Source organism: Solanum lycopersicum, chromosome 6 (genome assembly GCF_036512215.1).
Source record: "Solanum lycopersicum chromosome 6, SLM_r2.1".
NCBI lineage: Eukaryota > Viridiplantae > Streptophyta > Magnoliopsida > Solanales > Solanaceae > Solanum > Solanum lycopersicum.
In genome coordinates, this window is record NC_090805.1 from 50629881 (window position 1) to 50695312 (window position 65432).

The 65432-nt window shown below is 30.5% G+C and overlaps 10 protein-coding genes across 12 annotated transcripts; 3 read left to right on the top strand and 7 right to left on the bottom strand.

Moving 5' to 3' along the window:
• Positions 1–1102: 1102 nt before the first annotated feature.
• LOC101248212 (protein NUCLEAR FUSION DEFECTIVE 4) lies at positions 1103–5190 on the top strand. The gene is made up of 2 exons (XM_004242443.5): positions 1103–2449; positions 4611–5190. Exons 1-2 carry the CDS (start codon positions 1332–1334, stop codon positions 5038–5040), a joined length of 1548 nt encoding a protein of 515 aa, XP_004242491.1. The 5' UTR covers positions 1103–1331; the 3' UTR covers positions 5041–5190.
• A 6499-nt stretch (positions 5191–11689) lies between these two features.
• On the top strand, positions 11690–14085 carry LOC101248494 (cationic peroxidase 1). Its single transcript, XM_004242444.5, has 4 exons — positions 11690–11967; positions 12211–12402; positions 12912–13077; positions 13524–14085. The coding sequence occupies exons 1-4, from the start codon at positions 11767–11769 to the stop codon at positions 13907–13909; spliced, it is 945 nt and encodes a 314-aa protein (XP_004242492.2). The 5' UTR covers positions 11690–11766; the 3' UTR covers positions 13910–14085.
• A 2256-nt stretch (positions 14086–16341) lies between these two features.
• On the bottom strand, positions 16342–18306 carry LOC101247628 (LOB domain-containing protein 15). The gene is made up of 3 exons (XM_004242441.5): positions 18174–18306; positions 17524–17797; positions 16342–17026 (listed from the first exon to the last, which is right to left on the bottom strand). The coding sequence occupies exons 1-3, from the start codon at positions 18185–18187 to the stop codon at positions 16616–16618; spliced, it is 699 nt and encodes a 232-aa protein (XP_004242489.1). The 5' UTR covers positions 18188–18306; the 3' UTR covers positions 16342–16615.
• Positions 18307–21173: 2867 nt separating this feature from the next.
• On the bottom strand, positions 21174–22913 carry CIPK11 (CBL-interacting protein kinase 11). The gene is given in 1 exon segment (NM_001402820.1): positions 21174–22913. A coding segment is annotated over 1 exon segment (1260 nt). The 5' UTR covers positions 22725–22913; the 3' UTR covers positions 21174–21464.
• A 2152-nt stretch (positions 22914–25065) lies between these two features.
• Positions 25066–25413, bottom strand: OFP13 (OVATE family protein OFP13). Its single transcript, XM_004242500.5, has one exon. It carries the CDS (start codon positions 25411–25413, stop codon positions 25066–25068), a length of 348 nt encoding a protein of 115 aa, XP_004242548.3.
• A 2868-nt stretch (positions 25414–28281) lies between these two features.
• On the top strand, positions 28282–29418 carry OFP14 (OVATE family protein OFP14). The gene is given in 1 exon segment (NM_001366820.1): positions 28282–29418. A coding segment is annotated over 1 exon segment (1056 nt). The 5' UTR covers positions 28282–28302; the 3' UTR covers positions 29359–29418.
• A 4238-nt stretch (positions 29419–33656) lies between these two features.
• On the bottom strand, positions 33657–38568 carry LOC101246543 (probable serine/threonine-protein kinase WNK4). 2 transcript variants are annotated; one of them, XM_004242438.5, is made up of 7 exons: positions 37966–38568; positions 36875–37140; positions 36009–36232; positions 35506–35663; positions 35102–35414; positions 34639–34920; positions 33657–34363 (listed from the first exon to the last, which is right to left on the bottom strand). In XM_004242438.5, exons 1-7 carry the CDS (start codon positions 38056–38058, stop codon positions 33846–33848), a joined length of 1854 nt encoding a protein of 617 aa, XP_004242486.1. In that variant the 5' UTR covers positions 38059–38568; the 3' UTR covers positions 33657–33845. The 2 variants fall into 2 exon arrangements, with proteins under 2 accessions (XP_004242486.1, XP_004242485.1); XM_004242437.5 differs by having other exon boundaries at positions 34582–34920.
• A 4080-nt stretch (positions 38569–42648) lies between these two features.
• LOC101246260 (uncharacterized) lies at positions 42649–50142 on the bottom strand. The gene is made up of 9 exons (XM_004242436.5): positions 49359–50142; positions 47141–47326; positions 46664–46756; positions 45869–46051; positions 45674–45776; positions 45270–45455; positions 43672–44789; positions 43172–43545; positions 42649–43081 (listed from the first exon to the last, which is right to left on the bottom strand). The coding sequence occupies exons 1-9, from the start codon at positions 49578–49580 to the stop codon at positions 43012–43014; spliced, it is 2535 nt and encodes an 844-aa protein (XP_004242484.1). The 5' UTR covers positions 49581–50142; the 3' UTR covers positions 42649–43011.
• A 4564-nt stretch (positions 50143–54706) lies between these two features.
• On the bottom strand, positions 54707–58089 carry LOC101245960 (uncharacterized). Its single transcript, XM_004242435.5, has 8 exons — positions 57548–58089; positions 57244–57360; positions 56965–57158; positions 56784–56889; positions 56515–56662; positions 56059–56198; positions 55384–55550; positions 54707–55200 (listed from the first exon to the last, which is right to left on the bottom strand). The coding sequence occupies exons 1-8, from the start codon at positions 57606–57608 to the stop codon at positions 54907–54909; spliced, it is 1227 nt and encodes a 408-aa protein (XP_004242483.1). The 5' UTR covers positions 57609–58089; the 3' UTR covers positions 54707–54906.
• A 274-nt stretch (positions 58090–58363) lies between these two features.
• LOC101245666 (UDP-xylose transporter 3-like) lies at positions 58364–64003 on the bottom strand. Of its 2 annotated transcripts, none has more exons than XM_004242434.5 (9): positions 63848–64003; positions 63539–63582; positions 63303–63455; positions 62142–62326; positions 61423–61490; positions 60146–60278; positions 59762–59923; positions 59408–59680; positions 58364–58854 (listed from the first exon to the last, which is right to left on the bottom strand). In XM_004242434.5, the coding sequence occupies exons 3-9, from the start codon at positions 63421–63423 to the stop codon at positions 58738–58740; spliced, it is 1059 nt and encodes a 352-aa protein (XP_004242482.1). In that variant the 5' UTR covers positions 63424–63455; positions 63539–63582; positions 63848–64003; the 3' UTR covers positions 58364–58737. The 2 variants fall into 2 exon arrangements, with proteins under 2 accessions (XP_004242482.1, XP_069155601.1); XM_069299500.1 differs by having other exon boundaries at positions 63731–63939.
• Positions 64004–65432: the final 1429 nt, after the last annotated feature.

Below are 65432 nucleotides of genomic sequence, written 5' to 3' on the forward strand. Positions count from 1 at the left end.
GACCTTAAGTGGTGGTTCCTAACTATACACATCTTCAAATTTTCATTTTACCACAATTTTCTTTCCTATATAATAGGTTTGTTCGTATTAACTTAGGTATAGAGTACAAATTGATTGTTTCATCAGGTATTTATTATTTTTTTATTAGGATACGTGAAGTCAAAGTTATTTCAAGTTAATAACATGTACATATTTGATGAATTTTTGAGATTGAAAAAAACTCATCAAAATTACTGAATTTGATTCAGCACCTAATCAAAGCTCTAGCTCCGACCCTAAAGACATATAAAACAGGTATATTTTAATTTTGACCATCAAAATGCTTAGATTAATGAAAGTAATTATATATCTTTTTTAGTTAGTGGTGAAACACTTTCACCATACATCACGACCTATATTGACGATAACTGGATTATAAATAAGTGAAAATCCAACCGTTGTGATACAAATGTAGAGTCGAAAGCAATGATGAGTCAATTTTTTCCCACTATAAAAGAAAATTTCTTGATATAAAAAAATTTAACAATTTATCTGATATACAATTAATTCTCACAGTTACGTGTGCAGTTTAGGAAAAGATCGAATCATAATAGTCTAATGTATGTAATTTTATTTTTCATTTTAGGAAAAATTATTTTAATCGCCTTAAATTCATGACCTCCTAATCATATAGCAATAAGTATATCAATTACACAAATATTGCTCCTTTCAATTTATCGTATATACAATATGTAAAATGAATAAAAATGTCTTACCCCGAATAAAGGGAATTCAATTGAAAAGACCTTAATACTACGAATCAAAAATTATATTTGTAACTTTTTCATGTTTGTGTCGAAATTTACTTTACTTCTACTTTATAATCTATTATTAAAATGGAATATTTCCCCTTTTCTCTTTTTTTTTGTCTGAAAATATTCTAATGGAGTAGTATTTACTATTCCTTCCGGTCTATAATTTATTTTTGTTATAGAATATTCACTTTTTACTATACTTTTTTTCTGAATTTTCGTGGTAAAAAATTCTAAATCCATCACTACTTTCGTCCATTCTACCCCACCACCGCCACTATAACTACCACTTTCACACTTACTTATATTTCAAGAAAATATTTTTCGGAAAATAATTTCTAAGTGACGCTTAACACACCCATACATGTAACTCAGGCCCTGCCTCCTGCCAAACACATTTTCACGTAAACATCTCCTATTTAAGATATTTCCCATCTATAAAACTACACATATTCTTCTTCTTTTGTTATTTATTATTACTCATCAAACTTTAAACATCTCTAGTTTTTTTTTTCTTCCAAATTTAAAAAAAGAACTGAAATGTCTAAACAATGGATGAGCTTAGTTGGAGCATTATGGTTACAATCAATGGCTGGAACAAACACAAATTTTCCAGCATATTCTTCGCAAATTAAAAAACTATTATCAATTTCTCAAATTCAACTCAACAACTTAGCATTCGCTTCGGATGCTGGAAAATTACTTGGTTGGTTTGCTGGAATTGCAGCTAATTATTTACCTCTTTGGTTAGTTCTGTTAATTGGTTCAATACTTGGATTGATTGGTTATGGAGTACAATATCTTTTCCTCACAAATCATATAAATTCATTATCGTATTGGCATGTATTTTCACTCACTTTTTTAGCTGGAAACAGTATTTGTTGGATCAATACTGTATCGTACATCGTATCGATTCAGAATTTCCCTTTAGATAGACAAATTGCAGTTGGAATATCAACTAGTTATATAAGTTTAAGCGCTAAGATTGTTACTGATATAGTTGATGTTGTTAACGTTTACGCCCCGAGTAAAAGGGCTGAAACTTATCTATTGATGAACTCTGTTTTACCCCTGTTTTTCGCCATTGTTGTTGCTCCAGTGATTCGGGAGATGAAAATTGATAAATCGAGGAAGTTATCAGATGGATTCCGAGTTATGTTTGTTATTACTATCGCAACGGGGATTTATGCTGTGTTCACCAGCGTAAAACCTGCAATTTCGAAGCTATTGCCAAGTTTATTGAGTTTAATTGGAATGGTGATTTTTTTGTTGTTACCAATCGTCGTCCCGTTGGTTGAGAATATGAAAGAACATTGGCATGGAAAATGTTGGATAAGAAGAGATCCAAGGATTTGTGATTTGAGTAAATTGGAGGAAGATGTTAAAACACCAGAGGAGGTGATTAAAGAGGATAGTGATGTTGGGTTTGAAGTAATGGAGGAAATTGGAGCTAAGAGAATGTTGATGAAATTGGATTTTTGGTTATATTTTTTTGCTTATTTGTTTGGTGGAACATTGGGTTTGGTTTACTTGAATAATTTGGGGCAAATTGCTGATACTCGTGGATTTACTGAAACTTCTTCATTGGTTTCGCTATCATCTTCATTCGGCTTCTTTGGTCGTCTTCTTCCTTCGCTCTTCGACTACCTTTTCTCCAGGTGCAAATTTCTCTTTACATATTTATTCAAAATTTGCTGATTTAATTAATTTTACATTTTTGGGGCCTTACTAGATAATGAACTAAAAAAAAATTAGCTAAGAATATTAAAGGTTTATATAAGTCAGTCTTGTATTAATAGATGAGAAAAAAAAGTATGCTATTTATAAAGTGTTGGATATTATAAATGGCGTGAGGTCTAATGAGGAAAATTATGTTAATATCACATTAAATTTAGAGTATCCTTGAGTTGTTTTAACCTAACAAAGGGCATCTGAATCAATAATTTGATAAGATAAGTATAGAGGCCGTGCATTAGGTCTATCTAGGAGTTGTTTTATCTTTAGTTGTAGCTGAAAAAATACATACATCCAGGTGTATGTGAACAAGTCATTGGTAGTAAAAAAGAAAAATGATCTCCTTATAAGCTGATGAACACTCTTAATCGTATGATGTCTTTAGGAGAAAATAATACGAGATTGATCCATAGCAGACAATAACATAATACATACTATACTAAGAGTATCCTTAGATTTTTGATTTACGTCATGAAGTCATAGTATGGTCCATTTAAACATAAACGTTCCATACCCAAAGTTCCATTAATTTTGGAAGATAAAATCTGAAAACAAGAGTAGAAAAATGATGGGCACTATTACACCATACTTGTTGTCAGTAGTTTTAATGCTTTTAATGCAAAAGCAATTCTTGAAAGAATGTTAATAGTTGGTTGTAGTAAAATTTATGGAGCCGCTTGTTATGGTGACATTAATTTGTGTGTGATAATTAATATCAGAAAACCCAAATATAATCATCACCATTCATTTTATTTTTTCTTCTAAATATTTTAGACCAAGTATTTTCATGCATTTAATTCACTATATAAAAATCAGCTTAAGTATATATTAGCTAGTCTTATATGGTACATATACTTCGTGTTCTTATATTAAACACATATTAATTTGAAATTGCCCGGCTTTAAGCAACACAAATGTCAAATCAAATTATATATTAAACACAAATATTAATTTGAAATTGCCTGGCTTTAAGCAACACAAATGTCAAATCAAATTATACTTGACATGAGATTTAAAGCTCGTCTAGATTGGTTAAAAAGTCGATCAAATCTATTTTTAAATTAATTTTTTAATTTTGAAAAATGTTTGAATAATATAAAAAATAAATCAAACATGACTTAAAATAAGTTACGAAGTGTTTGATAAAGTAAAAAATGACTTAAAATAAGTCGGAAATCAAAAGTAAGTCTTCCCTTAGCTTTTATTTTTTGACTTGAAAATTATTTAAGTTTGATTTTTTATTTTTAACTTAAAAACTACTATTTTAAGTCAATCCAAACAGACTTTTAATTTGGTTTATTAGCATATATAGATGAAAACGCAAGTTATAAAATATTATACGTATATTTGCTGACTATTTTTTTAGGTCTCAGAATGGGTAGATTAGACACCTCATTTTGCCACATTACATTAAGTGCATTACACACACTTTATTTTTTTTACTTATTATGAAAAAATGTCTAATATGAACAAATAAAAGTACTCAATATGTTATAGTCATAGTTGAAATGTCTATGTGAAATATGCAGACAAATTTAAGAAGCTGATAACCTCAACCTATTTTTATCTATTTTCTATGGTTTAATTTACTGACACACTTTTCTATTTAGTTAGTCTAAAAAATATATATATATACTCAAAGCATGTCTTGGCCCAAAAATAATTTTGATGTATATAGTTACCGTTTATTGTCCTTTACTTCACTTGATAGTGTAAATATTCTTTTTACATGGTCACTCCATTAGTTCATATGCTAAAAATAATTGATGAGATTATCGTGGATAATACAAGTCAGTGACAGAGTTAGGTGGAGGCTTATGGATTTAGACGAATTTACTAGCTTTTTCATAGATCTTATGTTTGTATTAGAATTTTTTTTTAAAAAAAATTGTATATATTATTAAGTTGTCAACTCCAAACAAATTAATTTAGAATCCTAAACTCCTATTATTGGTTCCGCCTGAGATGTAGGCCCACTGTGAATAGTTACACGTTATTATATGTCAATTTTAGTGAGATGATTCAGAAAATTTATGTACTATCAGTGCTCAGAACTAAAACTCGTCGATTTATTATTTATTTCAGGAGTAAATATGCAATATCAAGACCAGCTACGATAGGTTTAACACTAGCACCAATGACAGGAGCTTTCTTTTTACTACTCAACAATAGTCACATTTCACTTTATATTAGCACAGCTATAATTGGAATTTGCACTGGAGCAATCACTTCAATTTCAGTGTCACAAACCACTGAACTATTTGGGACCAAAAATTTTGGTGTTAATCACAATATTGTGGTAGCAAATATACCAATTGGTTCATTTATATTTGGTGATTTGGCAGCTATGCTTTATAGAAAAAAAGAAAATTCACTAGGTAGTTGTTTGGGAAATAAATGTTTTCAAGAAACTTTTATTATATGGGGTTGTCTTTGTTCACTAGGAACATGTCTTGCTTTTATTCTTCATAGAAGAACACAAAAATTTTATACACATTTACGTGGAGGATATTAATAGCTATATTTATGTAATAGTATTGTTTAGTGGTAAGACGTAACGTTAATGTATAGTATATATTATTATATTATATAATGTAAATAAAAGATTTTGGTAAACGATTATGTACTGTGTTATATATAAATGGCATTTTTTTAGCCGAATGAATTATAGTTGTTGATTCTCATTATGTTCGCTCTAACGACGAAATCAGGACTTTACTACGAATTATTTAAATGTAATATATAACATTATTTATTATATATACATATAATTTTTTTGACAAAAGTTGTTAAGCTGATCATTCGTCTCTTTTAGCGAAACGAAGGATATTCAACTGACTGTCTTTCCGCTGCTATGGACAAACTGATTCTTTTTTGGCTATATGTGAAATCGAGAATAAAATATCTACCGAAGGATGTATAAAATATTGTTGGGAAAATCCAAAAATATGTCAACTTTCTCCTGTTGAACTCAAAGACACGAAGTCATGATATTGATGCAAAATAATTAATTAGAGAATTAAATTTTTGATGTATTAGAATATATGAAGTAGGTGTGATCCTTAAATAAAAATGTACCAATTTATCAATGCCAACTGCAATTTTAATGAAAACAATTTTTGGGACCCCAATAATATGACCATATTGAAGTTTATTGTCCATGGTTTTCAAAAATAGAGGGTACGTGGGAGGCGTATCACAGTATCACACCTTTATATATGGTCACTATAGATAAGAAAATCGTTGTCCGTTTGGCCATTACATTTAGTAGTGCGTGTTTGGACAGTTCGAATTTAATACTAAAGTTTCGATTAATTAAGTAGAATTTGACTTAAGATCTTTTGAAGTTCGAAATTGAACTAAATACTCGTGCTAATATTTATAATTCAGTTATGAGAGTTATTCATGAACAGCGCATTTTGTGTTCACATATGTAAATAATAACTTCGTAGATCATGGCCATATATCATCTTTCAAAAGCAAAGTAATTATGTGACCTTTTTTTTTCTCTCTATTATATAGTAGTAATACCTATGTTTATAAGTATAATATAAAGCAGAAATATATAACTCAAAAATAAAAAATAAACATACTATTCATATTTTATTCAGTGTGAAAATTAAAAATTTCGTTGAGAATATTCAAGATTTATTATATATGGAAAAAAAATTGATCTATATATTTTATACAATTTTCAATAGGGAAAATTGTATATAATAACAAACTGATAATCTAAAATAAATGGAGTAACTAGGGTTTGATTTAATTGTGCTCCATAGCAAACGTTTGCAAAAAATTGTCAGACGCCTCTCTCCCAAATATCTCGCTCGTAACTCTCCTCCAATCTCTCGCTCGCTTCCTCACTTTTTATACAAACACAAGTGTATAAAAATTGTTTTTAATTGTATAAAGCAGAAAAAATTGTATAAATACATATATTTTTGTTCCCCTCTCTCTCCTCTTCCAGATCTCGCTCGCCATCCTCGCCCTTCTCACTTATACAAACAGAAGCGAAATGCATAAATTACGTTTCTGTTTGTATAAAGCGTGAGAAAATTGTATATATACATGCAAGTACATATATTTTCGTCCTATGCACTTATAATTATATCATAAAAAGTATAAATTTAAGGAATCCCATAGTGTAATACAATAATTGCATTCTATCCCGACAAATTTAGTATTTACTAATAATCCCTTAAAATTGCCGTGGCGTGATACATTAGTATGTTGTGATACATGGTAAATGATACACAGTAACTTAAAACTGTTAAGATCAAAAAGGGGGGGAAATGGAACATTTAAATTTGTTATCTAAATCAGCTTAAATTACGGTAACAATTCATTAATAAGCATTAATTCAGCACGTAATTGGATAACAATTTCAAATTTTGAAAATTCAAGATTATATCATCTAGTTTGAAGACATTTTTATGAACATCCAGTTATTAAACTTATTGACTGATACATGATAACAATTTTCAAAAACTCATGATACATAGAAAATCATATGATACATATCAAATTCATATATCAATGCATCGTTTAAACACTATAACACACTGAGTCGATATGTATCAGCAAGCACACTTGATGGCGCAGTTATTAAACTTATTGACTGATACATGATAACAATTTTCAAAAACTCTTAGGAAATCATATGATACACATCTAATTCATGTATCAATGCATCGACTACCACACTATAACATACTGAGTACTTATGTATTAAACTTATTGTCTGATACATGATAACAATTTTCAAAAATTCATGATACATATGAGATTCCTTTACTAAATTTTTTACTAATTTCGACAACAATGGTTGCTGCTTCTTTTTTTCTTTTTTTGGTGTATTTTGTCAACCTTTGATTTAGATGATTCGCCAAAATCTTTGTTTGAATCCTTTCGAACATTCATAGGATCATGCAAAGACTTTTTTCTATTTTCTTTCCAATTTTCATTGTCCGAATCATAAATCCTTCTATTAGTAAAAGGATCAATTAATATGATGTAATAGAACAATGAACAAAAAAAAAAAAAGAACCGATGATGGAGTAAGAAGAACAAGAAGACCTAGAGACGGCTGATGTAATATAGCAATGAACAAGAAGAAGAAAATAAGAAAATAAGAACAGATGATAGATTAAGGAGAAGAAGAAGACTATAGACGGATGATGGAGTAAGAAGAAGAAGAAGAACAATGGTCCAATTTTCAAAATTTTTTGAATTTTGAAATTCAAAATTTCATATTAAATGTTGTGAAACGTTTTTAATTAAAATTAATAATTCAAAATTCAAAAAGTGATTCAAAAGATTGAGGAAATGTGTGTTATAGGAGAGAGAACACTATGTATCTCTAAACTTCTATTAAAATTAAAAAAAAAAAGAATTATGTAATATTTAAAAAAAGAAGGGAAAGTTAGAGAATACTAAACTTATAATTGTGTATTTAAGTTATTTTTCCTAATAAAAATACCCCCTGCCCAGTTTCTTTTGCCTTTCTCTCTTTCTCGTTTTATACAATTTTCATATTATATCTAATTTCTCTCTTTCTCATTTTATACAATTCAATTCAATTGTATATTTCTTGTCAAGTCTCTTTTGTCTTTCTCTGTTTCTCATTTTATACGAATTCAAATTGTATATAATCGTTCTATACACTTATTATAATACAATTCGTTTTATACACTTCGTTTTTATACAGTTCTCTGTCCAATTGTCTTTCTCTTTCTTGTTTTATACACTTCATTTTATACAATTTACTTCAATTTTATATATATATATATATATATATATATATATATATATATATATATATATATAGCGAATTATACAGTTTCTATGTTTGCTATGGAGTGCAATTATGCAAACTTTGTTATAGCATACAAATATAAAATTTTTATTTGCTATATATGAAAATTGTCCTTTTCAATATACACAATATTTTTTTTTAACGAAAAATATTCAATAATATAAGCTACATGTTGATACGCCATTGATTATGTTATTATTTTGATGTGATTGCTATTTACTTATTAGATCATGCATTCACCCTCTGAGGACTGTATTACATTTAATATATGATCTTAAAAATCTAATTACTTGTATAAAAAATGCATCATATACCTACATGATTGGACATCAAAATTATGTTTTTATTTTATTTAAAACAGATCTAATGTCATATAATTGGTATTCGCGATCAAACAACAATTGGATTATATATTAATAAACCTAAAAGTTCTCAACCACAATGCATTTGTCTTAGGTAGGACATGTTTTACCCTAAAAGACTTCCTAACTCCGAATTAATTGAATTCCAATACATATATTGAATTTGACAATTAGAATAATTGTCGAGTCATATATAATATTTTTTTTTTGTTTCAATTTAGGTGATACTTTTCATTTTGGAGAGTCAAACAATTTAAATTTGATCAGAAATTTGCACATAGAATATAATCTTCCATTTTTTTAAAATAATTTATTTGAATCTTAAAATTCGAATACTATCATAATTGGGACGGAGAGAGTACTAATGAAATTTCAACCACTATTAATTGGTACAACAATAAAAACAATAATTTGTTCTCATCTGATAGTCTATAACAGTCCTGCAAATAATAAATTTTGGGAGAAATTCTTGATGGAGGACCATTTAAAGAAAAAGGTTGACAGATGAAAGTGTTTTTGGTATGGAGGAAAATATTACTCATATTTGATTGGTCAAAATATTTTGAAAAATATTATTTTTGGGAAAACAAATACCTTAAAAATGAAAAAAAAAAATTCTCTAATAGGAAAAATAAATTTCGAAAATAACATTTCAAATTCATTGTCTCATTTCCGGACCCACACGACATCCTAATCCATGCCCCTTGACCATCCTACCCTTAAAACCCCACTCTCGATTTTCTTGGGGGATTAACATGAAAATTTGTTGCAAACTTATTTTCCAGCAAAATTTCATACTAATACCTAGAAAAATTCTTATGTATTTCACAGTTTTATTGTAGTGTATCCCATCTCGTCCACATAGTATTTTATAAAGATACATAAATAATATTTTTTACTTAATACCGAATACTAAAAGAAACAATTAAAATTTTCACTTTTATTTTCCAACAAAACATTGTCCTAGGGTAGGCAACAAAGTTTGTTAAGAGTTAGGCATTTATGCTAATTTTACTTTGTATAGGCAAACTATCACATTATACTGTCCTCTAACAAGTTCTTTGCTTTATTCCATATAAATATATGTTATTTCCCCTTTTTCAAAGCTTTATAGAAGGACAAAGACCAGGCACCAAGATTGTGCTTCATATGAGGATTATAATTGTTAAAGAGTAATAAAATTATTCATGTCATTTGAGGTGAAAAGGTACTGGTAGATGATCGTAAAATTAATTCATAAAAATATGATTGAGATATCTTTATAAATTTTTTTCTTTGAAATTGTTTTTCATGTTGTATTTTTATATTATTTGCTTTCTAAATAGTATATGAGTGAAGAAAATATTCAGACAAATGATGTTATTGCAGAAAGTTTTAACTATATATAATGTATATAGGTCCATAAGAAAACGTTTAACAATAAAAAGAAACTCTATTTTTTAAAATATGTTTATATGTAAAAAAATTATAGTTTTGTTTGATAATTAGACATATTATTATAAGAAAAAATGGAAAAAGAATTATAAAAATAAAGCTTGGTTAGAGTATTTGGGAAAGTTCAGCTATCACGTATATATTGTTCAAATTATCTTAAATTTGGAAATGATAACTCATCATTACACAACTTATCTTAAATTTACTTGTTTATTTAACATTCCTAACATGTTACAAAGAAAAAAAATGGCTTGATATAATACAACATTGTACGTCATAAAATATAAATATTTTTAATCTTCTAAAGTAACCACCAAGGTGAAGATAGGACATTGAAAATAAATAGAAAATTTCAGTTTTGCTCCTTTTTTTTAGTGGAAGTTTTACTCACTCGATTATATCTAGATGTATTTTTTATTTTTATATTATGGATCTTTTGACTTATATGCCTGCATAGAGAAAAAACATTGGACTTAATTATCAGATTCTTCAAAAAAATTAGCCTGTTCACACTAATCACCAAATTATTAATCCAATAGTCCTTTATTTATATGGAAATTGAACAAACCCAATCAATTAATTTTTTAATTATGTATACCAAATGTGAAATACGAACACCCCATTATCATATAGCTTTAGACTTTTTATTATTTGTTTATAATTATTATCTTTTAAAAGCTACTTTTTGCGAATACATAGTGATAGTGGCTAAGTAAAACAGGAATTAAATTGATTAAAGCAACATATAACACCATTATGGTGCAGGATGGAATATAATATGATAATATTCGAAATTTATTTATCTGATTAATTTAAATTCGTATGTTTTAGTATGATTCGTACTGGAAAGTTATTTTGAAAATTTTCTAATTAAACAAGACTTAAAAGTTGATATCTCTCATATAAATAGCTGAAAATTTGAAATATGTACATGTGATGTAACTCTAGCTGAAAATTTGAAATATGTACATGTGATGTAACTCGTAAGTCCATAATAAATATTTATTCAAATCAGATCGATATTACACCAACTCAATTCAATTTACCATGGTTAAGTTAACAAATTAAGCAAGAATATGTTATCTTGTCCTTCTAGGGAATCTTTACTATTTGACCCCCATCACAATATTTTATTATTTTCACTGTCCGAGTTTATATGATTCATTTTTCTTTTTAAACAGTTCAAAAAAGTAATATATTTTTATATTAAGTAATAGTTTAATTTTTAAATATCTATTCTACCCCTTGATTAAATGATTTATAGCTACACAAATATCTTTCACTTATTTTAGACCACAAATTTTTGAAAGTCTATTTTTCTTAAACTTAGTGTCAAGTCAAACTAACTTATATAAAACGGGACGAATGATATATATATATATATATATATATATATATATATATATATATATATATATATATTTATAAAACAGGTAGATTATCAACAAGCTACTAGAGTGAACTTTGACCTAATTTATACATAAATGGAAATGAAAGTCAAAGATTCAACTATAATTATCATCTATAAAAGGCAACAAAAATGTTAATCTCTTTCATCATTATCAGCAGAAAATAATTAACTTGCTGTTTATCTCATACATTTTTCATTTCAATAATCTTCTTAGTTAAGATGGCATTTAACTTGTCTATGTTTATAATTATGTTTTCATTAATTGGAATTTGTTCAGCCGATTTATCTTCGGACTACTATGAAAAATCATGTCCAAAAGCTATGTATACAATTAAAAACGCTGTGGCGAATGCTGTTACGAACGAGCGACGCATGGGGGCCTCGTTGCTTCGTCTTCATTTCCATGATTGCTTCGTTAATGCACGTTCACTCTTTAACGCTTTTATTTTTGTGTCTCACGCAACTGACATAAATTGTATTAATTCCTTAATTTAACATTTATTTTTGTATCTCACACAACTGACATTTACAGTGACACGTCACGTTTTTATTTTTAGATTCTTTCCAAGATAAAAGAGCGACAACATATTAAGTTGTGGACTAATAATGATAAAAAATTTCGTTTATTTATTTATTTCAAAATATTTATGTTTTTTTTTACAGGGATGTGATGCATCTGTATTATTGGATGATACGTCTGATTTTACTGGAGAGAAATCAGCAAAACCAAATTCAAATTCAATAAGAGGTTTTGATGTGATTGACAAAATCAAATCTCAAATAGAAAAATTATGTCCTGGAATTGTTTCTTGTGCTGATATTATAGCTGTTGCTACACGAGATTCTGTTGTGCTCGTAAGTATTTTAACTAGAACTCGTTTAGTTGTCTTATTTTAAGTGTTTTAAGTCAAAACAATTTCAGCCAATCCAAATAGACTCCCTATCCATCAACAAATTTTTAAAAATAGCCATTTCCTAAACCCAAAATATTCAATTTAAGTAATAAGCTCGAACTTATAAAAGTAAAATTTAATCATAGTATTATGGACGAATATCCAAAAATGTTATGAAATTTCACTCTTCATTAAGTTTGAAATTCACGATATTATCATACATTTCAGAAATCATGACATTTATGTTATCAATTTGTCCCTTGTTATTAAAGTTCAAAATCAAGATATTGTTGTGACTTGTGGTATTTCTACATCAAAGTGGCTATATCTTACACAAATTTCCAAAACACTGGCTATCTTTCAAAAATCAGTTCTATTAATGGCTATTTCATACAACTTTTACAATTTCAAGTTCCATAATAATTTGGGCCATAATTATGATTATAACTCCATTAAATTTGTTGGACTCAGTTAGGTGGGCCTTCATGGACAGTGGAATTAGGAAGAAGAGATTCAACAACAGCAAGTTTGGATACAGCAAATAGTGATATACCTTCCCCTTCATTGGATCTTAATGACCTTATTACTAATTTTGCCAATAAAGGCTTCACTGCTAAAGAAATGGTTGCTCTTTCAGGTAACAAACTTTTTCTTATTAAGATGATTTTATGTAAAATTAAATTAAATTTATAACGATAACATATCCAGCTTAATCCCACAAAGTAAGGTCTGGAGAGGATAAAATATATACGTATACATTATCCCTATCTTAGAGATGGTAGTAGCATTTTCTAAATTGAAAATAATAGTTCGAAATAAGTACTTAGGCCCGAATAACCATATATATATACATACACACAAATAACATGACGTAGAAAACCACTTAATTCATGTTGCTATCTATGTGTACGACAATGATCATACATACAATGTCAGTGTATATAATTCAAATTTGTTTGACTCCAATTATTTTGCAAAGTATTTAACTAAGTTTATATTGTCGGTTTATAGAAGTTAAAACCAAAAAAAAAAAAAAAACTAAGTTTAGTTTACTAATTGATATGTATATTTTCATGTATATAGGTGGTCATACAATAGGCAAAGCACAATGTACAACATTCCGAGCACGTGTATACAACGAAACAAACATCGATTCATCTTTAGCTACATCGTTGAAATCCAACTGTCCTAGTACTGGTGGAGATGATACCCTTTCATCACTTGATGCAACGACCCCTGTATTATTCGATAATCATTTCTACAAAAACTTGGTTAACAATAAAGGAATACTTCATTCTGATCAACAATTATATAGTGGCGGTTCTACAGACTCTCAAGTGAAAAGTTATAGTACTAATCCTATAGCGTTCGATGCGGATTTTGCAAAAGCTATGGTTAAATTGGGGAATTTAAGCCCACTTACTGGAACTAATGGCCAGATTCGTACTAATTGCAGGAAAATCAATTAATTAAGTAATTTAGCTTGAACCTATAAATTTTTATAGTATGTTTGATTATGTGTGAGTTAATTTTAAGTTTGTATTGCGAAAAAAAAAAATCTCAACTTTTAATTTATAATGTGTTTGTATTTTTTGTTTTAAGAAGAAACAAATGTTTGCATGAATAAAGACTTTAATTTTCCAAATTTATCGGATGTCCAAGAAGGGAGTTAAAGTTTTCAATTAATTGAATTGTGTAATTTTAATATATTAGCTTGTGAATATTAACAAATTCATCATAATTATTAATTATTCCACTTTTTAATTACTTAAATGTTATGTTGAGTTTGTGTTGTTACACCATATTCGACACTAATATTGACTAATTAATAGAAAAATAGAATACGTTTTTTTTTACATGAAATGACCTTAAATACATATTGTTGGTATAGCATGTTACAAATAAAATATATTATCATTGAAAATATAATGTCAAAAAATGAATAAATAATCATTCGGGTTGATGCGAGTCTACTGAAATATAATCTACATTGATCCAACAGATTAATTAAATGACACATAATTGAGTTTCATGTTTCATAACCTATATAAAAAAATCAAACTATTTTTTAATTAAATTACCAACATCTTGAGATTGAAGAACTATTTTTTTTTATAAGAATAATCTTGAGAAAGAAAGAAAAAATAAAATAAAAATGACTCTGCCGCCTGTATAATTAACACATATATAATATCTACGTCTAATTATGTTATTATTCATCTAAGTTGACTTACATGATTTTAAAATATTTTAATTAAATGGACATTGTATACTTTATAAAACCTACATATTTTTCAAGACAAAATGGGAACCATATCATTGAAACTAATTAATAACCCATGTGATCATGACTTAGCAGTATGAATAGTGTCTGCCTAATTTTATAATATTCCAATATTATTTTGATGTAAACATGTATATACTAAAATCATTTTTAGAAAATACAGGTATAGCATTCTTTGACTGATCCAAACCCTCTCAACTTAGATAAACTTTAAAAATAATAACCATAATATGTTAAGTGTAATTTATCAAGTTACTGTAAAATACTTACAAGTATTTAGAGGATATCTTATGTATTAAATTTTGGCGGTTATTTTTTATACATAAATCTTTTATATTATATTTTAGATCTGTTTCTGTCAATTAGTTTCTATCTATGAACCTTGTATTATATTTTAAATCTGTCTTTGTCAATACACGTATGTCAGTACCAAGAAAAAAAAATTCCCATTGTACTTTTTTTTCTTTGTTAGTATAATTTATTTCTTTTATATTATTACTTGCCAATTTAGAAATTATAATTTAGAATAGAGTGGCTAGCTAGGCTATAATATAACTAATCCTACTCTTTTGATGAACTCCACACGCCAAGAAAACTCAAACCACATACGTTATATTATATAAAAGATACATTCCTTGCTGAAATTTTAATTAATTAATTGACACCAAATATATAACTAACACACTTGTAAATTTCCAAGCCTAGGAAAATGAGATTCTTTTCATCGTTTACGTCAAATTAAAACTCAATTTTTTACAGAGAAAATTGTTCGAATGATAATTATTTCGAAATTGTCTACTTTAATTTTTAATTAATATTAATTTTTATTTATTTAATATTTTATCTATATTAAATGCCGTATTAAAGTTTTTCATATAAAAGAGAGAGTGCACTACACACATACTGGAGTGTGTTTCTCAAAGTAAAAAGTGATAGTTTATATATGAAACTCACACTTTTAATAATTTAAGTATGAAACTCAAAAAAAAATAAAAAATTAAATGTGTTTTTGACACTTAACTCAAAAGATGATTCCAACATGAAAAACCTTATTAACGTTATAAGCTATAGTAATAGGGGTCTAATTAATTTTGCAGCCTATATAGTTTATTAATGGTCACTAATTTGTCTTGACATCAAAAATGATTTTCAGTTGGCTTAAGGAATCTCTCGATATTTGCAAAAATCATATTTAAAATTAGCAACAACAAATAAAGTAGTTAATTTGTTAAGTCTAAGAATAGAGAAGACCTAATTAAGTCTGGTACAATTTGAGGGGTTTTAATTAGTTATATTATATTTTAAGGGTAAAGTTTTTTTACTCAAAAAATGCAATTTTATTAGTTATAGTAGAACATTATCTATTTTTTTTAAGATTACAATTACATTAATAACAATAAGAACAACATATTAAGTGTAATCATGTAAATAAAATTTAAAGAGAATAGAATATATAACGTTACACGATATGGTATAAAGTATCGATATAATATACATGAACTAGTAAAAGAAATTTTTTGACGTCATCTATCAGAATTTGAATTCGAGATGAGAATTAATAATTTACCTCAAGTTATTTTATTTTTTAATTAAAAAAAAAGGCTATGCATGCATGTCTAAAAATAAAAGAAAAATCTCTTCCAGATACAAATTGAAAAGCACAAATTGAGCATTACAAAATCAATGAAAATTAAAAAGACAATTAATCATCATCAAATATCTCTCTAGCTAGCTGTAATTATCATAATTGGAGATACAATATAGTATGTATATATAATAAAATCCTCTTGGCAATGACAAGTTTGAAAATTAAAAAAAAAAAGTGAACTGAAAATCCTCCAAATATCTTTCCTTCAATAGTTTGATCTGTTTCATTTTATGTGACATATGACTATTGCTGATCAAAATACGATATGTTATTATTAGTAATGGCACTAAAGTTTGCCACACTAGACGAGGCCGGTGTGTATAAATTAGAAGAAGTTGATGATGCAGAAGAAGATGATGACGAAACCACCACCACGGAGGGTGGTGGTGGTGGTGGTGGCGGAGTAGGAGGAGCTTGTGGTAGCTCAGGTGGCACAGAGGTGGAAATAGAAGCAATAAGACTATTAGCAGCTTCTCTATATTTGTATCTCAATATTTCAGCCCTAATTGTATTAAGCTCAACTTGTAAATTTTGAATTTGTTGTTGTAGAGTTGAAATTGCACCCATGCATCCATACACTGGATCTCTTAGCCTCACATTTGCTTCATATACCAAACTATTTGCTGCATCTGCCCTTTGTCCCACTGGCACCTCCTAATTAAAAAAAAAAGAAAGTCACAACAAGATAAACGTTACATTCTAATTTATAAAAAAATATATAAGTATTAACATACTTTAGCCAATTATAGTTCATGGGAAAAAATGGAGGGGGTTCAAAATAACCTAAACATTTTGATCTTGGAACATACCTCACACATTTATATACATCACTAAAATTTCAACAAATATTAAAATTTAAAACATATGATGTCAACAAATATATATTTTTTAATAGAAAAGATGTTATAACTTATTGCTAATTAGTTTCAAGTCCTAGATCCGTCTTTGATCATAGAAACATAGTCAATGATGGAAGGATGATTTCATCTATAATATATACATATATATAGTGTGATTTTCCTGCGAAAGGATATGATCAACCCCTTTTAGCCACGATTTATCCCAAGACATTAGTATCATTCAAGCGATCTGATAGTATAGTACTGTTGATGCATAAAAGTTAACCTCAAATACAAGTTGTAGATATATACCATTAGCAATTTGGAGACATTGCTTGCCCCAAATACTTTATGAACAGCAGCAAATTTGTGAGGTTCATGTGGGGAAAAATATGGAGAAAAAGGGCATTCCTCAGCACATCTTCTTCTTAAAAGTTTACAAGCAGCACAAGGTGTAACATTGTTCAATGTTGTTCCTCCCCCAACAGGTCCCAACACGTGTCTTCTTCCCATTTGTTGTTGCATTTGTAGCTGTGAAATATCTATCTCTGTCTTTAACTTCTTTCCCATCTCATCTAATCTCTCCCTATTCATCACAACAAAAAGTCAAATATAAAATCGACCAGAACCAGATTCAGAATTTGAAGTTTCATTTTGTTGGTTCTAATATGTATTTGTTGAAATTCTCATTAAATATGTAGGGTTTTGACCTAAGCTAATGAACTAACTCCCATGCGATCGAATAAGAATTTTCAATAAGGAAAATCAAGTTATGAAGTAGTAATTGAACACAATAGAAAATTATACGATATAATTATTTTTTTTGGCGAATGAACTCCTTGAGACCCTAGCTCCGCGCCTTTGTGCATTTGACCTAATTAATCTATAATTCTTAAAAGGAATTTAACAACAACGATTAGATTATAATGATTTGAAGATGTAAATTAATTAGTGTTACGTACCTTTCTCTTGACATTCTAGATATGACTTGAGGTTAATGGAAGATAAATTGAAATTAAGATGAAGATAATTGAGTTTTCAAAGGGAGAGGGAAAATGAGAAAGGGGATTCTTAAAAAGGCAAGACAAAGGTTAATTAATTAGAAGAAATAATTAAATGTACTTTCACAAGAAACTAAAAAAATATTATTGATTGCCAGCTGAGTCAAAGCTTGCTCACGTGTGACTAATTGCATCTATTGACTTTTCATCACTACCAAACTTATGTTTACTAAAAAAAAAAAATAGTTGAAATTTTGTATAGTACCCTATAAAAAAATATATACACAATCAAAATCAGTTATTATTAAATGATATATATTTTATTAATGTATAAAAATTTTATCAAGCGATTGAAATATTCTTATTTTTAATTTAATGTATTAATCGAGCTTTTAAAAAATAAAAAAATAATTTAAAATCACACCTCCAAAATAAATAATGATGGAAAAATAAATGGGAAAGCAACGAAGAAAAGTCCAATTTCTTGCTATTTAGTGTCACCGTCAATAACCAAACTCGTTTACCCGTTGAAAATATTTACATGTCGTCTTGGATTCTTATTTCAAACACTTAAAAGCTAAGACAATAACACTATATATATATATATATATAATATCAGATTTACATAATTAGAAATAATTCTATACTTAAAACATTTTCATCTTAATTATCCGTGTGAAAAAATTGGAAAACAATACTAGTAAATGGTTGCCAATATATGATTCAACTTGTAAATACATCATTTCGGATAACTTTCAGCTACGAAACAAAATATAATTATAAAAAAATATATTTTATAATCTAACATAATATATGGGAGTATATTAAGAAATAACAAATATAATAAACATGTTAAGGTTTTATACTATAGTTTCAGTAGTTGTGCTTCATAACTATAGTTCCATTTGCTTTATATGGAGGCTGTGGTTTGTATATTTCACTTGTCTGTTTGTATATCTCACTAGCCAATATAGAAACACGATTATTTACTATGATTTTTTTTATAAACCGTAGACAAACAACTAGAATAAATATATACATATTCTGATTTTATACGATTAGGAATCGAATTATACAAATTCTGAATTTATACATCAGAATCAAATAGCAAAAATTCACAAAATTATAGTCACATATTAAAAATAATCAATATTATAGCTATATAATATACTCTAAAAGACTTTTATGATAGTCGCTTAATTTTCCTCATACAAAATCTATTTCAAAGAAAACATTATTATAAAATATGATATGATATTTATACAAATTAAGGTGTGGGAACATGGAAAAGCATTGGGAGGATAAAAATAGATATAGTAATTATTTTAGGAAAAGAGATTGAATGAATGGCTTGCTTTAAATGGAAGGAAAATGCATAGATCTAAGTTTAGTTTGACCCGTATTTTTAGCCTATAAAATCGCCCTCTTGTTTACACCAATTATTTACTCATCAATAATTAACCTTCACCAATTACATAAGTAGAGTTTAATTAATGCATAAGGGTAATTTATTTATTTTACTTAACTTAATCATGAGCATCTAAAATACTACTTATGAATAATAATAAAGAATCGTTTCAAGGATGAAAGGTCAATGAAACTCATATGGCTTTAGTAAATAAAATTTGCTCTCAGATAATTAATTTTCTTGTGAGTGAATAACTTATTTCTTTTGTTACTTTATTTCCTCTCCTTCACATGCCTCATTAATTAAATTCGACTTTGATATTCACATTGTTAATTTGTTCATATTTATTATTCAAAGTAGCTGGGAATCTGTTGCCATGCATGTGATTTGCCACTTTTTAACGTCATTTATTATAGATAATAAAATTAATAAATCAAAATACTGTGTGTTGTATTCAATGAAAACTAGAGGCTATATATTTAATTTATGTATACAAAGATAATCTATGTATCAAATTAGTTCAAAAAATGCTATGCAGGTTTAGTTGGGCCTAATTTATTTAGTTTAGGATGGCTAGACAAAACTTGGGCCGCATGTTTAGAAAAGTCCATTTATTAACTTGGGCCGTGATTAAGATTGGGCTTGATGTTTCATATACATTTCCACACTGAATATGTCGGTCTTTGTTCGATCGTCGTGTAAGTTCTAGGTTGATTTAACTAAAAGAGAATCTTTTCTATGATCGAATTTGAACCATGGTGTACATGAGCAAGCCAGTATAAGTGAAGTAGATATGAAACATAATCTTAATTCCATTTCATTATTTATAAGATTGAATGGTACGTAAATATATTAATATCTTCTACGCTCCCTCTAACACATCTCAATCACACAAACACACCGATAACTCCCATGCATCCTCACCAGTCCACTCTCTATCTATCTTGATATTTATTTAGATTATATACAAATTCTTTTTTTTTTAAAAAAAAACTAATTATTTTCCTTTTTATTGCAAAAAACTAAAATATTTTCCATAGAAAATGATGATTCTATTATGTGCTATGACAAGGGGTCATGATTATTGGTCCGACCAGGCCATGTTCATGACTCCAAACAATTTGCTAGCTCCAGCACATTCTAAATTATTGTTTTAACGTACAAATAATGATAATGAAACTATAAGCTTTTAATTTTGATTAAAATGGCCCATATATATATATACTCTTTGGCCCTAGTCTACTTTGATTTTCTTTAATTCTCTAGAAGGAAAAGAAACTGATATAATCAAAATCAAAACGTGATGAAACGTTCATTTAACGTCTACGTAGGGTCAACTCTATGCTTAGTTGAATAAAACATTGGCCTTAAGCACCTAATTTTAAGGGCCTTAAGTTTTTTACCACGAATAAATTATAGACTAATTGATTTTATAGAAAAAAAATCATTTATACAAATATATATAGAAATCTGGAATATACTGCAAAATCAACTCGTTATTGATTGATAACTAACTTGTATTCACAAACAAATACATTAATATCAACATCTCAATTAAAATTGGTATCACTTACATCAATCTTCACTTATATGGATCCTTACTAATTATAATATTATAAACATATATCAATTAAATCCAAAATAAATACATAAATATAAGCAACGATATATTACACACAAATAGAAGACAAGAAAATGGTATGTATCTACAATATGAACTTCCACTCACTGTTTTTTGTTTTTTTGTAACTTTACATCAACAATAGTATTTGAATAAAAAAAACAAAACATGATTTTTTTTTGTAACTTGGTAAAAAAAAAAAAAATCACCCAATGCTTGAAATTTAGCTGTCGGAAATGTGAAGCTCTGTTCCGCGTTGGCTCAAAATTACGGGCTTCAATTTATTCCTCCATACGTCTTTATACAAATCATCATTACCATCAATTTTTTGAATTTCGACGACTGTTAATCGTTCGATCAATCGATATACGTTCAAATTCAAATTCATTGTTAATTTACCGTTTTGTACTTTCATATCGATTCCCCAATCTTTTTTCTTCTTCATCCTGAAATTCTCCTTCTTCCCTACCTCTTCAATTCTCTCAATTACACTCTCCGGCGACTCTTCCACCACTATCCTCTCCAAATCATCCACCGGATTGTTCGATTTGAACAATCCAGAAATGTCTAATCCCTGGGAGAACGAAATTATATCAAACGCATTCAGAGAATTTGTTAACGAATTTATCTTACTATTTTCTTCCTCTTCTGAGAATTTGATAAATTTCAATCCCTTTCTGAACCATGGATCTCTGATGATTTCTTCGATCGTAATTCTGGTCGCCGGATTTACATCCAGAAGACGAGATAGAATCCGCTTACCGTCCGGAGAGATCCATTTCGGGCACCGGAATTCGCCTTTGTAGATTTTTTTGTACATTAACATCAGATTCTGATCGTAGAACGGGAAGTAACCGGCGATCATCACGAATAGCATAATTCCACATGACCAGATATCTGTTTTAGCTCCGTCGTATCCTTTAATCGTCAAAACCTCCGGTGCTACATACGCCGGAGATCCGCAAACCGTATGTAGAAGCCCGTCGAATGATTGAATTTGATCCGTTGTAGCACTAAGCCCGAAATCGGAAACTTTCAGATCTCCATTTTCGTCAATTAGAACATTCTCAGGTTTCAAATCGCGATGGTAAATTCCACGTGAATGACAGTAATTAACCGCGGAAATCAATTGCTGAAAGCATTTCCGGCTGAGATCCTCAGTGAATCGGCTTTTACTGGAGATCTGGTTGAATAATTCGCCTCCTTTCACGTATTCCATAACGAAATAGATCTTCGTCTTCGTAGCAAGCACTTCATAGAGTCTAACAATGTACGGATGTTGCAGCTGCCGCATAATGCACACCTCGCGCTCGATTCTATTGTTGAGAATACCATCTTTATTCAAAATATTACTCTTGTTAATTATTTTGATTGCGACGCTCTTTCCGTTGCTGATTTCTCTAGCGTGGTACACTTTGGCAAATGCACCACAACCGAGTAGCTTTCCTAGCTCATATTTTCCGAATATAGGCTTCTCCGGCATCGGTAAATGGATGCCGGGATCGAATTATTTGGTATATTAAATACGATTAATAAAGAAGAAGCTGAAAGATTGGTATAAGTATAATTATTTTGTTTTTCTATATGAATTGGTATGTATAAATATATTGGAATAGTTCAAAAGAAGAAACTTCTTGTCTAAGCTCATAGTTTTAAATACTCTTAACATGTCTACTATAAATGGTCTTTGAATTGGCTAGTCATCAATTTTTTTTCTTAAAAAAACAATATTTTTAGTCAATAGAAAAAAAAGTCGGTTTTGGCTGTGGGTTACACGTTTTAGTCATCCAATGAATTTTGATTTTTTAATTATTATTTCTTTTAAGTATTTTCATACATACAAGAATTAATAAAAATTAAAAATAACATCACGCACCACACACTTTGATAATGTTTTCAGATTTTTTTTCTCGCTAATAAAAATTTGAATTTTTATGTATGTAGAATGCAATCGTTTCACTAATACACTCATAATTATGATCTGTGATTTATAATACAAAAAATTATTGATATAAAGGGTTGCTTGGCCACTATATTATGTACATACTAGTTGAGTATGAATATATTTATTCAACTATATACTATACAAATTTCAGTAGCGTTATAACAAAATCTAACTTGAAAATAATAATATTATTTTATTTTTTAGATTGAATAAGAAGACCGTGTATATGTGACTAAATAAAATTATTTTTAATAAATAATAATGGTCGGTATTAGTCCAACACGTAATGCATAAACATATCATGCCGGTTTAATTAAATATATATATAGTAATTAATAAGTTAAGCTTCTAGGTTCCTTATTGTTGGTGCAGTTGAGAAATGGGAAAGGTAACAACAGAGAGTATTAGATTAGGGAAGACTATTATTACTATAATTTAATTAAATAATTAAGATAAAGTAAATATGTTTAGGGGAGAATGACAAGTGTCCACGGTTTAATTGACTAATAACGCGTACACTTCGTAAATTAATTAACCCAGAGATTGCCCACATGCATTTAACACTTTTTGACAAAACCATATCTAGTAATAGGACAATTATTACTCATATACATCAAATTTATTAGTATTAATTAAAAGACGAATGTGTCATTTTGTTAGAGGAGATGTATTTTTACATTATGGTTTTTTTTGAGCATAAATATATATTCACATTATAATATTATATAAACTTATGTCCGATGTACTTTTGCCTTTTTATTTATTTATGTTTTTCTATGCATAAATTCAATCGTTAAAGATGAATATATTTGGAAGGATAAAATAAATAAAAACCAGCCATTTTAAAGGATAATTCGTGAATAAATAAAAACCAGCCATTTTAAAGGATAATTCGTGCAATTTCATCCCTATTCCAATGGTGCATAGACCTATGGTACATTTGGCCATGCGATATGGCATGGTGATATAGAATTATGATATATTATCAGAATATGAAATTATGAAATGTAATTAAAGTTTTGTTTGGATATGCGATATGTAATTTTTGTGATATATATTTTCTTATAAACATAAAAATCTCAGAAGTTGTAAAATTATTAAAATAACTCAAATTGTTTATTTAATCTTACCAAATAACCAAAAAAATATAAAATTGCATAATAAATTATTATAAAGTTATTTATTTCGTAATTGTTTTTATCAAAATTATAAAAAATTGAACATACATTTTAGTGAACTAGTCTTTAATATAATTTTCTCACATAATAATAAAAATTTTCTCACGTTAAACTTGCATTTCTCGATCGTCTTGAATAAATTTAGTAAAAACGCAATTCCTAATTCTAATTTTACTTGGGAACTCATATTACCTAAAAGGAATCTTCGCTGGTTCAGTCCTTTTGTGTTTGCCTTCGGTAAGAAGATTTATGTTATCAACTGTAATCAGCTTATGTACAATGAGGATTGTAAGAATTATTATTAATTCTTATTAATTATTTTTTACTTATGACCCAAGTTTACTTGTAATTCAAGTAATATCATAAATAATATTTAATAAGGAATATATTTCGTTCGTACATTGATTACTTGATGGATGTACCAGATTAAATCATAACCTCTATAAATTGGTCCTCCCTTCTTTATTAGGGCTAATCACATATTCTCTACATCAAATGAATAAAAATAGATCACGATAAGATTTTTAAAAAAAATCGCGCAACATAACTGATCTATTATTGCTTGATAAATTTCAATGTCTTACAACAGAGAATGAGGTAAAGTTTTTTTCCGTATGATCAGGTAAGACGGTATATAACAGGCATCGATACTCTTTTCCGAATTCTGTGTATATAGCAGGAGTTTTAGTGCACCTGCTCGATTATTGCATGATTTTCTGTGGGCTATTGATATCATCCTTATAGGTGTGGGAAAACAAATCCTTGCATAGTTCACCGTAGAATCTGCAGACTAAGTCGATAAAAACAGGGCTTTTTAAATTTTTCCAACAGTATAACAATTCTTCTACATCCATTATATCCCTCATTTTCCCTTCTTCAACAATCATTTCAGCCAGATAATTCTCGAAGCTTCTACATGCATCTTCAACATCATCCTGAAATATTACTACTTCTTTTTTAGTAGCTCCACTTAATCTTGCATATGCTGGAGTAATTGGTGAAGGAACTGGTGCTTTAATATGCCCTGCATTGCAAAAATATCCACACATTTTTATTTATTCATTCAACCCGTTTAAGTTTACACAGGTTGAGTTATAATTTATTCGTTGATTCTACACATACAAAATGAAATTTGGTACCCAAAATATTTAGCTGATAATTCAATAAAAATGCAGAGTATATTTAGCGTTCACTTAAGGTCCAAAGCCCGAGAAGCCTTGCACCTTAAGGGAGGGCGATGCAGGTAGTCAATCATAATGCAAGCATTAATAGTGGTTGGTTCCATGACCGGAAGACATGTAGATTATGTCATGTTTGGCTATTTGACTTTTTTTTTTGGCAAATTGATTCATGCCCCGTTATTTGACCCAAAGAAATTTTGGTCAAATTGATCATGACCGTTTATTGATTTGACTCATTTTAACATGTTCGAGTTTTACTATGTATACTCGCCCATTTGCCACCCTTTACCTGAAAAACTCTTGAGTGCCATGACTTGGTCCTCCTCTCTTGGTTTTGATCTCCTTATGAAACGAAACACCGAAAGAACTTGTGAAGCTTGCTTTCTACGGGTGCTTGTATTGCTTTCACATCTTGTTGAAGGACGAAAAATTCGAAGCCTTCTTATGAAGAGAGGCTTTCTTAGTTTGAACTTGAACAACTTTACTATTTTCTTGCATGGATTATTGAATTTCAAGCAACATGAAGTGTTCATTTTCATATTTTTTTTGTACCTCAAACGGTTGAGAAAAGAGTATAAAAAGTGAATGATGGTTTTAATTTGGTATTTGACAAGAGAGTTGTGTGGTGTTATATGAGATTAAATTTGTTGAGTTTGGTGTATTTTGGAGAATAATATGTCGTTGGTTGCACGTTTGATTTAGAAGAAGAAATTAAAGGTGGTATACCATGAAAGAAATGTCACCAACTCTTGCTAGCTAGTTGTAATTATATATTACTAATACAATATAGTTTTGAATTAGTCGAGTTGGTAAAAATATTAGATACCAAATGATTTTACAAAAATAAAAAGATAAACAAGATGATTTCAAGAATCATTAGTCTCTCAACTATATTAGGTGCGCGTAAACTATAAAGTATTTAATGAAAGACCTAATTGATCTTTCGACTTCAATTGGATTGGTTGAACTTTATTTTTTCCCTACCCATAGGTCTTCATATTTCTTCCTTATAAGTAGTCTCACACCTTTTTTATCCTTTCATCTTCTTTGTAATCAAGAAGAATTTCTTTTCTACTAGCAAGAAAAGTTCACACTATTGGGCCAAAAATAATTTTCCTGGAGGCATGTTTTGAGTCCAACAGTCCATATAATCATGGGCCTATTAGCCCATACCTTTCATAACAAAATATAATACCATTAGTCTGTTACTATTACTGATCGATTCTAGCAATATGTTCTAAAGACATCAATAGCGAACAAAGGATGAACTTCCAATCCAAGTGAACTATGTCACCAAAAAGCTCAGTCTTTGCTCCTTCGTTACCTAAAATATTCGCTACCTGTCTTGTTCGTCCCAAGTGTGTCTAAGCATCAATTTAACTCATCAACAATGACCTAAATTCACATTAAACTTAGACGTTAAAAAAAAGTCATCAAGTCCAAGGAAAATCAAATTTGTATGATTATAACTTTAATGAAAAGCAATTTATATGAGATGATATCAAAACAAGTAATTTGCATGCAATGTATATTAATATGTCTCTATTTTAACGCATGCTAGTAAAATTATGGACTATATATTATACCTTTTAATAGTAAAAAAGAATGTGACAACTTGCAATTTTCTTGTTTGATGACCACAACCTTTCCATAGACATATCACTATGGGCATGTGTTGTTACTAATGATAAATCATCATCATTTTGCCATTTCATTTTTTGTGAAGGGGCCAAGTCAGACTTCATAAAGTCCCACGTAAGATATTCATCTCCAATGAACAAATTAATGGACAACTGATTATTCCTCAAATGTCAGAAAAAGAAAAAAAAAGACACAAATTCTTCATTTTATCTCTAGTAAAATTCTAAAAGATAGCTTGTATGTTGCTCTTCTGAAGTATTTTGGTTCCTTTCTCCTCCCGACTTCCTTTTTCTATTCTTTTTGCTAATCAGAATTTTCATCAAATACGTTCAACATCTATCTATCTATATATAAATAGTTACTTTGTATATATACACAAAATCATACAAAATAATGAACCTCTTGCTGAAAATTTTGTTTTCCTCACTATCAGATGCTAATTTATTCAATCAGAGTATGGACCAAAATCATTATTTTAAAATAGGTGTGACAGTTTGTCTTCTGACTTTTTATTACTGTCTGAAGTGTGAAAAAACTAAACTTCCCCATAACCTGCACAAAATATGTAAGACCAAAATCATAATAAGCACCGTCGGTACTTTTTAAATTTTGAGATTCAAATATGCTTATTTTTTATTAGAATTTTTTCATATATCTTATAAATTAGTTTATAAGATATATTATTTTTAAAAATGGAATCTAAAAGAAAAAATTGAAAATTTTATGCGTAAATTATAAGTCAAATTTAAATTATTTAATTTTCGAAAAATAAAAATGCTACATAAATTGAGATAGAAGGAGTAACAGAATAACTGGCTTACATACATAAAATGATAAAATAGAAACCACTGTTCAGTCTGTGCTCCACTTGCTCTTCATGACATATCTTCATCAGGAGAGACACTGTTATTATTAGGAGCTAAATTTTCTTTTTTCTTCCTTATCATTGTACAATATAAAATTTATAATTTTTTTTATTAAATTCGTCCGAATCCATGAATCCTATCTAACTACGCCTTTTATCTATAGGGTCCCCCCTCTTCCTTTTTTCCAACACTATTTATTCAGCACAAACTTTCATTATTTGGCTTAGATAGAAGCAAATTTGTTCCTTCAATGGGAAATCACAAATTCAAGTTTTCAGATATGATGCCAAACACTTGGTTTTACAAGCTTAAAGATATGAGCAAAACCAAAAACCATAAATCCCCATTTTCATCTTCTTCTACAAATAAGTCACAATATTCTCAACCAAGATCATCATTTTCTTATACTAGAAGGTCCATTAGAGTTGACAAGATTTACAATTCTCATTCTTATAATTTTCTTGATCAACCAAGAAGATCATCATCGTCTTCATCTAAGAAAAAATCAAAGAGAAAAACTATTTACAAGCCTTCGCCTAAACACATTCCTTCTTCTGTTACCAACTCCGTCTCAGTCTCAAACAAGTTGAATACTTCTTCTTCTGTTTACTCAACAGAAGAAGATAAATTCCCTGAATTAGATTTCCTCAACTCTCCATCCTCCGAATTCGACTCTGTTGATTCTCAAACTTTCAACGAACTCCCCTCAACTTGGCCAAATTCTTGCAACTGTCACTTCACTTCTTCAGCTACCGATATAATCATAGACGTGAATGACAAAGCTCTCTCGAATGAATTCCACAATCTAACTACAGAGTACGCGGAATTTTCAGATATTGATCAACTCCCTCCGATCTTTACAAAAGCATCGAATTCCATCAAGAACATAAAACAGGACGAAAATGTGAAGGCTCAACGAGAAAAGGAACCTAAAAACAGAGTAGGTTCCCCTGTTTCGAGGAAACATTACTCAAGCTCTTCTGGTGTAAAACTACGAACAAATTCTACTAAAGTAGCAAACAAGAGAAATAGTGTGTCATCATCAAAAAGGCGTTCGAAGACGAAAAAAGAGAGTTGTTCAGCTTCAAGAGGGACTAGTTTTGCTATAGTGAAGGCTTCCATTGATCCTGAGAAGGATTTTAGAGAATCTATGGTTGAAATGGTTGTTGAGAACAATATCAGGGCATCGAAAGAGTTGGAAAATCTTCTTGCTTGTTATCTTTCGTTGAATTCAAATGAATATCATGATCTTATTATTAAGGCATTTGAACAAATATGGTTCGACTTGTCTGATCTTCACTTGTAAAAAAAAAAGTTACTTGTATTCTCATTTCTTCTAAAAATGTTAAAAAGCACTATTTTTGAAGTTTTTTTTAGCTAACAAACTTGTTCATTACAATCTTTTTTCCCCTTTTCTGATGAGAATATCACTACATCAAAAATGAATTTCGTCGACAGTAAATTAGCAATTGCTGTTAAATATGTATTTTTAGCGGCACTTTGTACTCTTTGTATATGTACTTGAAAATTTTAGCGACATTAGATGTAATAGCTATTGCCAGTAAAGACTTTAACACTCTTTATTAATGCGTCTATTCGTTGTCGCTAAAAGTTATTTTATTGTAATGTATATATGAATGTTCTGTTGGAAAACCCTTTATTTTCCGATAAAGAAAGTAAATGGGGCAGGGCAGGACAGGGCAGGGCAAGGCTTTAACTTGTCAAAGGTTTAACCTTGCCCGTCTTGTCTTATCCTGTCCTATTTAAATTTCGAGGTTGTTGTAGTAAAGCTAGAAGCCGGAAGTATTAGAAATAAGGATGATAGTGAAATAATTATTTTTTACGTTCGCGAGCTTTGGAAAGGAGAAGGGAAGCGTCAAATCCACCTTTTTGCCTCTATTTTTATTTTTCAGGTCTGCGAGCTTATTTTCTTTCTCTAGAGCTTTACAAGTTCATTAAAATAAGTTTCATTTTTTTTTTTTTTAACAAAAGTCTACTCTGATACAAGATTAAGTTATAAACTTTTATGTGAGATAGATAAACATGTACTTTATTTCACATTATTTTGTCGACCAAAATTATTAAGTTGATTATTTAGTAGACAGAAGAGGTCCACATTAGAATTAAGGTAGTGCAAATACAGAATGTGAAGAAAATATATTGCAAATTATAAATAAAGTATAGTATTATTTTTTAAAGTTTGCACTGTTGTCATAAAGTAAAAGGTGGCCTTCTCTATTACATAATTGTCAAAATGAGTGAACAAACACCTAGATAATTAAGGTACCTTATTGGCTGCCCTTTACACAAATTAATAATGCAAATTTTTTTAGCTGGTCATTGATCGTCAAGTTTCCTTTTTTGGGAACAGTATTGATTGTCATATAAAAAAGATGTTTCCTATTAAAAAAAATAAAAGTTTGAGAGTTAATAATGTAAAGTCTAATCCTACATGGTAATTATGGAGATTAATGAAAAGGACCACAAAGATGTAAATATATAGAGCCAAATTAAAGATGTACGTTATGTTTCAATTGTGTTGGACAATTAGAATCTTGTGAGTTGCTATTGCCCTATTCTTGTAGAAACTTAGTTAGGGGATATGTCTAATTAATTATTGAGGATCGTCTATAATAGGTAAAGATGACGTGATGATGTATATATTCCTTGTATCGTTGATATACACATCTCAAATTAAAAATAATGTAATGAAATATCGTACTTAGATTTAAAACCTCTATCCCACTACACCCTCTTAACTCCCACTGCTACGAGACACTACATAAAAAATGATCATTAACGGTAATTAGTTTAATTGCCGCTAAATATATATTTTTAGCATTTTTTGTATAGGCCCCTAATACCATTAGCGACATTGATTCTAATGACACTTATCTAATGCAGGTAAAAACTCAAGTATTCTTTATTAATGTCAATATTTATTGCCGCTAAAAAGCTATTTTTATTGTTGTGAGACTAATTCAAACCTTAGGTTTACTATATGATGAAATGAATAAACAATAAACTTAAATTCTAATTCCTAATCGAGTGTTTAATATGTAAGAGTCTTAGTGTATACATTAAAAAGAAAGGAACAAATTTGAGATGTGTATTCATTCCGGGCTTCATGCATGCTCTCAGTGTCGTAACTACGGATAATTAGTCGAACATCATTTATCGAAAAGTTATATTATATATACATGTCAAAATATAATTTTCATGTAAACATATTTAATATTGAATATTTTTAATGAAATTTTTGACTTTACGAATTAGTTACATAAGTTGCACCAACATGTAACTAGAAACAAAGAGAAAAATTGACAATGTTAACACTAACACCCGACCCGAATTTTGTGCGTTGAAGTTATGTTTTTGTCGTTGATGGAAAAACATGGTTGTTAGGGAAATTTTAGTACCAAACTCTATCTAGTCACGAGAGCACAATCCAGAAATAAGTGTTTTCTAATTACTCACTCTTTCATTATTGCGTAAGTAAGCAAAGAAATATTATAAAATCTTTAAAAATAGTATGATCGAGGAGTGAGCTTAGTAGCGGAGTCAGAGTTTTGGTTAAGAGATTTCAAAAATAAAATAAAAAAAGGTAACATTGATAGATTTACTCAAGGAATGTCAATATGTGATGTATATATAAAAAAATATTTTTATTTAGCTACAGACTGTAATTTTTCGATCCCTTAAGTACATATAGTTCTGGTGTTAGTTGGAGGTTTGGGAGGAGACAATATAATGAGCTTGAAATGCTAACTTATGAGACTTACTTAGTACAATTTATTAAACGAAATTACAAAAAATAAATATTAGAGTTAGTTGTTTGAATCATCATCAGTTTCAAAATTAATGTACTCTTTTGTTTTTAGGTATAATTGTATAGAATGATAAATTAATATCGTAAGATAAATACAGTAGGTACCGTTTGATTTATTTGTGTTTCATAGCAAATTGTTTGCTAGTCATCTCTCTCCCTCATATTCTCGCTCGCCACTCCCTCTCTCGCTTTATACAGTAGAATTGTATAAATTGTGTTTCCGTTTGTATAGACCGAGAGAAAATTATATATACACATGCAAATACATATATCTCAGTCCTATACACTTATAATTATAAAATAAAATGCCCAAGTCTCTTTTGTCTTTTTCTCTTTCTCGTTTTATACAAATTTAAATTGTATATAATTTCTCTCTTTCTCGTTTTATACAATTTGATTCAATTGTATACAAATACAAATTTTATACAGATATACAAAAACATACAATTGAATTGATAGGCTAACAATGATTTATACAAATGAGAGGGTAACAATAATTTATACAAATGGCTTGCTAGCGAAACTATACAAATATGAAGAGGAACCAACGAATTATACAATTGCTTCTTCGTATATATCTATAGCGAAATAGACATAGCTTTCAGTTGTATATATATAGTAAATTATACTATAATATATAAATTTAAATTTTGTGTTTGTTATATGTGAAAGTTTTCCCTTTTTTTGTGCCTGAGTTGTTTTTGCTGCTCAAAGGAAAGTAATATTCTTAATTTTTAAACAGCTTAGTTTTCTTCAAAAGATTTTCACAAACCAAGCATGAAAACCTAGAAAATATTTTTGGCCATATTAAACACACTCTTAATATATTAGTAAGAAAATCAAGTTTAAATTTTTTAATTTTTGATCCTTGTTTTTTTTTAACAATCTAGTCCCACTAATATGATGAGGTGTGGAACCAGACTTTCGAGAGAGTTGCTTATGCCTCGAGTATTCAAAATCTATTGATCGAATTAATTCAGAATCAAGCCACTCACTTAAGAGGAAAGCGATTTCTACCATGAATCTTTAATAAAAGAATTATATTTATCCACCTCGTTACGATTTATACTTACCTTCTAATTGAAGTAAAGAAAGAACCAAGAAGATGTATCCACCAATTACAGTTAAAACTATAATGTCCTTTGTATACCTGGAAATCAAAATGACCTTTGGGAAAAAGTGAAGCCTCATCATTCACTAAAGATCCACCATGAAGATTCTGTTAACAAAAGTGTAACAAGCATGGGGCAAATATACCATTACTTTGCCCTTTTAATCAATTATTGAACATTATAACTCACATAGCATGCCATATACATTAACAAAAATGCCCTCCACAATATATTATTATTGCACAAATTTAACTATTTTATGGTCACAACTAGATAAGGGAGACAAAAGTAACCAATATAAACATGACTCGCAAACCCACTAGACCATTTATTAACTCAGTCCATTTTAATCTGTTCAGTTCTTTGGATAGTTTGGATCACGACCTATTGTTTAGTCTATCTTGACCCATTAAAAAAACTCAATTCATTTTGATTCGTTAGTTGAGTTCAGCGTGAGTAGGTAGTAAGGCGTTGGGGACATGAGTCAGAAGTTCAACGTCATCCGTTTTAAAGATTGTTGGGCTTAATTCCCTATCAAAAACCTAATATTTTTTGCGTAAGATTTTTAGTTCACTCTAAAAATATCTTTAGTCCATGGTCTAAAAGGTTTATAAGTTTTCGAACAACCAACACTCTAATGTTTTTTCAGTCCCAACAGTAATATTTGCACAAATTGCAAGAGGGTGTTATTCTTCTATTGCTTGAAGGAACAAATGAACAAAATTTGAACAAAACATTCTTATTGTCATTTACAATTACATCAGCTGCTTAATTCAAACTCTCATCTGCTTGAAACTACTATATATATACTCGTCCTTACTATTCAAATTACATATTTTAGACAAGAAAAAATCAATGTCTTCTTGGTTTGTGACCTTGTCCCTTAACATCACACGACAATCTCATCGAATTAGTACAATTCATCGATCTAGGACTCCTCTTCAAATCCTCGTAAGGCTGTTGAAACCCGATGTTTTCAACAGCACCAACAGTCTTGAACAATCGTCTCTTGTGAACTTCTTCCACCAATGACTTGTGCAACAACTGACTCCGCATATCAACTAAGGACTTGTTCCTTGTTAGTCTGCGCGCATCATCTTTACCTTTACCTTTAGAGTTGGAAGAAGTTCCTTTTGATTCTAGCATAGCTTTGCATTGCTTGTAGCATGTTCTTGCCAAAGACTGTCCGGTGTTTGAGTTTTCCTCAGGGCAGAATCGCGAAGTGTGGTGACTAATTGCAGTAGCTGGTTGACTTTGTCTTGTAGAGGTTGTCGTTGCAGGATCATTCTCATCATCAGAGAAGTAATTGAAGTTGGAATAGTTTGCAGAGTGTGACGAGCATTGAGAGCTCGTGTCATCAAACATATCACCTGCAAGAGCAAAATGCAGTGACTAACATAAACATTCACGTCTTGATAACATTTTTCTGGTCGAAATAAGTATGCTAGTCCTTTAATATAACTCAAATAACACATATGTGGTTCATTCTCAAACATAACGAACCAATACACAATCTTTCGATGATGGAGCAAAGATAGAATGTGTATGGAATTGGTAATATAACACTAGATCAGATAAATTATAATACCATGAAGCCAACGCCGGTCATTGGTGTTTGTGTCAATCACTTGAGAGGAGAGCAAACCTGACAATGACACTTGGGAAGATGAAGAAGACGAGAAACCTTGGAAAGGATTATGGCGATCGTTATCATCATCCTTATAGCTCAGAACATGGTAATCGGAGGATTCAAACTGATTCCATTTCTTCCACTGAGGTACTAGGCCAGATATTTCTCCATCAATCATATTAGCGATTTCACATGGCTTCCAATCTGTAATTTCTAATTCCTTCACCATTTCGTTTGCCACCTCTGTGGGGGTGTCAGTCACAGTGTCGAATGGGAAATACACATGCCTAACACCACCTGCATTGAACAGTGTTAAAATTTTAGTGAATGCTTCAGCTTCATGTGCTTATCTAGAAACGGGACTAATAACATCCTTTGTTTCCTTTTCATAATCCTTATCGTTTGCTTATGGAATCAAAAGTCTTTTCCTAGAAAGTTCTTATTCTTCAATAACAAAAAAAGAGGTCACAATAGATACCTTCTTTATCCGCAATCTGCACTTTAAGAAAAATGGTATCATCTTCAGGGTGCAACTTCCCCGTGATGGTCATATTAGTCCTTGGAACATCCTCATTCAAGTGAAGGTCCTCGATAGCAATTTTATCATTATAGATAGGCTTCTGAAGTCGCATCATTGTAACTGACTCACTATCAGCATCATCAATCACGAGGAACGGATCAAGCATTAGCTCTTTTGCTGATGATCTATTTGAAGCTGGTTCCAAGCATTTCCTAATAAACCTTTGTGCATCCAAGTCTTGAACTTTATAAAATGCCCTTGGCCTCTTACCCTGAGTTACGAAGAAAGGGCATGCAAGTAAACTACTGATTGACTGATAGAAACTGTCGAAAAAGTAGATGCTAAAAACTAAAGCATCTTACAGAGATCACTTTCTTGTATATTTGTGCAGGGTTAACACATTCACTATATGGATATTCACCAGTAAGCATCTCCAACATGCACATGCCAAACGAATATACATCAACAAGCTCATCATAGTTCTCGTCGTACAATTCTGGTGCCATGAACTCAGGTGTTCCTATTGCAATAAATAGAGATAATAAACAATTAGTAGTAATTGCGGATTGTTTGACAAAATACTAGTGCACCTAAGATTTGATTGAAGTTTATATGCAGTAAAATCTTAATATCAAGGCCAGTCTAGAAAATTTATTAGGACATTTAGAACACCACAGACCTTGCTTGATTCACCAAATTCAAACGTATACAAAAACAACTATGCCTCAGTTCCGAACAAGTTAGGTTCAAATTCAGATCTATGATCCCAGAAAATGTCACCGCTACTTGGTTCTCCACAGATTTATAACAGATTGTGATGACAAAAGTTCCAGCCAGGAAAAAGGGAAGTGGGAGATGGAGTTACCTATAACACTGTGTGCTCTCTGTGATCCACGAAGAATTGCTGCCAATCCCAGGTCCCCAATCTTTACTTGTCCAAGATGACCATTAGCAAATATGTTATCACACTTCAAGTCTCGATGAATCACTGGCGGATCATGTTCATGTAAATAAATCAGACCTTCCAGAATTTGGCGTGCCCAAATCTTTACTGCTCGAATATTTACTCGATGATATTTATTTCTGTATCTGCATTCAATCAAATGTATCACTATCAGCAAATTCATCACAGATACTTACTTTAACTGAGGGCTGATACTCCAAATCTCCAATTAATTGTAATAATAGGCATCAAAACTCAAATTTAAATTCTTATATTTTTTATGTGACATTACAGCAGTAAGGTGCCAGATCAATGGGATATAACATGTAAGATACAACCTAAAAAGAAAAATTTCAATTAGTCTCATAAACTAATACGATTGGTCATCGAAATTGGGACCTTTAAGTCCAGGGCCCTCACATGCAATAAGTTGCAACATTAACAAGTGGGCGAATTTTCTGATACATCAAAGTAATTGGATATCCAACTCAAGCCTATGTGACATGACCAATTAATAGATAAAGCCACCTTTTGTCATATATTCCATACACCACACTAGATAGATATCATATTCATGGAATACGATTCACTTTCAAGATGCCTTGCTGGTGAAATGGTAGACACACGAGACTCACAATCTCCGCAGAGTTGATTTAACAATTAGTACCCACTGGACTCTAAATTACAGATTCGTCACTGCACATAACTTTCCATATACTTCACAGCATAACTTAAGATCACTGCAATTCGAAGAGAACAATAACGATAGACTAGGAATAGAGCATTACCCTCGGAGAGTACCGGAAGTGAACAACTCAGTAATGAAATTAAAGGTCCTCTTTTCGATATCGATCCATGAAGTATAGAATTTCATGATAGAAGGATGATTCAGAGTGCTAAGCAAATGAACTTCAGAGTAAAGCCTCTCTATATCCTCTGGTGACTGAAGCAAATCATTAAGTCTAACTTGGCTCCATGCCACTTCCATACCTAACAACTCATCAATTGCCCTATAAACTGTTTTCATTGCCCCTTTTCCCAGAACTTCCTCGAACTGTCCGCACATGCATAAACACCAAAATTATCAAACATGATTAAGAATCAACAAAAAACAGTAACTTAATCTGTTCCACTTATGAAAATCAACAAATCAAGAATTGTAAATGCAAAATTGATCAACCCCATATAATAAAATGCAACAAAAAGATAGAAACTTCATATGAAGAAACAAGAACTACTAACAACTTGCAAGAATCAACAAAAACAGTAACTTATCTGTTCCATTTATGTAAATCAACAAATCAAAAACTGTAAATGCAAAATTGATCAACCCCATATAATAAAATGCAATAAAAGGGCAAAATGATTGAAATTTTATTAGAAAAAACAAGAACTACTTACAACAACATTCAAGAATCAACAAAAACAGTAACTTTATCTGTTCCATTTATGAAAATCAACAAATCAAGAACTGTCAATGCATAATTGATCAACCCCATATAACAAAATGCAATAAAAAGTCCAAAGATTGGAACTTTACAAGAAAAAACAAGAGCTACTAACAAAAACATGCAAGAATCAACAAAAATAGTAACTTTGTCTATTCCATTTATGAAAATAAACAAACCAAGAACTGTAAATGCAAAATTGATCAACCCCCGTATGGTAAAATGCAACAAAAAGGCAAAAAGATTGAAACTTTATAAGAAAAAACATTACAACAACATGCAAGAATCAACAAAAACAGAAACTTTATCTGTTCCATTTATGTAAATCAACAAATCAAGGACTGTAAATGCATAATTAATCAACCCCATATAATAAAATGCAACAAAAAGGCAAAAAGATTGAAACTTTATAAGAAAAAACAAATACTTACACGTCCATAACGACCAGTAGGGTCAGTTTCGACATACCCAAGATCCTCCTCCTCTGATTCTTTGCAATTATCTGAAAATCCTCCAGAATACATATCAAAAATGATTCTTGAGAAATTGGGCACAAGTTGAATCTTAAAAAAAGAAAGAGATAAATTATTTAATTGTGGATGTTCAGAGTTACGTGGGGTGCTAAAATCTGTATTTCAAGAGTCAGTAAAAGAGGTGATTCAGAGAAGACAACACAACAGAGAAGCCAAGAGGGTCTTGAGAACTTGTTGACAACCATTTGATTGAGAAATGAGACAAATGTGATAGGTTAGTGTGTTTTGATTTGACAGCAAAGAATAGCACAAGTGAAAATGGCTAATACACAATTTGGACTAATAGGGCCAAATTGGATTTTCTTGAAAAAATTTGACATAAAAAAAATAATTAAAATGAGAAATTTTTTATATTATTTTTTGGCCAAGATTTGGATTTTTGTTGAAGGTGAAAAGAGTAAATTAGGAAAACAAATTAAAGAACCTGAAGAATCTGTAGCTATTGCTTTGGTGGAATTATTATCTGTTGCTAGGTGAGTAGTGAGAGAGAAAAATGGGTGGCAAAAAGGAATATTGGAAAAGATAAAATCTTTAGGTTAGATTTTTTATCAAGTGATAAAATGAATAAAAGCTTAGTGCTGATGAAATAGGGGCTAGATGGATAGACGGGGTTAAAATTTTAAATTTATGCGTATTAAGGTTATAGATATAGTTTCTGAAAATGTATATCAAAACTTTACATAAACTTTATCTATTTATATAATTCAATTTCAAAATGATACATTTGATGAGATAAAAAAGTTGAAATTATCAAAATTTCTTATAAAGATTGAATTGAGTAGATATCGCTCGATATTACAAGACGATAAATATAATATATGTTAAAGAAAATAAATATAATCGAGCGAAGATATCAAATTGTCAAATTTCCCATTAGATTGGAACAAGTAGATGTCGGTTCAATAGCATAAAAACACTTTGATCTGATGTCACTATATATAAAAAAAGTAGCGAGTTCTTCATTTTTTTTTAATTCATTTTAACACGCACTCTAGTAAACTTTCTATTATAGTATAAATATAAGTATGTAATTGAAAATTTGACGTATCATTCTGATTTATTTTATGATAAATAAAATTAATCGGGCGATCTAAACTTGAAGTTTTATTTGTTTATGGTTCTCACTATTTGAATACAGCATCCATTCACGAGTGGAGGCAATTTCACCGATGGAATTTGCATTTGACAACTTGAGTCCCACAATGTAATTATGTAATACACATACATATTATAAGATGAATAGACAAAACATTATTACAATTTATTATTTATGATATTATCGATTAAATGCAAGTTCAATCCATAAGTAGGTGAGATTGAGGAAGACATTTTATTTTATTTAATAGTATAAGTAATTAATTGTCAAATTAGATACACGTTGTTATGGAATTGCAAAAGATCATGAATAACACGATCAATTATGTGGAAAGAATCATAACTTTTAATCTTTGCATGTCTCTTAAAATATCATAAATATAAAATAGTTTTTATTAATTTTTCGTTCACCCTTTTAATACACACTATTTATGTATAGTATTCATTAATATCAAGATTAATAATGAGGAACTTGTTTGGTACTTTACCATACTATATATACTTCCAAAAGAAACTAATTTTAAGGGAAAAATGATTAATTTTATAAATTGATAAATGTTTTTTGATATATTCCTAATAACATGGACAAATAATATGACACGTAAGGAATATAGTCGATGAAAAAGACTTTTATCTTTTTTAGTATAGTATCTTTTTGGATAAAAATTCGTTGCTACGAGAAAAGATCAATAGAAATATATGAAAATTATTATTCATGTAAATGTGATATGTATTTTATCAACAATTCAAAAATGTCAATGTAATTTATCAGGGTGAAAAAATTACATTGGATGCTAATTGCATCCTATATCAAAAGTTTCTTAAATTATAATAACTTTTGATTTTTTCATAACTCGTGGATATATTATTTCTTTGTTCGACATATATATATCAGATATATATCTATAATTCAGATTCATACTAATAATTTAGGTTATATATCAATAATAACATTTGTATCAAATACATTATACACAAATTCATAAAAAAAAGTTATAATGTATCTGATAGAAACTTAGTGATGCATTTGGAAGTTAAAATAAAGAGAAGAAAAAGGAATTTTCTATAAATAATTTAAATGACAAAAAAAATTAAAATTTATATTCTTAAACCATGTAATGAAATAATCTTCCGATAAAAGAATACGAAAAAAGACGCATATCATGCTATTATTAGTTAAAGTATAAATATTGAATGTGGCTACTTTAAAACTCATTAAAATGATGATTTCATCAAAACTTATTCAGTCATTATTATATTTATAAGAAAACTGAAGGGGCAAGTTTGACTATTGTAAGGAAAAAATAAAATATGTTAAAGATAACACCTGCTCTTATATTATCATATTATAAAAATAAATAAATCATATAATTTGCAATGCAATTATTAAACAATATTATTTGACCAAATTAATTAATAAAATTAACTCCAGTTGGTGCACCGTGCACGTACTCTCATCAACTCTTCAATAGTAAAGGGGATATTTGGTGTCTGACTTGGCTTTAAAAATATAAACTTTTACTTTTATTTTAAAAATTTATCAACTATATAATTCTCGATAAATTTTCAATTCAAATAAAAATATAAAATCAACTAACTGATATGCGTATGTATTTGAAACAAAAGAATATATTTTCTAGATCCTCTAGTTAGTTTAGCTGATGACATTATAACTTTTAAGTAGGTAAATTTTATTTAATTTTATAATAAATTAAAATTTGATGCATGAATTGAAATTAGTTATTTGGATACATCATCATGATTTTATGTTGAATTAAATTTATGATTTGGTTTAATTAGTACAGTGATAATGACTACAAGTAGCTAACTTAGACCCACCATGTTAGTATACAATGAATATAACAAGTTAGGAAATATCCTGTTTATTTCCAATGAAAATTAAAGTAAAAATATTTTAGTGGTAAAATGAAAATTAAGAAAAAAAAATTATAACTTAAAAAAAAAACACTCAACAATTTCTTCTCAACTAAGTTTAACAAAGACAAGTTCATACAGATACTAGATACTCGAATGACGAGAATTTCTATTTTTTTAAAAAGAAAATTTTAATTTAATATTTAATATTTGATTTGAAATTAATTAATTTAAACTCATATTGTGTAAGAATTATTAAATAATATAAATGCTTTTTCATTCTCAAAAGTATTATTAATGTTTATATTCATCCCACCAGAACTCTCGAGACGATTACGAGGTCAGAAGTCTCATCTAAATTCATTTTCCATCAAGAATGAGTTGACTAAAAAAAACACTTCATTTTCTTATCTATTTCACCCCCACTAATAATTGTTTTTTATTCTTATCCACAGAATATATTTTTTTTGTATGGAAATAGCATATATCTTTGTGTGCACCCAAAATTCATCTCAAAATCAAATCACATGATTGTATTTGTATTATTGTATTCACACTTTAACTTTTCGTTCTCATCTTATGTAATAATTGAAACACAAAGTATTTTACTATTAAATAATTAAAACAAAAAAAAACAATATACACGTGATCATTGACTCCCACATTGAGACAAAATAGCATAGTATTCATTCCCACTGGTGGATGAATTTCTATTTCTGAGAAAAAACGCTTTGATCTCTCTTTTTAGGGCTTTAACTCTCATATAAAGTTTTTGTTTCGACAATGTTCTTCTCGAATCGCTCCAGCACTATGGACAGAGAAATTGCAACAAGGTAGAAGATTTCGCTCCGCCGTGTAAGATTCCTCGAATCAAAATCGATCACGACTATCGTCTGCGGTCCATTTTCATTCTCGTGTTCTTTTTTACTCGCTTCTTTAAAAAACATTTATCAAAAATCTCGATCTATCTCATCTTTAATTAAGATATAACCCGTTAAAGACAACTATTTTTAATAACAGACACTAGATTATTTTGTAACATAGGAAGATATACTTTTGTTGATTTTGGGTTCCCAAGTCCAATTTTGAGCTTATTAGGTTTAAGCTATAATCATTCTAGAATGGTTGTTTCTTATTAATTTTGATTTCTTATTTTCGTGAAATTGGACATCAAGATGGATCATCTATAATAGAACCAGCCTAATTTTATCTTTAGAAAAAATGGGCAAAATAGATATCCCTATGAAATTATCTGTTCTTTATAACGGTGGCGCACTCATTTTTGCACACCTCGACTATCCTAGATGTTACCTTTCATCAATATAGGTATCTAGTAACTCTAATCCCCCGCCCACCCCTAAGGCCTATAACAAGTGAAAAGAGATCACCCAATATCTTGTCTCTGGAATTCGAACCTTTGATATCTCAGAGGTTTTCATCCATTTCATTGACCACAAGGTGCCACCCTTTAGTTGGGTGGCACATCATTCATCAAAACTGTTGTCTAATCAATGATGAATCCCAAAAGTCATGTAAATGCAGATGACCCAAAGGGAGCCACATACTATACTGCCAAACAGAGATTAAAATAGATGAGCAGCACCAAAACGATTAGAAGCTAACATGCACTAAAAAGTTTGCAATGGTGGTAACACAGGAACTACAGCATTACAGCCAATGGCGCAACGAAGTTCCGCCAAAGAAACTGTACAGTATGCATATACTATGTTACACTACTTTCATATAGCTGGGCTTCACCTAGATCGGAACTAAGCTGTAATTGTTGTACTCTCCTGCTACCAAAATGGTTCCCACCTAGATGTGCATCCAAAAAAAAAAAAAAAGACATACTAGGACATACCATCTGTTTGTTTGTTTTTTTTTTTTTTTAATATCTGATATCTGCCTAAAGTATCTGTTTTTGTTAGTTTTCACTGTAAAATACCCTTTCAGTCTTCAAACAAGGAGGAAATCCTAAACCTTCCACAATGGTAGAGGAGGGAACTCATCTTCGTTCTTCAGCCTTAGCGAATGCTCTGCATCCCTGAAAACCAAATTAGAACTTCAGATAGTATCTAGTAACAAAGATCATACTACTCTCTACAGTCTAAAAGTAGTAGGAAACTTTTCCTACCTTCCTTGCTTACTACAAGCAGGTTCTGAAAGTTGCACTTTTTGTGGGGCACTTGGAATCAGAATCACATCACGAGAAGTGTGTGAAAGCACATCCTCAGAGAGATTACCCAGAGATCCAAATTCAATTCTACATGATGAATTCGAGAAAGCATTGGCATGAGATTCTTCAAGGAGGCCACCAGATTGGCTAGAAGAGGCTAACTTCTCACGACCTCCAACAGAAGATTTGACAGCTGAAATCTCCTCTGAATGATTCGCATCAGAAAATGCAACACACTCGTAACTATGGGTGCCACTATGCAAATGAAACTGACCATGACTTCCTAATGCCTTACTCTTAGTCCGTCCTTTACGTCTCTCCTGCTGATATTCCTGAAAGGACAAAGAAGGTGATACAAAAACCGCCTCAAGCTTTACAAAAAGAGAGATACTTATCTAAACAAACTGAGATGCCAAAATATGGGGAAATAAACTGCCTAGATTGTAAGAGAAAACTACCGTTTTCGGAAAGTAGATGCCAGTTCCTTGAGCCATTTCTTTCTTGCCAGAACGTAAAGTAGCATCAGATGATAGAGCATTGCCAGAAGGACGAGCAGCTGGTTCCACGACAAGCATACCATTCCCATTTGTTTGCCAAAATGAGTTCTTTCCAAGTGGTATTGATTGTCGGACAGTATCCCAAAAGTTTTTGTTTTGAGATGGAGAAGGTGATGAAGGACTATTAAGTACTGGTGCTGACAAATAACACCCATAGCAACACTGGCCATAAAGCAAACTCCGTATATGGCTGTCATAGTCCCCACTTAAGTCCACTAAGGGATTTATAGCTTCAATATCTCCAGCTGTGCTTGCCAAGTCCCTTTCCCCTATATCGAGAGTTACACTTTCTAAAACACTGGTCCTTGGACTTGAGATTTCTGAACCACCAGACCAGAAGTCCTCACTACAATCAGTACCTGCTTTGTAGATGCTGCTGCTCTCCTGAGGGCACTCTGGGGTTTCCACACCCAAACAAGAACCAGATAGGTCACTTTGGCACAACTCAGGTCCACGGTTCCCATTTTCAACAGATGATTTATTGAAATAGAACGGAGGAGCATAGTAATGCTTCCATGAAAGAGAACTCATGGAATTTCCATTAGAACTACAGTCATATGAGCCATTTGAAACACCTAGATTTAGAGGTACAGAAGCTAAAGGATCATTTGCATATCTGTATTGACAGAATCCTGACACTAGTGCATCATCTGAAAAGGAGCCAGTTTCTGACACCATTTCTGAAGAAGCTCCATTCATCAAACTACTCAACAACTCATTTGATATTGATGTATATGCCTTTTTCAGGCTATCATTCTCAAAATCACCGTCTGATGATTTCAGAAGCATTCTAGCATTGGCATAAAATTCAGCAGGGGATAATGAAGAACATGTGTCTTCATCTCCAAAAATTAGGTTGGAATATTGCAATTCAGCCACAAGATTGAGTCTATGCCTCTCAATAGTGTTTGCAAAGAACTTCTTGGTCTCATCAGCAACTTTGTCATATGGTGACAAAAGAATATCGCCAAGCTTGCGGGCCCCATACTTAAAAGCTCTTTGTATTCGATAGAGATTACCTGAAGGGAATCATAACATAATTTATGCGTGAGACAGAGCAACATGGACCACCTAAATACTCAAAACACCAGAATCATGCTATTTCCTGGAAATAACATGACAAACACATACTAAGTTTCCAAAACTTCTCTTCTACAGGCATACTAACTCTCAAATAACTTATTTACTCCTGGGCAGGCAATCGTTAAACATATTGCTCATTATCTAACTAGTGGTGGTAACAAGGCAAGGCTTAAGTACTTCTGGTAGCTACAAAAAAAAAAGAGAATGCAAAGATGAAAAAGAAGACTTGGATAAGCAGACAAAACAAACTTGGTAATGATCTCAATTGTCGCAAAACAGCAGAATCAGTTCATAAGGATCAGCCATTCTTCATATTTTCTGACTACCCAGAGTACCAGAAAAGGATAAAAAGAAAAACAAAGAAACAAAGGATAACAAACTTGTAAACCACAAAATATAAGTTATTCAAGTTGTACCTTTGCTGACACTACGTCCAAGGTTATTATTTTCCTTCAAGGGGTCAATTATGTTTAGATACTTCTGTTGAAATGGTCGTGTGTCCGACTCAAGACCCCTGGATGGAACTGAGAACATTTCCGCACTGTTCCTTAAAAATTCCTCACTTAGCAACAACTCATTGCTTATATAATCTGGCATCTCAACTGCAGACAGATAAACGGTGACAGTGAGAAAAAAACTGAATTAAGAAAAATAGAATTTTCACTCAACTAACCCACATACCACCCAAAAGCAAAAAGAGAAACATCAATCTCTTTGTAAGCTTATGCACAAGTGTAAGAAAAAATCCTAGAAGGTTGTATAAATCTGAAGGAGATCACAAACTACATCAATGAATTATGAAAGGAAGAGCATTATTTACCAAATAACTCAGGAAGGGATGATTTGCATACTGGACCATTCAAACTGATACAATAGTTGTCCCAATCAAATTTGCTGTAGTAATCCAAAAACCTATAGAGAACCTAAAAGCAAGCAAAAACAGGAATATTAAATACACTTATACTTGCATATCTAGCTCAATGCACAAAATAAAAAAGCACAAACAAGAAATTACCGCTAGAGGACCATTTAGCGATGAATGGAACAGTTGGAATATAAATAAGACCAGTGTTTCCAGAGCATATGTTGAAATTAGACCATGATGTGCACCAAGAACACGACTTTCATAATAGCACCAAGCCTTGATCAAAATAATGCTACGTTTGAATAGATGATTTTTACCAACAAGGCGATCTACCTGCGCTCGTGAAACAGAGAAGACAAGAATAAAATTAGGTGTTCATTTCCTCTCATTTAACATGAAGAAAAAGAATAAAATCAGTTGATCAGAGGGGGGAGATATTCAAAAGGACAATAATCTGAAATAGATGATAAACAACTAAACTCCATCAGACATTTGTTTAAAAAGAAAAATGTAGCTGATTTTAAGCACAAATCGCATAAAAAAGTTGGTCCAAATACTGCAGAATGGAGAGATATATGATGATGTTAACACTCAGCTATATATATTATTAAACAGGTAGAAGTTTACAACCACCTGGTAATTAGTGAGGGAATTGGGCTGGTAAGAAATAACAAGAACCAATCAACCAAAAGATCCCACTCTATCCAACAGCATAAAAGGCTATAACTAAAAGAGGTGTATTCTCTGTTTTAGAAATTCCATTTAACCCTTTTTCAGTTCCAGTTGGTTCCGCTTAACCAAGAAATGCAAAACATCTTTATGTAAGAGTCTTTGAAACAATATTAAAGCACAGAGGCTCTATCACATTAACACAGTCATTGACCCACATCCGAGCACCTATAGGAACAATATTATTTGAATGTTGACAGTTAGCTGGTAACTTACCTGCTCAAGGAAACAGAGTGTGCTAAGTCCTCCTAACTGATTAAAGGAAATATCTATCACAGTATTTCGTACAATACATTTCACGAGCTTAACCTGCCATTAGAAATTCAAAACTTCTCAAACTTTAACACATAATAAATAATCAATTAAGCATAAATCTACTGAATGACTATGGATAGCGGAACTAAATAGATAGTACACCTCTATCAAACAACACTCAATTACAATAACGTTCATCAAGCTACTAAAAGTGCAAGCCCCCCACCCCCCAACCCACGCTCACGCACCAAAAAAAGAAATAGGCATGCTAATAGCTCCACTATGCTTAGACTCAAGTATCAATCTTTCATAGGTGGCAGGATATCGAGATAAAAACTATTGTAGCTGAAAGAACTGTGTAATACTTCATCCAACTCAGTTCGTTTTACAGACTTTGAAGATTTGAGTATACTTCTGTCATTAGAGTTAGGAAAGAACCTCAGCATCAATAAATTGGGGATCCTTGACATCATACTCAGTATTTCCCTTTAGCTCTTCTTCCTGCAGAACAGCGAGAACATCACGGGCTAATGTTTCTTCAACAACAGGACTGCCAAAAACAGTCAAATCAATGTCACCATCAGGAAGGTAGGTCTTCAGTGGCACTGATCCATATGAGAAAACCTGTATGACAAACAAGTATAATCAGCAAAACTCAATTAAGATAATAGATAGCAAGATATACCTTAAAACAGTTGGAAAACATGAAACAGAAGTGACATACTTCAAGCACAATATGTGATGATAAACTTAGGTTTCAAATTCAAGCACACCAGACTATGCAATATTGAAGCTGATGCAAACTAAGGAAGCAGAATGCAATTTGAAGCAGGGGTGATCCAGGATTTAAACACTATGGGTTCGAGTTCGAAATTCTAACACATAACATTTGATTTACTGGATAAGACATCAATAATATGTCCTTATTAAGTGGGATTTTAGCACATATACAAGGTCCAATCCAAAGCTACTTGGTTTGGAATTCTACTATGCAATGTATGTTAGATCCGCCCCAGATTGAGAGAGAGAAAAAAACATTCAACTATTCTGTGGACAAGTAAAGCTAGAGAAGATTTGAACATTTAAAATGTATAGAGTTGTTCAAGTTAGTCGGCTGGAACAAAGGGGTTCATTTTTTACTTAGTTATGCATTACATTAAAACTGTAGTAGAATTAAAAGATGAATCACACATTTCGGTCTTAATCTGATATGTTTAATTAACAACTAAACTAGTTTCCTGATCTTGAGTTGACTCAAAGGTGTATAAAGAAGTCTTAAAGAGACAAGAAACAACTTGACACGCGATGAAAGAGAAACAGCTATGGAAGTATTGCCAGCCTCATCAATAAGGAATCTGCTTACACTTTTACCAGCAGAAATAAATTAGTGAAATATCACTCCTGAAGTATGCGGCAAACATTACAATGATATATCCTGGTTTACTGAAAAATAGATGAATGAGTAAGAAGTAAATCTGCCAGAAGCGAGCTTAACACTACAATCTGCAGTAAAACTTTAAATTTTTTAAAATTGGCCACCGACTGGGTGGCCTAGTCATGCAGTTGAAGAGCTAAAGAGACAACCTTCAGAACCAAGGTCCTAATCTCATCAAAATGAAACTTATATTAATTGAATTCTTCCCATCTTCCTAAACTTTGATGACTCGATACATGTGCTGGTGTGAAGAAGCAAGGACTAGGCGGACTAGTCGAGGTATTTGTAAGTAGGCAAACCGCATTTTGTTATTACAAAAAAAAAGAAAATATCTTCCAATCCTGCTTTAATTACACGTCATTTGAGTCGATGGTCTACCCGAAACAACACTCGACAGACCTCACTTGTGGGATTGCAATAGGTATGTTGTAGTTGTTGTAAAAAGGAAACGCCGCTAATAATGTAGTAAAACAGTCGCAGTAAATAGCAATTTTGTTCTCTTCCAACTACAAAAAAGAAAAACCACTTCCAATCCTGCTTTAGTTACACGTCATTTGAGTCATGGGTCTACCCAAAACAACACTCAACAGACCTCACTTGTGGGATTACAATAGGTATTCTGTTGTAAAAAAAGAAACACCGCTAATAGTGTGGTAAAACGGTCGCAGTAAATAGCGGTTTTGTTCTTTTCCAACTACAAAAAAGAAAAATCTCTTCCAATCCTGCTTTAATTACACGTCATTTGAGTCAAGTGTCTACCTGAAACAACACTCAACAGACCAGACTTGTGGGATTACAATAGGTATGTTGTAGTTGTAAAAAAGAAGTGCCGCTAATAATGTAGTGTAACGGTCGCACTAAATAGCGATTTTGTTCTCTTCCGAACCCCCCCCCCCCCTTTTCTTCCTTACCATCTTAGATTAGTAAAGTATCCGTTGAGATAGTCGCAAACGATTAAGTTTACCCTTATCTGTTCAGCAGATATGAAAAAAACATACAAGAACAGGTAACACACAGTTTTTTTAACCCCCAACAAGTTGACCAATCCCCCAACCCCCAACACCATCCAAGCAAAAAAACATACCAAGAGAACACCTGATGAGTTATCAATTGAAAGCTAAAATAACATTTTGATTGAATTGAAACAACAAACAAACATGCAAATTCAGGAATCAACAGCTAAAATCCCAATTAATCAAATTAAATTCAGGAAAAAATGACCTCGCATCCAAGAGAACATCTGATGAGTCTCTGCACATGATCAACAACATCTTTCCTCTTCTCTTCAGTATCAAGAGTCGGATGAACACAATTCACAACCTCTTGTACAGCTTCTTCAGCAACAGCCCAACAATCCTCTGTAACTGCCGATGGATCAGGACCCAACATTTCCACCCATCGAGGCTCCATTTCTACCCGATTACCGATTCCACAAGAACCCATAACCCCCCTTCCTTATCAACCAAAAGAAAAAAAATTTTAAAAAAATCCTGATTATACCCAAGAAAATTGTAGGGTTTTAGAGGCCATTGACAACATGGAATGTTCTAGACAAAGTAAGCAAATGGGTAAATGGGGAAAAATGAAGAAAAAATATTGCTATATATAGTATTTATGTCATGTATATTTTTTTTTTTTGGGATATCAGTAATCTGATTATCGTCTTTAATGTCAAGAAGAAAAAGGCAACAAAAAATTCCGGAGAAGGAGACAATTCTCAATTGCCCCCACCTCCCCCCATAACCCTACCACCCCCACCCCCTCTCCGTTCTTGTTTTCTTCCTCAAAATCCAAAAAAACTTTCTTCAGCTTTTCTTCACATCCGTTTCTACCTTCAATTACGTGCAATTCTTGTATACATTTATATATGTTTTTGGGTTTCTTTCTTCTCCTCCGAGATTACTCTGTTTTCTGTCGGACGCCGGTGAACTCTACGGCGGAACACGGTGGCGCAATGTTCAAATGTCGTTATTCATAACTTATCCAATTTTTGCTTTACGACTTTATATATCCCGATCAAAACTTTATTATATATAATACTAAAATTTATGTGACCTTCTCTTTTTCGAGGTTCGAGTTAAATTAATTTTCGTAAAAATAAAAATCAGTCAGAATATTAGTGATAATACATAAAAATAATGCTAATTATACAGGACTTACTTTCTTTTTTTTCTAAATTGAAATTTTTTATTTATTATAGTCAAGTCAAATGAAATTCATAGAAAATTGTATTATTTTTTGTGTCAAATAATATTGATAACATAAAATTTAAAAATAATTTAAATATTATACTTTAATTTATAAATTTGACTCTACTATAACCCCCACTTTAAACAAATTCCCTTTTATGGAAAAATCCTAAAATACAAAGAAAGAGAATCTGGAACTCTTCTTCCTCGATTTATTCCTATGAATAATTAGTTAGGAGAATATTATTTTTCCTTTATTGGATAGGATAAATAACAAAATAAATGTTTTAGTATTTATAATTTTACTTTAAGTAGACGTTTGAATATATATTTGACTAATACTTGAAAAAGAAAAAGTAAAAGTATTCTTTAAGTTAAGAAAATGATTTTTGAGAATTGAAATTGTATTTAAACATGCATTTGAAAAAACAGTCTCCGAGTCAAAACGAAAAGTCCATTTCAATATATAATCAAACATTGTTTTAAAATATTAAAAAAGTTATTATATTACACGTCTATATAAAATATAAAAAAAAAATTATATAATTTTAATTTATATAATATCGATTTCAACGAGTTAAGAATTTGAGTCATAATGTTGTTCGTAGTGTTTCACATTTGTGAAATCGAGATGAGTCAAAATTATTTAATTTCATTGGTAAACATTAATTATTTTTTCTTCTTCTAAAAGAAACATGAATTTCAAAATTCAAAATTTTGGTTTGGACCATATTGGTATTTAGACTTAGAACTTTAATCATTTTTCACATGTATTTCATTTTAGCATTAATTAATATATTCGTGTACTATGATTTAATTAACAATTTGAGAGAGGATAAAATTGCTTATTCACTTTAATCATTTGTCACATGCATCTCATTTTAACATTAATATAATATCCTCGTACTATAAGGATAACTAGGTTGGTACATAGATAGTATTTAATAAAAAAGGTCACAAATTAATTTTTTTTTTACTCACGTTTTTTCAGTTTAATTTATCACGTTGAATTTGCTTTGCATAAAAATTATTACAAATGAGTCAATTTATTTAGTGCATGCACATCCAAAAAAATAAGTATAACGAATTTCAACGATAATTTTTGAAAAAAATTCATTAAAATTAATTAATTATCGCTTAAATAATAGAAAAACAAATGATTTTTATTACCTAAGTGTGTAACATTGCAAATAAAAAGATGAAGCATGTGTGACATATCAAGTGCCACCATGTGAATACCAACATGCTTGTCGTAAGTAGCAACATAAGTTTTGAGTCGATTTGTCTTTTATTTATCGATAGTGAAAAAAATATAGATTTATATAATTTTAATTTATACGGTAAGCGTTAAAAAATATTAATTTTATTAAAAAACTGAATTTTAAGTTAATTTGTCGTTTACTTATCAATAATGTAAAATGTATATTTACACATTTATACTGTAAACGTTAAAAATATGAATTCTGAGTTAATTTTTTAGTTTACTTATCGATAGTGTAAAAAGTATATTTACTTCATTTATACCGCATATGTTAAAAAAATTATTAATTTTATTAAAAATATGAGTTTTGAGTCAATTTTTATCATTTACTTATCGATAGTGTAAAAAGTATATTTAAATTATTTATACGATAGATATTTAAAAAATTATTAATTTTATTAAAAAAAACATGAGTTTTGAGTCAATTTTATTGTTTACTTATCGATAGTGTAAAAAGTATATTTACATCATTTATATAGTAAACGTTAAAAAAATTATTAATCCACATTTAACGTTTACAAAAGAATCTGCAATATTGTTTTGTGCAAAGCTTATAGTTCACACCTTCACTTAAATAAGCAATACTTTTTACTATAACATATGTTTTATGAATTGATAATCACGTGCAATGCACGTGTCGAAAAATTAGTTTTACTAAAAACATGAGTTTTGAGCCAATTTTGTCGTTTACTTATCGATAGTGTGAAAAGCATATTTACATTATTTATACGGTAAACGTTAAAAACATTATTAATTTTACTAAAAACATGAGTTTTGAGTCAATTTTGTCGTTAACTTATTGATAGTGTAAGAAATATATTTACATTACTTATATGGTAAACGTAAAAAAAATTATCAATTTTACTAAAAACATGAGTTTTAAGTCAATTTTGTCGTTTACTTATCGATAGTGTAAAAAATATATATACATCATTCATAATATGGACGTTAAAAAATTTATTAATTTTATTAAAAACAAGAGTTTTGAGTCAGTTTTGTCGTTTACTTATTGATAGTGTAAAAAAGTATATTTACATCATTTATACATAGTAAACTTTACAAAAATTATTAATCCATATTTAACATTCATAAAAGTATCTACAATATTATTTTGTGCAAAGGTTATTGTTCACATCTTTGCTTAAATAAGCAATGCTATTTACTATAACATATATTTTCTAAATTAGTAATCACGTGCAATACACATGTCAAAAAACTAATTTTATTAAAATCATGAGTTTTGAGTCAGTTTTGTCATTCACTTATCAAAAGTGTAAAAAGTATATTTACATCATTTATACGGTAAACGTTAAAAAAATTATTAATTTTACTAATATGAGTTCTGAATCAATTTTGTCGTTTACTTATTGATAGTGTAAGAAGTATATTTACATCATTTATGTGGTAAACGTTAAAAAAAATATTATTTTACTAAAAAAATGAGTTTTAAGTCAATTTATCATTTATTTTATCGATAGTGTAAAAAGTGTATCTACATTATTTATAAATCGTTAAAAAATTATTAATTTTATTAAGAACATAAGTTTTGAGTCAATTTGTCGTTTATATATCAATAATGTAAAAAATATATTTACATCATTTATAGTGTAAACATTAAGAAAATTATTAATCCACATTTAACATTTATAAAAAAAATTGAAATATTATTTTGTGCAAAGCTTATTGTTAACATCTTCGTTTAAATAAGCAATACTACTTACTATAACATATGTATTCTGAATTGATACTAACGTGCAACGCACATGTAAAAAATAGTTTTATTAAAAACATGAGTTTGAGTCACTTTTGTCGTTTACTAATTGATAGTTTAAAAAGTATATTTACATTAATTATAAAAAAAATTATTAATTTTACTAAAAATATGAGTTTTAAGTCAATTTTGTGGTTTACTCATTGATAGTGCAAGAAATATATTTACGGTAAACATTAAAAAAATTATTAATTTTACTAAAAACACGAGTTTTAAGCCAATTTTGTCGTTTACTTATCTATAATATAAAAAAATATACTTACATCATTTATACTGTAAACGTTAAAAAGATTAATAATTTTACCAAAAACATGAGTTTTCAATTATTATTTTTCGTTTACTTATGTAAAAAATATAATTACATCACTTATACGGTAAACATTAAAAGAATTTATTGAATGTTATTAAAAGTCTCGTGACAAAAAAGCTTATCTTTTTTTCACATATACAATGACACAGAGATATAGTTTCCTACACGTTTAAGGAAAAGCCAAACTTATACAGAGTATTATTTTCGTCGTTTCATAATTCCGTTACGTAGTGAGTCACACAAGTTTTAAGGATTATACGTCATCTTTATAGATGTTCATGAATCGGTTTGAGTCCATTGTTGATTAAATACTATTAACGTAATTTTACTCGATGTAACAAGCCACCTGTCACAAAAATATATCCATGCTTCTAATAAAATTATATCCACAAAATATTTTCAAATGACCTGATAATGTAAAAAAAAAAAAAAAAATTTATAAAGTTTAAATAGCGTAGACCACAAATTTATTGGGTCACGATTAAAGCGTGTAAACTTTCTATGACATGACGGTATACGAAATAATTCTGTTTGTTTAGATAATGTCTTTTTACGTAATTCAACAAAGTGACAAATCCTTTTAAGTATGAAAAGGATTAGTAAAGGAATCTTGAAAAATTGCAAAGGGACCATATCATAAGTTGTTTAATAAATCTTTTCTCGAACTAACTTACATTCAGATTAATTTTTTCGAATCAACCTAGATTCATCTCGATTAATTTTATGAGTTATATTCAACTACGACATTTTGAATGTTCTTATTCATTATTATTAAGCCATAATGAAGGAAGAAAGCAATTTCATCCCCTTTCCCCAAAATAAATTTGATATCCCAACGTCCACTAATATAAAAGTAAACACTAATTTATATGTTAATTCTGAAAAAAGAATGGAGTTGATTTCTCCATCACTCAACTGGTAATAGTAGTTATTATCTTAGAATATCATTTTCTCGGTTGAAAAAAATTAGAATCAACAGAAGTATTAGTTGAATGACTATCCTAGAAATCAACCTAAAAAGAACAGCTGAGAAACCACTTCCACAACCCCATAACCTTCTATTTTTAACAAGTATTCTGTAACTTTTGATAAGCATTACTAAGAAAAAAGAATGTATTTCCAACTTTTGTATCACAATCAGTGTGGTCTAAACTAAAAAGGGAGCGCCAAGTGCAGTAAACTCCCGCAGTTAATTTAACTACAACTTCCGCTTTTAAGGTAACAGTCCGAAAGGATACTTATTCCTTCTTGCCTCGAGCAATATCAACAAGATATCTATTCAAATGCTGACCAAAAATCTTGGTAGAGAATGACTCAGCAACGTGTTGACGAGCGTCTTGCCCCATTTTTTCAGACATGTGAGGATCCTGAATAAAATTAGACATTGCTGAAGCAAACTCTCGTGGGCTAGGGTCACAGAGGAAGCCCGTCACGCCATGTTTTACTGTCTCCACTGGACCCCCACTATTGCAGGCAATAACAGGTTTATAGGCTGCCATTGCTTCCAAAGGAACAATACCAAAATGCTCATCCTACTCATTCAAAAAAGGAATGAAAATGTAATCCTACTTTCAAGGTGAAAATAATATGGGAAAAAATATAGATGGTCCTTCTAACAGCATACTCCAAGGTAAGACGAACATTCCTCCAACAAATCACTCTCAAGAATAAATGTTTCTTTTCCTCATTGAAGAGATAGTAGAATCATGACATACCTTTGGTGTATAAAGAACACATAGGCATTGGCCAAGGAGTGCATTTCTCTCAGCAGTAGAGCAAGATGTGATGAATCTGACACGCTGAGAAACACCTTCCCTTTCTGCCAACTTTTTCAGTTCTTCTAGATACTCGACATTCTCTCTAAGGCGATTATCAAAGCCTCCTGAAATAAAAGCAGGAAGAACTCTATTAGCATGCAGGAAGATTTCTTTTGAGTATATATTCAGCCACTGATGGTAGACAATAGGTATCTTGGACTCGTTTATTGAAGCATACTTCAAATTCATCTATTCAAGGTATTAAGGTAACATAAGAAAAAAAGAGGGCTTATCATCAAAGGAAGACAAGCACCGAAAAAAGTCCTATAGCTAGCTTGATTAATAACTAGTAGCATCTGATTTTTATATAGTTTCAGGGCACTAAATATCCTTATCATTTACATGAGATCAGACAGGTTCATATATCTTATTGGCTCTCGATAAACTCCGCAAAACCTCTAACAGAATATCAGAAACTTCTGCATTAAAAACAGCAAGATAAATAATGCAAATCAACCATACAATATGAATACCAACAGCAAATAAAAGAGATGACAGAAGCAAAGCAGAGAACAAGAAAATGTTGGTGGATAATGCAGCATACATTGAACTTGAAGAACTGAAGAAACTTGCCTGCAACAGTCAAGGAAACATCATTCATGTTAACTCCTTGATGATCATGGACTTGATGGGCGTGAACCATGGCAAAGGCAGATATTGCCAATTCTATGTTCTTTTTTCTCTCAAATCGATTGATGGATAGAAATTTCAGCCTAAAACAAATGAACAACTGAAGTTATCACTGTATTGCTCGAATTTTATCAGATGCCCCTCCAAGAGACAAATGAATAACTGAAATGATACTACCATCTAATATATTAGTTGTGTTTCTTTGAGCTCTATGGAGTAACTTTCTCTCCACCTCCCTACTATCCCTCCCCTCCTCACTCCTTTTTAAGAGCACATGGAAGGGCAGGAACTCCAGGGCAGATGCATTTGAAAATTAAAGATCAAATATTGAAAACTGTTGTGTTATTGCAATCAGACCTCGAACTATAAGGTACCAAGAGATGGAAAGGTGTCTCTTACTTGATGGCATCAGGTTTCTCAAACTGATCAACATTGACAGCTGGATACAAAACAGCTGGTTTAATCCCACGTGCATCTAGGTTCTTGAAGGTTGATGCAAAAGTAGATGCTGTAAACCTGCTGTTAACCAGAATCAAATCTGCCATTCCTATAGTTTAACCAAGCAATCAAAGAAGAAGCAGATGTTTGAACAGATAAGAAAAAACAAGTAAAACGACGATAACAGATAAACAAACACCACGGACAGAAGGCAGACTGTCAACAAAAACCTGTTGTTATTTCTTCTATGAAGTCAATAGGTTTCCGATATATCCTCCTAAGAATAGTTGTACGTTGCGCCAGCAAAAGATCTGGAAAATGGCAATAGAATACAACCTGCATGAGGTATAAACTTCATATATCTCAATGATCATATCATAGCAGTTGATTTCATCAAATCCATCAAAATACCTTAGCAGACTTCTTTAACTTCAATATCGGAACAACAACAGAGACTTGATCTGCTAGAATTATATCAAATGAAGGCCACATAAACAACAAGCAGAGAGCAACAAACATGCACCGCAAGTAAGCACATACTGCATGAAGCCGATAAAAGATATGTCGAGGAAGAAAAGCACCATAAACTGTAATATCAAACACACCTGTAAAGTGGTATTCCCATCAGTAAGGGCACAAATGGATGTTTGTTTACCATATGACTAGAGTATAGAAAGTAAGATTTCTAACCAGACAGAGTCTCCTCAAAACATCGATTTTTATCATGATGTGAAGTAAAAATGTGAACTTTATGCCCTAAAGAAGCAAGTTCCATAGCAGCATCAACAATTAGCCTTTCAGCTCCACCTAAACATGATAAAATATGCTTCAATTAACCAATAGATCTGCTCATTGATGCAAATAATTATTATACCCAATCTTTTTTGAAATTTATGATCTTCCACCAATAACTCATTTTGATCAAGAATTCAACAAATTGAAATGATAAACAGATCTACGAAAGAAATATAATTATGTGTAGATAATAATTTACCGATTCCGAGATCGGGATGGATTATCGCAATATTCATCTTCGAGCTCCCTTTTTTCTCCATTGTTGTTTATGAGAAAAAGCGGGTGCAGGGGAAAATAGAGATAACAAACGGGTCGGGTCAAAAGCCGGAGATTGTTGAAGGAGAAGAGGTGGCGGATAAAGTCATCCGACTGCTTTACTTCGCCGGCGCTGGATGCAAAGTTACACTTTTAGTCCGTCGTAATTTTTTTAAAAAAATAATATAATTTATAATATTCTCCTTATACAATTTGAGAAAATATTCTTTATTTTCTGAAAATTTTTGTTTCAATAAATAATGCCATGTAAATTAAATTAAAATGAAAGGAATGTTTTTTCTTTGTTGTTGTCGTTGGGTTGTTTTCTAGTAGGGTGCACACGTTAAATATGCTTAAATAAAATCAAAAGGGTTATTTAAATGGTAAATATTTTTCATTTTAATTTTAAATTATGAATTTAAATCACTAAATAAGCAAAAGGGAGCTCCTAGGAGAGAGTAAATACACAAAAAAGAAAGTGAATATGAAATGTTGAGTGAGAATTAAGAGATAGATTATTACTCCTTCTATCCAAGCTACCCAATTAGATATCATATACTATAAATCAGAATAATTAGTAATTAAAATATGATAAAAGCATATAAAAAAATTGTTATACAAAAGAATATTTAATTAATTATTGAAATTTGTAAGCAGTAGTAGAAATGTAGCAATTTTATGTAATCACCTTAAATAAGGGGAAAGGGGAAGAGAAAATTTACATCATACTCTCATATATGGGAAGGGACGAGAACTAGAATAATTAAAGACTTCAGCAAAATATAATCAATTCGAATTCAACATCGTCATAATGAACATAAACTAATCCAAGAAAGAAATAATGTGATTAGCTGCTGAGGAACATAATACTGAACTAGGTAAATTTGTATAGTATATAAGTGTGTCTAACTAGTACAAGGCTCGATAACAAAAATGCTAAGTTGCGACAGCTATTCTTATACTTCAAATCTACTAACTGCAGTGCAAAATAGAAAGCTATATTCTTTTCAAATGTTGTAAGTTGTAACACATTGTATGACGTATGGAAAACTTTGCAGACACATATCTTCATTGCTGAAAATGTCTGCCTATACTCTGATCAAACGGCTAGCCAATAGCCAACCGTTAGAAGCTTTATACGTGCTGATCCTTGCTAGAATTCCAGCTAGGGGCCTGAGCAACAACACTATCTGGTAAATTGCCAGAGCCTTTTTCAACATTTATTAGAGGATCGGTTTCACTTTCGTTTACCTTCAACCACAGAAACAGAGAGAATTAGTAAATCTATGTTCTAAATGCACAAAGGAAAGATGATAATAAAACACAACCCCACCAGCTTCTGGAACTGTGACATTCGGTATAAGCACTAGAAGAGTAGTGGTTTAAAATGAAGGGAGCATAAGGTTTTAGAGTTTACTTCTCTTCCAGATCTGCCTCTCCCATGACCCATGCCACTAACTAATTAAACCATTTTGCAAGTTTCCTTTTCTTTTCGTCTAGAAGTGCAGTGTAATGAGGTGACAAACAATGAGGTAGTAAAGGGAGCACAAGGATTTAATGACAACTTTCTTCTAGATCTGCTCCTCTAACGAGTTATGCCACTAACTAAACCATTTCAGAAGAAATATTGCAAATCTAGTACTAGTGTAATGAGCTTGAATGAAGGGAGGTAGTCTTGGCCACTATTGAACATCGTTAACAATCATCTTGCAAATCAAGATACTGCACAAGTTGGTGTATGATAATATAAAATACCTTTTTTGTCTAGAACAATGTGGAACACAAAAAAACAAAGGTGTAATACCTGAGACAGAAGTGAGGTAGCGTCTATAGACTTCTGCTGGCTCTCAATGGAACAACAATATGAATAGAGTATCATCCCAAGCATAGCAATGACGATACCCAGAATGTTTCGCCAGCTGAAGGGATCACGAAGTAGAACATACCCAAAGGCCAAAACAAGACATGTTTTTAGATGCCCAAGGACCTGATAGGTGACTGGAGAAGTCTTGCCAATTACCAAAAAAGTACTGAAGTTCACAGAGACGGATATAAGGCAGGATAGAACAATAAAGGCCTGCCATCAACACCTTAAAGTTAACAAATAGTGCTAAATGCTCATATCTAGCTTAAAATTGAAAATGATTTTGTAACTTACCACCACATTTTGTGTGTAGTTGAAAGCAAATACATTCTGATTTGTCAAAAGCCCATCTAAAAATGGTCCTACTACAAACAAAGTAATTGATTGATAAGGACAAGACTGATACAGGAGCTGGGTTGAAGAAACCTTGAACTTCTTCTGGATGGTATTCGTCATCTAAGAAGATGGGTTAAGATATCCAAACAAGAGAAGATATAATGTAATAGCTGTGAACTATAGGTCCAACATCATTTTCTAACACATACAAAACAACTTCCAAAAAGATTTGAAGTCTTATTTGCCACAAAATAAGGTTGCTAAACTGGGGATTTATGAAGTAAGCAGAGCCAGTAAGGGAAAGAACTTAAAAAAATTGATTGACCATACAGCAAAGGATACAATCTGCGCGATACAAGTGGTGACAATTGCAAACATAGATAAAACAGAACCCAGTAAATTGAGCTGCAAATCAGTTACTGTTGCAATTCCAACCCCAAAGAGAAGAACGGTAAGTGCAAGCTGGATATTCCTACTGCAAGTCATAGTTGAGACAGGAATCAAATTGTTACTAAAAATGTACAACTAAAAGGATAATTCCATAAATGCTCAAGCAAAAGAGTAAATGAATGCAGAATGTAATTTAGATAAAAGTATCAATTTATAGGGCAATAGCATCACTCCAGACCAAGAGATACATAGAGGTTGCTTGGGTCAAAATTGTGGAGCCAAAGAAGCTCTTTTTGTGCACAGAGATACTTCACTTGAGTAAAAATTTCTCTTCATGTGCACTCACCTTTCAGATAGTTCCCTCACTTACTGCTCCATTACTATTACATTTATCTGATAATCCACCAGTCACTTGCAACCTTAAAATTGTGTCTAGCTCAGCCTTAAATAAGTAGTCAACAGTTGAATTAAACAAGAAAGACTTAACTTGAAAAAGAGTTCCATCCATGTTGACAAGGATGTTTCTGAACATTGCATAAAAATAGGACAAACTATCTAAGAGTGATAAAACCAATAAAAAAAAAATTAATAATAATAGACAATGTGGAATGGGTTTTTAAATTATCAAAGACCCCAAAATAAGCAGAGATGGCTTGGCTCCAAGAATCTTAATGATCAGTAACATTTTAAAGGAACATACATATATCAAAAGCACAACTTGTCAATAAAACTTGGTCTTCCACTATCTCATTTAACCATGTTGGCTCAACCTTTAACTATGGATGATGTGGCCATAAATCTAGTATAGAAACGATTGTATATGGGAATTATGTTATACCTCTGACATTCAACTTTCTAGATAACAAGACATAGGGTTCAGACTCTTATTGTTCCAAGAAATTACTTCTGGTTTGACGGTTCAAGCAAACCACATGTTGACAATTTTATTCTCCAATGTAATGTTCCAAGCTTAATAAAATGAGATAAGATTCCTATGTTTGATATGCTTGGAAGAGAAAATTTCTCAAAAATAGATGTTAAGTTAATGTAGTGTGATCCTCTATCTAACTAGTGTAACATAACTGATTTTTTAAGAACTTTTTGTGGAAAAAATAAAGACATCGTTACGCCGGTATGGAATTAGTCGAGGTGCGCGAAAGCTGGCCTGGACACCACGGTCATCACAAAAAAAAAGTCATTTTGAGAAAGTCAAGGTTGAGTACTTTTACCTGAATTTTTTCCTGAAGAAAAGAGTCTCCAAAAGAACTGTACAGGGGATGATTGCTAATTTTGTCATCTAAAATGCAAAAAAATGAAGAAAATCAGGAAAATAAACTGCATTTTAGATTCTAAAATCAGTTAGAAACTAAAAGGCTTGGTTTGTAGAGACAACTTAGAATTGAGTTTGTGATGAATGTTCGAGACCGATAGGGAACAAGAGAATCTCATCACATTATGTAAAGACTAAAGTAGTTTCCACAAAAGGGAAAAAGTTTGCTGCCCCTCCCCAATAAACGAAAATAGAAAAGAACCTTACAGTTCAGCTAGCTATGTATGTTGATAATTAATTTCATAATGATCATTAAGCATTTCATAATAAGATTTTTGTAGAACATCGTCATATGAATAATTTAAGGTTACAGTGGAACAAGTTGCAATTTCTAGTTTAGATCTTATAAAACCTAATACTCCAAACAAGTAATCACCAGAAAACTAATTTATGAGGAAAAGCTATCCCAGTGGATACATTGCTATACCTTGAAATATAGTTCCAGAAAAAGGGGACAGCAAATGAGAATAAAGATTAAAGGGGGAGGAAGGGGGAGGAGGGGGGGGGGGGGGAGAGAAGATCTTATCCAGATAAATCACTATTTAAGGCAGCCAGGATCCCAGGTAAAGAACATTCAAACCAGATAGTCATTAACAGCAAAAAGGAAAAGGAACAAACCTGATAAAATCCAACAGAATTGAATCCCAGGCTTAGATTAAGAAGTCCAATAGAGGACCCATTCAGTATTCCAAAGCCCATAACGGCTTTTGGATCAAAAGGCTTGTGCTCAAAAAATCTCATCCATCTTGCCACATGGAGCGAACAAAATGTAACTAAAAGATGCCAGCTTGTCAAAGTCGTAGCTGAGAAAAAAATTTAAGAAGTTAGAGACTCAAAGCAGAATAATATAAGAAATAAAAATTTTCTTTAATGAGGTTTTGCAGGTACCAAAATAGAAGTGTCAACAAATCAACAATCCCCTGATCCAAATTGGATCATCCTTTTCCCAACTCTCTATTTCCTTATCCTTTTTTTTATAACCAAAAAAAAAGTGTCAACTGACAACCAAAATTTATTTTAGATGCGAATGCGCAATATCTAGAAGTATTCCATTATGTTCTAACTTTTGTTTAACTAAATGCAAACACTGGCACATGATTTTGTGTTCTCTCGTTCTTTTTTGGTACATTTGATTCTGTGTTCTCTTCTATTACTGCTCGTATGCCATAAGCCAAATTCAACAACTGTCACATAGAGTTGTTTTACATTAAGGGAATAGAGAAAATAATTGCATAATGACTAAATAGAGCACAAACATGAGAAATAACTAAACCAAATATTTGAGCTTGTTCTGGTCCCTACTAATTACATAGGTGAACCCATTTTTCAACAGAGAATATTGACGTTTACTGAATCACATTCACCCAAACAACAACTATCTATGCCTCAATCCCAAGCTAGTTGAGGTCGGAACATTCATCCCAATCGAAGAAACGAGACAATCTTAGAAACTTAGAAACTTCCTTGCACAAGCTCTTAGTGAATCTCGTAGAACCAGGTTAAAACAATCAATGAATGAATCAACTATCCTTCAATCCAAATATTTGTTATTGGCTATATGAAATCCTCTATGTTGATTATCCTCTATTTCGATGTATCAGCTAAATCATCTTTTAAGGTAAACTAAATACTATCAATTACAAAGCAGGTGCCTAATTTCACGAAGCATGTAAGCAATTCACTTGTAAGATTAGTTATTACACTAATGAACATGAACAAAAGAAAAACAACAAAACACCATCCATTATTTGCATTACGAAAAAAGTTATCAAAACTCACCAAATGTAAAACCTAATGTGCTAATTAGCGCCTTATTGCAAATTACAATGGACACAGAAGACACCACCGACAAAGTCAGTGCTCCAATGGTCCCCAGCTGAAACCTCTGGCTTTCTGTCATTTTCACTCCTTCTCCAATTCCAACTTCAAAATCTACACATCAATAAAAATTTTCATACATAAACTTAAATACAAAATCATCTCACAATTTGACAAACGAGTTTTTTTTTTTTTACCTTATCGCAATCGTGCGTCCATGAATCATACAAAACCAGCTCAGCTGAAAACAAAACGTTCAAATATATTAAAAAAACGAGATGTATTCAACGACGATATATACAGATCCAAACACGAACAACAAATTCAATAAAAATGCAGAGAAATTATAAAAAAAAATTAAGAATATGTTAATATATGAAGAAGATTACCAAAATGCAAAATCATAGATCTGATACTTCATAGAAAAACTGAATCATTTTTTCAGTGTTCATACGATTATACGAACAAGTAAAAAGGAGAGAGAAAAATGGAGGAAGAAGATGAACCTGTAAAGCTTCGGATCACGAAAATGGACAAAGTGACAAAGGCGCTAAGTGTTCGATAGAAGTTGAAGCATTATTGTTATTAGAATTAGAATGAGAGCGAAGAAAATTGCACCACTAATATTTATACCTTTTTTTAATTTAATAATTAAATTGGTGACTTCTTAACTGAATTCCTGCTAGCTTTATCCTTGCGAGACATGTGATTGTGCCAACGATTGGGGTAATATGTATTAATGAAATATTTAGAAAAATTAATTAATTATGATATGAATAGCATTTGCTAATATGTTTTATTATTAGTTTTGATAAGATATAAATTTTTAAATTTATTTTAATTAGAATTATATCTTTAAATTTTTTAACTGAATTTCAATTAGCTTTTTTTATGCGGATCATGTGATTGTGTCTGTGAAAAGATTATATCCATGAAATATTTGAGTTGCAACACGAGTTGCACTTATATGATAACCTCTTGTCTTAAGATTGTGATTTGATTTACATAAATAAATTTATTACAAATTCATTATATGTTATAATCTCAATAATATGTAAAAGTTTAAATTTATTTTAATTCAAGTTAATATATAATTCAATAAAATAAAATATTGGAAGAAGATTTAATCGGTGTATAAGGAACATTGAAGTCTAACATTCACCACAAATTATTATTTAATATTAATAATAGTTAAACAAATATAACGCTTGGAAATAAAGACTTATTACATATTAGTGATTGAATGTAGACAATTCTATTACATTAATTGAAACATTACTACATTCATGGTTTCTCTTACATTAATTAATTAAAATATCTAGAAAATGAATCCAAACATATTTCAACATTCATTGCTTCTAATATGTAAATGCATTCCAAACATAATACTTATAAAATTAGAATTTCTAGAATACAAGTCCATCTTTGAAAAAAACAAATTATAAGAATTAATAAATATTAATTTTTATTTTTAAAGGTAAATAACTCTAAACACAATAAAGTGCATTATGTAACTTTCTTATATTATGAGGGTTAGATCGTAATATTATGTCAATTTTAGAAATTATATACATAAAATATTTAACTTTATGAAGAGATTATGAATTTACATTCCATATTTTTTCCCCTATAAATTCATTTGCAAATATTCTCATAAGTATTAAAATTTGTAATACATTTTGAATTGGTTTTATCATTTAAATATCAATTGTCCACCTTTATAATTTGAATGGTAAATATGTAAGAACCGTAAAGTACAAACATGAACTACTATGAAATAAATGATAAAATATAATTATCAATAATAATAAATAAAGACCGTCCACATCAATGGAATTGCTATATAAAACGAGTCTTTCCATTGTTATCTAACAACAGATATAACCTTATACAATACAAATATAATTTAGGTGGTGATCAAAACATACATTATATTTAAACTAATAATACTTTCCCGTTTCATTTTATATGTCATTCTTTATTAAAATAGTTGGTCCATAATACTTTGTCATTTCATAAATCAATGCATAAATTATCATATTTTTTCTTTTTTATTCTTGTGAGTTATTAGCTTTGAAAATATGCATCTCA

Bases quoted from the DNA above. Each gene is read 5' to 3' on its own strand.
- LOC101245960 (XM_004242435.5), bottom strand. From the start codon at position 57,608: ATGGAGAAAAAAGGGAGCTCGAAGATGAATATTGCGATAATCCATCCC. The intron at 56,890-56,964 runs GTATTTTGATGG...TACCTCATGCAG, and splicing joins AGTTAAAGAAGTCTGCTAAG to GTTGTATTCTATTGCCATTT. The intron at 55,551-56,058 runs GCAAGTTTCTTC...CTTTTATTTCAG, and splicing joins TGTTTCCTTGACTGTTGCAG to GAGGCTTTGATAATCGCCTT.
- OFP13 (XM_004242500.5), bottom strand. From the start codon at position 25,413: ATGTGTGGATATTTTTGCAATGCAGGGCATATTAAAGCACCAGTTCCT.
- LOC101248212 (XM_004242443.5), top strand. From the start codon at position 1,332: ATGTCTAAACAATGGATGAGCTTAGTTGGAGCATTATGGTTACAATCA. The intron at 2,450-4,610 runs GTGCAAATTTCT...TATTTATTTCAG, and splicing joins TTCGACTACCTTTTCTCCAG to GAGTAAATATGCAATATCAA.
- LOC101246260 (XM_004242436.5), bottom strand. From the start codon at position 49,580: ATGGGTTCTTGTGGAATCGGTAATCGGGTAGAAATGGAGCCTCGATGG. The intron at 46,052-46,663 runs GTAAGTTACCAG...TCACGAGCGCAG, and splicing joins CACTCTGTTTCCTTGAGCAG to GTAGATCGCCTTGTTGGTAA. The intron at 43,546-43,671 runs GTAGTTTTCTCT...TTGTCCTTTCAG, and splicing joins GCATCTACTTTCCGAAAACG to GAATATCAGCAGGAGAGACG.
- LOC101245666 (XM_004242434.5), bottom strand. From the start codon at position 63,423: ATGACAGAAAGCCAGAGGTTTCAGCTGGGGACCATTGGAGCACTGACT. The intron at 60,279-61,422 runs GTAAAAGTACTC...TATGACTTGCAG, and splicing joins TTCTTCAGGAAAAAATTCAG to TAGGAATATCCAGCTTGCAC. The intron at 58,855-59,407 runs GTATTACACCTT...CTGTGGTTGAAG, and splicing joins CTACCTCACTTCTGTCTCAG to GTAAACGAAAGTGAAACCGA.
- LOC101247628 (XM_004242441.5), bottom strand. The intron at 17,027-17,523 runs GTATATATCTAC...TTTTTTAATTAG, and splicing joins ATGTCTCCAAATTGCTAATG to GAGGTGCCAGTGGGACAAAG.
- LOC101246543 (XM_004242437.5), bottom strand. From the start codon at position 38,058: ATGTATTCTGGAGGATTTTCAGATAATTGCAAAGAATCAGAGGAGGAG. The intron at 37,141-37,965 runs GTAAGTATTTGT...ATGTGCGGACAG, and splicing joins CTACTGGTCGTTATGGACGT to TTCGAGGAAGTTCTGGGAAA. The intron at 36,233-36,874 runs GTAATGCTCTAT...GATTGAATGCAG, and splicing joins ACTTCCGGTACTCTCCGAGG to ATACAGAAATAAATATCATC.
- LOC101248494 (XM_004242444.5), top strand. From the start codon at position 11,767: ATGGCATTTAACTTGTCTATGTTTATAATTATGTTTTCATTAATTGGA. The intron at 12,403-12,911 runs GTAAGTATTTTA...TGTTGGACTCAG, and splicing joins CACGAGATTCTGTTGTGCTC to TTAGGTGGGCCTTCATGGAC. The intron at 13,078-13,523 runs GTAACAAACTTT...TCATGTATATAG, and splicing joins AGAAATGGTTGCTCTTTCAG to GTGGTCATACAATAGGCAAA.